This window comes from Lycium barbarum, chromosome 1, assembly GCF_019175385.1.
Source record: "Lycium barbarum isolate Lr01 chromosome 1, ASM1917538v2, whole genome shotgun sequence".
Taxonomy (NCBI): Eukaryota; Viridiplantae; Streptophyta; class Magnoliopsida; order Solanales; family Solanaceae; genus Lycium; species Lycium barbarum.
Window position 1 is genome coordinate 23,361,394 of NC_083337.1, and position 72,089 is coordinate 23,433,482.

General features: G+C 36.7%; 2 protein-coding genes and 1 pseudogene across 4 annotated transcripts; all 3 read left to right on the forward strand.

Moving 5' to 3' along the window:
* The first annotated feature begins 15,257 nt into the window (after window positions 1-15,257).
* LOC132610605 (uncharacterized) lies at window positions 15,258-18,095 on the forward strand. The gene is made up of 8 exons (XM_060324924.1): window positions 15,258-15,367; window positions 15,485-15,500; window positions 15,946-16,225; window positions 17,203-17,299; window positions 17,394-17,518; window positions 17,600-17,684; window positions 17,777-17,912; window positions 18,006-18,095. Exons 1-8 carry the CDS (start codon window positions 15,258-15,260, stop codon window positions 18,093-18,095), a joined length of 939 nt encoding a protein of 312 aa, XP_060180907.1.
* A 2,061-nt stretch (window positions 18,096-20,156) lies between these two features.
* On the forward strand, window positions 20,157-23,603 carry LOC132633323 (uncharacterized). Of its 3 annotated transcripts, XM_060349651.1 has the most exons (11): window positions 20,157-20,559; window positions 20,627-20,744; window positions 21,253-21,350; window positions 22,032-22,112; window positions 22,255-22,308; window positions 22,418-22,471; window positions 22,586-22,639; window positions 22,730-22,765; window positions 22,929-22,976; window positions 23,092-23,127; window positions 23,223-23,603. In XM_060349651.1, exons 3-11 carry the CDS (start codon window positions 21,263-21,265, stop codon window positions 23,417-23,419), a joined length of 648 nt encoding a protein of 215 aa, XP_060205634.1. In that variant the 5' UTR covers window positions 20,157-20,559; window positions 20,627-20,744; window positions 21,253-21,262; the 3' UTR covers window positions 23,420-23,603. The 3 variants fall into 3 exon arrangements, with proteins under 3 accessions (XP_060205634.1, XP_060205637.1, XP_060205648.1); XM_060349654.1 differs by lacking the exon at window positions 22,730-22,765 and having other exon boundaries at window positions 20,158-20,559; XM_060349665.1 differs by lacking the exons at window positions 22,586-22,639; window positions 22,730-22,765 and having other exon boundaries at window positions 20,159-20,559.
* A 223-nt stretch (window positions 23,604-23,826) lies between these two features.
* Window positions 23,827-41,330, forward strand: LOC132610613 (uncharacterized; annotated as a pseudogene).
* The last annotated feature ends 30,759 nt before the right edge of the window (window positions 41,331-72,089 follow it).

Sequence of the window (72,089 nt, forward strand, 5' to 3'; positions counted from 1 at the left end):
TAACACACAAGTCGTAATTATTTTCCGATTTCCAACTTTACGAAAACACGGGACATAACAATAATAAATTCTTAAGGAAAAATATAATTTTAAACAAATTTAATATATTTCTCATAAAAGACTCAAATAAGTATAAGCATGCTTTGTGGGACCACTAATCTTTTTTATGACATCATCATTTTTAGTTGCATAAAAAAAGCACTTGAAGTTCTCAAAATTTACCAAAATGTGTAAGAGTTCACAAAGTAATAAAAACTTTAATTCGGGGTAAAAAGAGACAAAAATTTCATGTGAGGACTAAAAAAAATTGATATTCTCCCTTATATCTATATATATTACAGTAACTTTTAAGATAAATCTGTATTTACACCAATTGATGCGTGCAGACGAAGCTGACATTTATTGACATCTATTTTAATTGGGGGACCAATAGTGAAAAATGTTGGGTTTAATTGATAGGTTGAATGAGAAATGGAGGGAAAAGAAGTGGAGGGAAAATAAGTTGTTCCCTCTTACTTTATGAAATAAGCATTTGTCCCTCATAGGTGGTGGAAAGAAAAGTTCTCCTACTTAAAAGTAGAAGCACTCCTTCTTGTTGCTAAAGGGTCAAGAAGAGGGTCTCCCCTCGCGCCGTCATCGTCGCTCGGCTCGGGTTCGGCTTCGGCTTCAGCTTTTTTGCACCAAATTTACTTTAATTTTAATTATTAATTAATTAAAATTTCCAAATCCTGACCCGTTAGTGACCCGGATCCGCGTGTCTGACCCGCGACCCGTTTCTATCCCAGATTAATTTAAAATTTCCCTCCATTTTTAAACGGAAATTTTCGCAAACTTTTCCCAAACAGTGCTTCAAATGGCTATATCTTTTCGTTGATCCTTAGAATTTTGACTTACGAAATTTTCTGATATTCTTCTTTTTCTTTCTCTGCAGTTCTTAAAAATTCTCGTGTGATATACTACCTTCGAGTGGTTCATCGTCATCAGAATTTGCTGTACCGCTATTTTGGTGAGTAAATCGTTCTATCATGGGAGGAAAATTTCTAACACCTCGGGTTGAGGGGAATAATTTCCTTAAGGATACATTGTGAATTCAGTGGGCTCGATTTGATTCTTCATATAATTTAACATACTGTTCATATTATTTTTTCAGTTTCTGCTAATTTCATTTCCTGCAGTTTGCAGAATCTATCCAGTTTCTGTTTTTTCTGTTACTGTTTCAAAGTATTTTTTGCAATACAGATTTAATAACAATCTTAAGGAAATTAATATTTATATATTTATATTAATCTGTATTCTATTTTGGAGACTAAAACCTTCTGGTTTTCTACTCCGTTGGAATTTTTTTAGTCCAACTTGAAGAACATAAATACTTCGTTGAATTATTAAAGTTCATAAACAGTGACGCGATTTGAAGAACATAAAAACTTCATCGTGAAACAGATTCTGAAAAAATATATTTCTTCTCTGTTTCCTGTTTTGTTTCATTTGTCATTGATTAAACAGTTTGTCAATTATTGACAGTGAGGAATGGAAACAGAAAGTCATGTTAATGCTCCTAATGGAACTGCGACTATTGGTGCGACTGTTGGTACTACTGTTGGGGCGACAAATGTTGCGTCGTCAAGCCGTCCAAATGCTGCACAGGCGATGGCACCGGTAGAGAAACCGGGGAAGTTTTCTGGTATCAACTTCAAAGGATGGAAACAAAGAATGTTCTTCTGGCTGACCACTCTAGGCATGCAGAACTTCACAAACGAAAATCCTCCTGTTACTGAAGAAGGAATGCCTGAAAACCAGCATTTTATGATTACTGAGGCTTGGAGGCATGCATATTTTTTGTGCAAAGGATACATCCTTAGTGCATTAGATGATGATCTGTATAATGTCTACATTCTGCCAAAACTTCAAAAGAATTATGGCTTGTACTCGAAAAGAAGTATAAAACTGAAGATGCATGCTTGAAAAAATTCATGGTTGCCAAGTTTCTAGTCTACAAGATGACAGATAGTAAAACTGTTGGAACCCAAGTTCAAGAACTCCAAGTCCTTATCCATGACCTTACTGTTGAAGGTATGGTGATCAATGAGGCATTTCAAGTGGCTGCTGTGATTGAGAAGTTGCCTCCTTCATGGAAAGACATCAAGAACTATCTGAAACACAAGTGTAAGGAAATGCCGCTGGAAGATCGTGTGGTTCGCTCAAAGATTGAGAAAGATAATAAAGTTGCTAAAAATAAGTCGCGTGGAAATTCAACGATTATGGGAGCGAACATCATTGAAGAAGCTGCTCCAAAAAATAAGAAAAGGAAGAAACCTTTTGGAAAGAGTAAGGAGCAGAACAAGAAAAAAATTCAAGGGCAATTGCTAAAATTGTGGGAAAGCTGGCCACAAAGCCCCAGATTGTCGTCTTCCGAAAAAGGGACAAGCCAAAATATGGTGGAGAAGAATGATGACATGGATGATCTGTATACAATGCTATCGGAGTGCAATTTGGTTGGAAACCCAAAGGAGTGGTGGCTTGATTCTGGTGCCACTCGACATGTTTGCGCTGTAAAAGAAGCATTTGCAACCTAAGCTCCCGCTGGACCTTGTTTATGGGAAATACTGCAACAGCCAATGTTGAAGGATATGGGAAGATACTTCTGAAGATGACTTCCGGCAAGGTGCTGACTCTCAACAACGTTCTGCACGTTCCAACAATTAGGAAGAATTTAGTTTCAGCCGGACTACTCGTCAAAAACGGGTTTAAGTGCGTGCTGGTTAGTGAGAAAATTTAATAAGTAAGAATGATATGTTCATAGGAAAGGGCTACCTCACCGAGGGCTTTTTCAAACTAAATGTAATGGTTGTTGGTAGTATTAATAAGAATTTAGCTTCTTCTTACTTATTGGAATCAAATGATTTATGGCATGTTCGTTTAGGACATGTCAACTACAAAACCTTGCCAAAAATGATTAATTTAGAAGTATTGCCTAAATTCGAGTGTAATAAATCAAAACGTGAAATCTTTGTTGAATCTAAGTTTGTTAAACATCCATATAAGTCTATTGATAGGAGTTCAAATCCTTTAGAGTTAATCCACACAGATATATGTGATGTGAAGTCAATACTATCTCGCGATGGGAAAAAATATTTTATAAGTTTTATTGACGACGGAACTCGAATTGTTATGTGTATTTGCTTAATAGTAAGGATGAAGCAATTGGTGCATTTAAGCAATACAAGAACGAAGTGGAAAATCAATTGAATAAAAAGATAAAAATAATTAGAAGTGATAGGGGTGGAGAATACGAATCTCCTTTTGCAGAGATATGTTTAGAATATGGAATTATTCATCAAACTACTGCCCCCTACACACCACAATCAAATGGAATTGCGGAAAGGAAAGACCGAAAATTAAAGGAAATGATGAATGCTTTATTAATAAGTTTCGGTTTACCGCAGAACTTGTGGGGGGAAGCTATCCTTACAGCTAATCGAATACTCAACAGGGTGCCCCACAACAAAACACAATCTATTCCATATGAACAATGGAAAGGAATAAAACCCAACTTGAAATATTTCAAAGTGTGGGGGTGTTTAGCAATGGTCCAAGTTCGTTTGCCCAAAAGGGTAAAAATCGGACAAAAAACTGTGGATTGTGTTTTTATTGGCTATGCTACAAACAACAAAGCTTGTCGGTTTTTGGTTCACAAATCGGACAATCCCGAAATTCATGTTAATACGGTAATTGAATCAGATAATGTTGAATTCTTTGAAAACATTTATCCGTATAAAACTGAATGTTTGTCGTCAAGTGAAAGATCTAAAAGACCGCAGGAAGAACCAAAGAAAAGTACACCAAGTGAAGAGGATCCAAGGCGTAGCAAACATCAAAGGACATCTACTTCCTTTGGACCAGATTTTGTGACATTCTTGCTTGAAAATGAGCCTCAAACATTTCAAGCAGCGATGTCTTATTCTGATTCAGCATTTTGGAAAGAGGCAGTCAATAGTGAGATTGAATCAATTTTGAACAACCATACATGAGAATTGGTTGATCTTCCTCCTGGAAATAAACCTTTAGGATCAAAATGGATCTTTAAAAGGAAAATGAAAGTTGATGGCACTATTGACAAATATAAGGCAAGACTTGTGGTCAAAGGTTATAGACAAAAAGAATGCCTTTATTACTTTGACACATACTCGCCGGTAACAAGGATAACATCTATTTGGGTGTTAGTGGCACTGACAGTCGTATATGGTCTTGAAATCCATCAAATGGATGTCCAGACATCTTTCTTAAATGGAGAATTGGAGCAAGAAATTTACATGGAACAACCTGAGGGTTTTGTGGTTCCTGGTAAAGAAAGGAAAGTGTGCAAACTTGTTAAGTCACTTTATGGACTTAAACAAGCACCCAAACAATGGCATGCGAAATTTGACCAAACAATGTTGGCAAATGGATTTAAGATTAATGAGTGTGACAAATGTGTTTACATTAAAAATACTCCAAATCATGAAGTCATTGTTTGTTTATATGTTGATGACATGTTGATAATGAGCAGAGATATTGCCGATGTAAATGCTACTAAATGTATGCTTGCTAGCAACATGAAAGACTTAGGAGTTGCTGATTTGATCTTAGGAATTAGGATCCATAAAACTCCATAGGGTCTAGCATTATCACAGCCACATTATATTGAAAGGGTACTTGACAAGTTCAAGTATTTAAATTTCAATGTTGCAAAGACTCCAATTGATGTAAGTTTTGCACTTCAAAATAATGAAGGTGAAAGTGACTCACAATTGGACTATGCATGAGTTTTGGGAAGTTTGATGTATATTATGAATTGTACATGACCAGATATAGCATGTGCTATTAGCAAGCTGAGTCGATTCACGAGTAATCCCAATCAAACTCATTGGATGGCAATGAAACGAGTTTTGGGGTATTTGAAACACACCCAAAACTATGTTTTGCATTATAATAAATATTCCGCAGTAATTGAGGGATATAGTGATGCAAACCGGATCACCGTATCATCTGAAGTTAAATCCACAAGTGGATATGTTTTCACCGTTGGTGGAGGAGCAGCGTCTTGGAAATCCTCAAAACAGACATGCATCGCCCGCTCTACAATGGAATCTGAATTTATAGCTTTAGACAAGGCCGGTGAAGAAGCTGAATGGGTCCGAAATTTCTTGGAAGATATTCCATTTTGGTCCAAACCTTTGGCACCTACATGTATACATTATGATAGCCAAGCCGCAATAGGTAGGGTAGGGAACGTTATGTATAACGGAAAATTGTGTCACATTCGACGGTGACACAATACCGTTAGACAACTACTCTCTAGTGGTGTTATCACTATTGACTACGTAAAGTCAAGAGATAACGTGTCGGATCCGCTAACAAAAGGCCTATCTAGAGAGGTTGTTGAAAGATCATCGAGGGAAATAGGGTTAAGGCCTAGGACAAGTCATCATGGCGGTAACTCTACCTAGTAGACTGGAGATCCCAAGAGCTAGGTTCAAAGAGATCAAATAAAGTTATGAATGACAGTTCAACATTATCAAATAACTCAACCCATTCTCGTGATGAAGACAATGTTCAGAAACAAGGATAAAACCTTAAGGCTTTTTAATGAGTTAATAAAGCATTAAAGTTTTTTAATGATTGTCTAAGTCTGGCAAAACATGACCAGATAGTGTGTTTATAAGACTACACGTTTAGAAATCACCCATGTGAGTGTGAAGTATAAGCCGCTTCAAGGGGAATGATTGTAAAGGCCCATTCTCTATGTATTGACGAAACCAGGCGGTGTTCATGGATGAAACGAACACAACCGTGAGAACCATAGACGGTTGAGGGTTAATTGTGTGACTTATGTTGTCTAGGTATACAACAAAGTTCGACGGTTCAAAGATATCACATCGACCGATTGATCGAGTATATCCGATATAAGTTCACTACGGAAAGTTCAAAGGGAAACCTACTTATCCAGATGCAATTAATCTTCGCTTGTATATCACACACTTGTCTGTGCATTCCTTTATCTTATAGCCATTCCCCATTCATGTAGGGGATTGTTGGGTTTAATTGATAGGTTGAATGGGAAATGGAGGGAAAAGAAGTTGAGGGAAAATAAGTTGTTCCCACTTACTTTATGAAATAAGCATTTGTCCCTCGCAGGTGGTGGAAAGAAAAGTTGTCCTACTTAAAATTAGAAGCACTCCTTCTTGTTGCTAAAGGGTCAAGAAGACGGTCTCCCCTCGCGCCGTTGTCGTCGCTCGGCTCGGCTTCGGATTTGGTCAAATGATTTGATTGATAATCTTTTTGGACCAAATTTCCTTTAATTTTAATTATTTAACTAATTATTAATTATTTAATTAATTAATTAATTAAAATTTCCAGATCCTGACCCGTTAGTGACCCAGATCCGCTTGTCTGACCCGTGACCCATTTCTTTCCAGGATTAATTTAAAATTTCCCTCCGTTTTTAAACAGAATTTTTCTGATATTCTTCTTCTTCTTCTTTTTCTTCTTCTTCTTCTTCTTCTTCTTCTTCTTCTTCTTCTTCTTCTTTCTCTACACTTCTTAAAAACTCTCGTGTGATATACTACCTTCGAGTGGTTCGTCGTCATTAGAATTTGATGTACCGCTATTTTGGTGAGTAAAACGTTCTATTCTGGGAGAAAAGATTCCAACACCTTGGGTACATTGAGGGGAATAATTTCCTTAAGGACACACTGTGAATTCAGTGGGCTCAATTTGATTCTCCATATAATTTAACATACTGCTCATATTATTTTTTCAGTTTCTGCTAATTTCGTTTCCTGCAATTTGCAGAATCTGTCCGGTTTCTATCTTTTCTGTTACTGTTTCAAAGTATTTTTTGCAATATAGATTTAATAACAAAAACTTCACCAACAAGAAAATGTTTAATAACTAGCAGAATAATACTGCAATTAGTATACACGCAACACCTATATAGGTCTTTGAAAAATTACGTTAAGCAACTTGTTTCCTGCCAACCTAATTGAGGAGGAGGAGATGAAGAAAGAGGAGGATGATGAGAAGGGTTCAAAACAATCAAATAGCTAATTAAGTTTAGGGCATAATTAGGATAAACATATAGTTAGATTGATGAGCAGTTAAGGTATATATGCACCGGATAAACAAAGAATTGATCACTAAACTAATTTCATCCGTTAGCTAATAATTATTTATGTACCTTATTTAATCACTGCAAGTCACTTAATATAAAAGCTTGTCTTCCAGAAACAAGAACACCCTACATGAATATATTATTTTTGTTTTCATTTCATCTCCTTGTTAATAATTGACTCACTCTTTTGTAACAATGGTGTGGAAAAAAAATGTTATATATATCCTTATTTTCAATTCTTTTACAATAACTCACATAATTAGAGAAAGGAGGACTTAGCGTCTTGTGTATCTCTATAAAATAAATATTTTTGTTTTAATACTTAGGTTTTCATTTTCTTTTTGGTTAGTTTCAAGGCTTTCTAAGTTTTTTTATTTTGTAATAATTTCCTTTTTTGTTAATGACAATTTTTATTTTTTTGTATGAATCACTATGGTATGTATCATTTTTGTATAAATATGTATCATTTGTGTATAAAATATGTATCAGTACCTATCTGTAATGTATAGAAACCGTATAAAATATGAATCACTAAGGTATGTATCATTTTTGTATCTAATGTGTATCATTTGTGTATAAAATATATCATATGTATAGAAACTTTATCATATGTGTATATAATATGTATCCCTGTTGTATATGTATATAAAATTTATCATATGTATATAAACTGTATCATTCTTGTATAGAAAGTGTATATATAATTCCAACATGTGTATATAAACTGTATCAGTCTTGTATAGAAAGTGTATCATATGTATAAAAAATGTATTATAGAAACTATATCATTGTGGTATATAATATGTATCACTATTGTATATGTAAAAACTAAAATCATATCATTATTGTATAATATGCGTATAATAAATGTATAATTAACGTATAATTTATGTATAAAAAATGTATGATTAATTCCAGCATATGTATATAAACTGTATCATTCTTGTATATAAAGTATATATATAATTCCAACATATGTATATATGTTGTAGCAGCCCTTTAGTGGCGACGTTAAGTCGCCACAAAAAATACCTTTTTTTTTTAAGCGCCTGGGCTATTGGGCCGGCCAGCCTTGGCATTATTTTGGGTCGGCCGACCATTTTTTGACATTAATTTGGGCCGACCGGACTCCTGGTGGTATCAAGCCCAAATAGTGGTTAAATGTGGGATTAGTTTGATTGAGTGGACACACAGTGTCCTTTTCCCTATATATATACTAGTTTCTACGAACGTGTCTTGCACGTTATCCCCTGTGAATCATAAGAATGTTAGGTAATACTATTTGAAATTACATATTATTTATTTTATGAGGTACAAAAATTTTAGTTGATCGTATGCATTTAATGCTTCCCATTAAAATATTATTTTTTGATATACCCTTTATATTTTTATCTATGTTGAAAAAAAATATTAGGATTAAAGTAATCCAACATTAAGAACTCAGCTAGTGACACATATTTTATTTATTTTCATTATATGCCATCAATCCAAGCTAACGGTTTTAACAGATATTATTTAAGCGGGGTGGGGGGGGGGGGTTATTTTTAAAACTTATGGAATTCAAATTGAATATCAGACTTAGTACTGCGGATTTTTGGATATTCCGAAAATTAAAAACTTTTATGCCTTATATTCATAGCTACTCGTATCATATGTGTCAATGAATAAGTCCAATTTCCGTAGGTCCAATAGAGTAATACCCTACGACCGTACCCATTATCTGATTAAGTCTAATATGGACTTACACTTCATGGGTGGCAGGGTGGCCTCAATCGTTGTTAACTGTGGAAAATTATACGTTCTAATTATTAAGTGAATTGAGACTATTAATTGTTATAGCATGTCTTAAGCGCTCAAAAGTCAAAACTGAAAATTCAAAATATCCAAACAGATTAATCCAAAATCGAAGTTAAAAAATCCAATCCATTCCGAACTTATTTGTATTGAATTGGATTGTAATTTCCTCAACCAGAATATCGAATATCCAAACCGAAACTATCATACCGAATCCGGACGGGCTGAACACCCACCCCTAATTATTTACATCTTGTTTGGTCAAGCTCTCAAAATTTGTTTATTTTAAAATTATTTTTTGTCAATAAGTGCTTCTCGAAAAGTACTTTTGGAAGTAGTTTTATGTGTTTGGCCAATCAATTTAAAAAAGACTTTTGTCAATATAAAAAAAAACAATTTATGCTTGGTAAAGATTCCAAAAGTATTTTTAAAAAGAAAAACATAATAATATATATTCAACCTTTGTTAAAAATAAAACATAGAAAAAAACTTTTATTGTTTAGTGTTATTGTGTATAGGTGAGATTTTTATGGTAGCAGAACTTTGAATTCCATTATAAATTTTTAAAAACTATATTATTAGTTTACTTTAAAGACTTTAAATACTATAATTTTATATAAAGAGTAATTTAGCTCTCGGAGGATGTATAGTCGGTTACAGTTTTGGCTGGATAAGAATACTATCTTATTTTAATTTAGTATATTTTCTTTGATTATTTAATAGCTTAGTTATCATGTCCTATTTTACTTCAGTATATGTTCTTTGATTTGTTAATTTAGTTATCATGTCATTACTATATTTGTTAAATGGTAAAAATAATACATAAAAGAAACCTTAAAATACATTAAAGAAAGACGTCAAAAAAAAAAAAAAAAAAAAACAACCCATGGCTCACTTTGTATTTTGAGTTTCAAATAAGAAGTCTATTTTATCCGAAAGTAGTATCCCTTTAAAATTTTGTTTCTATTCGTTTTACCAAAATAACTTACAAATTTATCTTAAGAATAATGTAAAAGGCACAAAAGTCGTTCAATATTTGAAGGATATTTTGGTCAACCAACATTTATAGTCATGCTTTTAAATACTAATAATCTTTATGTACGTGCGTTGCACGAATATCCCTTGTCGATTATTACAATATCTATATCTATATATAATTAAAAAGAGAATAGTTTGCGTTTGCAATAGCATTGTGACAAGTGGCAGTGTAACAGAATGTCATGTGTTACAATTAGTTTAGAAAATAGTTAATTAGTTATTAAGTAGTTATTAGTTAGTGTTATTTAATAATTAATTATATATAGATCTGGATTTAAAAAAAAAATAACAGGGAAAAAAACATTCCAGATGGTGTGGATACAACTTCCACGTTTCAGTTATAAAATTTGGCAATTAATTTTCTATTAAATTCTACTGGGAAAAGGAAAAGGAAAAGGGGGAAATCAGAAAGAAAAAAAAAACCTACTCCTAAAGTAACCCACATCTACTCCACATTCCCATTCCTCATCTGTAGTCACTACAACATTATGCTTATATAGCTATGGAATACAATGTAGCTAAACATGAAAACTTCCATGGCTAAACATTTTAGCCACAAAATTTTTTTCCGTAGCAAAATGTGGCGTAGCTAAAGGTCAGCTACGGACTTTACATGGTCCGTGGCTAAGGATTGATACCTATTGCTACAAGATTCTTTTGTTATAGCTGTAATGGTAAAACCATCTTCCCACGAAATATATACTTATAGCAAACAATTTAGTTTTTTGCCATGGCAAATAAAAGTTGTAGCTATCTTCGTAGTGTAGCCACAAGATATTGTTTTTGTAGCAAAAGATTTAATTTGTTTGCCACGCAAACTTAAATTCTGTGGCTATTTGCATAGCTTAATCTCGTAGCAAAAGTACTTGTATTTAGCTATGAATTAAAATTTTCATAGCTGTGAATTGAAGTATTTTCCACAAATATTTTCATATTGTAGCTAAGATTCCATACCTTTTGCCACGAAATATACATAATTATAGCTAAAGTTTTTCTTCATTTTGCTACGGAAAGTGCAAATGTATTGTCATGTTCTTGCTACGTGGAGATTATATATACATTTAGCTACGAATTCAAAAATATATATGTTACGTGGCAATTATTTATACCTTTAGCTGTGAATTCAAAAAAATTATTATTACAATTGAAGAGCAAGAACTTCATAATGTAGCTAAGAATCCAAATTTTTAAGATTCCAAAACAGGTTTCAAGGTACACATAATTGTATATTTCAATTTCAAAACATTTACAGTATACAATTCTTCAATGACACCATCTCGTTTGAGATCTAAAGTAGACACAATTCTTCTAGGACACCATCTCATTTGAGATCCAAAGCCACATATTCTCCTATGATGTTTATGTCTTGATTGATCCGGGTTCTACCTTGTCGTATATCACTCCTTACATTACTGGTCGTATTAGGGTATAACCCGAGTCTTCTCCTTTCTCTCCTTCCATGGTCTCAAATTGTAGCTTAATTTGATCAGTATCGATTTTAGCTTGTCATTTCTTCTCCGATTCCAGCAAAATTACCTATAAATGGTAAAGTGTTTTAATATCAGGAAGCAGAGACAACTGATCATATATATAATTTTCACAGGTACAAATTTTTTTACTTCAAAGAGGCAGATATGATTAATAAAAATATTACTGATAGAATTTCAAGAAGAGAATAAATTATGTCTTGATAATTCTTTTAGTAAAACTTTTAACATATGACAAAAGGAAAAATGCAAACCACAAAAGAAGTATGAGTTTTGATCCGTTAAGTTGGCGTAAAATTGAAGTAAGATCCTAAATTTTAACAAAAAATTAACAACCATAAGGTTGAACCATACATGTGAACCAAAAGTTTCATAAGTGAAATGACTAAAGAACTAAAATTGATGGTTCAACTTTAAGATTCTTACAATTAAAGTCATTGCACTCAAGAAATTTTGATTCACAATTATATATGCTCTTTATCCAAAATACTATCCGCTATGATAGATATACATGTGAAAATTTTGTTAATGTTGCTTTATTCTTAAAGTTGACAAGTTATGGTTCCTCCCAATATATTACAACTATAAAATATTCATATCCGATTATCCCCACTCACTATAAATAATAAATAAGGCACTATATCTATGAAATAAGTATACCTGCAAAATTGAAACCAAAATTCTAAGTCAAATAGGTGTAAGGAGATTTAAAAACCCTTAAATATAACACGATGAACATACCATTAATATAAAAGTCGTGGGGTTCTCTCTTGCTCCTCTTTGTCTTTCTTGTTCTTCTTTTTTGAGACTTAATAAATTTTCGTGAATGCTGGTAAGAGAATAAGCCGTTACCAATAATTGAAGAAAGGAAATGGAAAAGTGGGGAGGGTTGTTGCGGCTAGAGAGAGAGACGGGAGTAAGAAAAATGAACTTTAGGTTTTAGGGATTTACTGTTTGGCCAATATGCCTCTTTTACGTGTCTTATGTATAAAATCTACACTATAAGTAGCGATTATGATAATGTAATTAATAAATATAATAATTAACATTAAGTAAATGGAAAAAACCAACTATTTGCATGAGTTAAAGGTTATTCTAAAATAAATATTTTCTTTATAACTCTTTTCATCCTACATGGTATGGTTAGTTTTGTTATATGCTCCCCTATTTTAATTATATTAAATTCTTAATATTTAGTGTTTAGATAAATTTATGATAAATTATTAAAATAACATTAGACCATAAAATGAAAAACCTGTATATTAATGTTTAATACAAAGTTATAGTTTAATATGACTTATAAGTAATGTTTAATATGAATTATGATATAGTATTAGTTAGTTTTATTATACACTTATATATCAACCATATTAAATAACATTTTTTTATATGACTTAATAACATCTAAAAGTATTATAAAATATCAAATAATAGTACAAGACACTTTTTGTATACAAATTATATTAAATTCTCAATTCGTAGATATAGTATATAATTTGATTTATGATAGTTAATAACCCATTCAGATAGTAAAGGACCGTTACAATGTAAGTGGTAAAAGTTATAATTGTTTAAATTTTACATAATAGTTTTTCACATATTAATTAGATATTTCCATTATTTTTTAAATTATAATTGGAAGTTAAAATTAATACTTATTTAATAAGAATTATCATATAGTCAATTTTTATATGGACTTAGATATCAACCATATTAAATTCTTAATCCTTAGTGTAACTTAATAAAATAAAATTATGTAAAAATTTGTATGAATAATAATATCAGTGATAGAGATTTCGTCAATAATTCGGCAGCATTAGCGCAAAATTAGCGATAAATTTCATTTTTAGTCGTAAATTCATCATTGTTTCAATATCTCTTTTTTCTATTTATTTAGTGATGAAAATATAAATCGATCATTATTCAATGTCTCTGTAGTTAGAAAATGTCAAGAAAAAATTATTATTAATATATCAAAACTAAATGCACCAACGCGACTGCAAAATATTTCAATATATGAGCACAGTCATATTTTAAATATATGAAATTACTTTTAAGTAATTGTTAGAAATAATTAAAGACCATATACACAATATCTCTACAACTATTAAATCTCCAATATGAATATATAAATTTTGAAAATAAGTGATTACACAAAAGAAATTACTCTATTTCAAAATAATAAAATACTAGATATACATAAATATCTCTATAATCACTAAAAAAATTGATTTTACATACGAAATTATATAATTAACATAAAAATAACAAGTTGCAATAAACAATATGGGAGCATAATAAATTTTGAGGTTACAAGTAGGTGTACAAATGATCTATTAATGAAGATTACTTTTTTATTTGAATGGTAATTAATTCTTTAATTTATTACAATGAAATAACTATATTCTATCTTTTAGGAAAAATCTAATTTTTATATTTAATTTCATTTCATAACTTAACATTGTTCCTTTCTAGCCGAGGGTCTTTCGGAAACAGCCTCTCTACCCCACAAAGATAGAGGTAAGGCCTGCATACATCCTATCCTCCCTGGACCCCACTTGTAGAATTACACTGGGTATGTTGTTGTTGTAACTTAACGGCTTATCCTTGTTAAACCATCTCTTATCATGATTTTCGTAATCGATGCAACCATATTAATTTATTATAGTTAAGTTATTGTGGTTAAGGTACTACTGTTGCAATGGTTACCTCGCGTGTATAACCAAAGTTATAATTAACTACGAAAGTATATTGTAACTCTAAAATTGTAGTTATTCATTTTGTCATGACAAATAATTGTAATTATTACGAAAAGTATTTTCACTTTTTCTCAAATATAACTTGAAGAAAAAATATCCGTTTAGCTACAAGATTTTGTTTCAAATAATTTAATGTGGCTAATAGATAATTATTGCTACACTAAATTTCAACTCGTGATAAAAAATAATGATTAGCTATGAAAGTTTATCACAACAATAAATCTGTGGCTATATTATTTCATCATGATAAATAATTGTAGATATTAATTAAGCTGACTATTGCCACGATTTTCTAGTACTTGAAGCAAAAATATTTGTTTCGCTACAATATTTTATTTTTAAATAGCTTTTTGTGGCGAAAAGGTTACTATTGCTACAACAAGTTTCAACTTTTAACAAAAATTACTGATTAGATATGCAATTTTACTATAGCAAAAGATCCGTAGCTATATCATTTAACTATTGCCACAATTTTTTTTTTTAACTTGAAGCAAAAATATCTATTTAGCTACAACATTTTGTCTCAAATAATTTATTGTGGCTAAAAGGTTACTATTGCTCCAATACATTTTAACTTGTGGCAAAAATTAATGATTAGCTACAAAGTTTTATTGTAGGAAAAGATCTGTGGCTATATCATTTAAATATTCACAATTTTTATAACTTGAAGCAAAAAGTTCTATTTAGCTACAACATTTTGTTTCAAATAATTTGGTGTGGCTAAAAGATTACTATTGCTACAATAACTTCTATCGTGTGACAAAAACTTATGATCAGCTACAAATTTTTATTGTAGCAATAAAGTTGTAGCTATTTAGGTAATTATTGCCACGATTATTAGCAATTATAGCAAAAGTGAGTAATTAGCTTTGTCAATTAAATTTTCGTGGCTAAGAAATTTTACGAGTTTATAGATAGCCATGAAACTCAAATTTTTGTGGCTATTACTATATATTAGCCACGATTTTTAAAATCATAGCTAAGATTTCATAGCTATAGATGCCTTATGTTGTAGTGAGTTTTTTCATAATGCAGCAGTTTCCAAAGGGCAATAAATCACGATGCAGCGGTTTGTCAACACTCATAATTCTTGACAGGAATCCTGAATGTTCTCTGCAAAAAGTTCTCTTTGCACTAAAGTGAGTAATCTGATTTCTAATTCCTGAATAATTTCTTTAAACATAATTGCTGTACTTCACATTGATTACCATCTCAACAATAATTGTTTTTTTCATATTCATGGTTATATCATTTAGGTATTTGGTGAATTGGGTAACCAAATCAATTCCTCTACATTGATGAACACAATTTATTTAATTATATGCTTGAATAATTTGAACACGTTGATTTTACTCTTCTCTTATAACAGTTGCTCTATAATATTGGCTTTTCGTTTCTACTCGCTGACTCACTGTCAATATTGATTCCACACTTCTTCTCTATTAACAGAGGAATTAATGGAGGCTCAAAGTAATTTTATTAGTGAAATTAACACCAAGCCGATGAATTGGAGGTTAAAGGTTCGTATTGTCAGGCTTTGGGAAAAATCACTTCACAACAAACCTGATAGTCCTTTTTCAACTGAGTTTATTCTGATGGATGAAAAGCTTAAATATTTTCACTTTACTTCTATTTTGCACTGTTTACATATGCATCATTATACAAGAAAAATTTGCGGAAAAATTTAGTCTTATTTACTGATTTAGTGTTTTTGTAGGGCGGCTGCATTCACACAAGTGTTGGCAGGAATATTATTCAAAGTATGAAAACAATGAACCAAGAAATCAAGGAATTGGGTTTGTACATCATGAAGAATTTCATGGTTTGTCCAAATAAGGAGAAACTGAGGACCAAAGACCACAAGTGTAAGTTGATTTTCACGCAGAAGACCATTGTTGAGGAAATACAGGATCCATATTTCGACATGTGTATCTTCAAATTCAGACCCTATGAGCAGTTGTCTAATCCACAGGACTTTGACGACACCGAACTATTCGGTAATTAAATCTTTTTCCCTTTTTCTTTTACTTTCCATTATTTGCTTTCTGTTGTCCATGGGTTGAACTGATTGCTAATACCTACAAACCAAGCTACTATCTATAACTATTATCTACATTATACTGTTAAACTTTAAACAACAGCCCATGAGCCAAAGTAGTAATTTCAATAAATCTAAACTCTTTGAGCATGTGGTGAATCTCATGCTTTTACACGTTAAAACCCAATATTATTTTGCAGAACAGGAAATGAATCTACTAACATTACATAAAATTATTTACCGGAGAGAATGTATAGGTGGTAGTTTTCATGAAATTTCTTATTAGTAAGATAGTAATTGCAGTACTTCCAGTTTCTTTAGATTCTACGCAAGAAAAGTATTATAGGTTTCTCTCTACTGTTTGTTGGAGGATCATTTGTTTTCTTGTGGTGAGTACTATTGTGGCTAACTGTTGCAACTAATTTGGATGAGTCCAAAATGTTTCTATAAGCTATTGTCATGGTCTATTTTGATTATATTCTACCTATTCCATTTCTAAGTTTTGAAAAGTGAATGCAAATTCCTCCTGTAATTCACGCATACATGTTGTGAAAGCATAATGTGATGTGATATGAATATCAGTACTTTCTTTTCTTTCACTCATTATATCAAGGCAATGGATTCATTGATATCCTTCTTTTTTTACTTGTGTTGGTGGGAGGAAACCTAAACTAACAATTGTATTAGTACTACTACTTGCAAACTAGAAAATAAAGAGGCGACAGGGCATTAGTTGCAAGCCAATGTCTTCACCTGGGCAGTGTTGATGCTCTGCTAGGAGAGAATTCATATGGATGTCCATGTCACTTTCATGAAATAATCTGCACTTTTCAGTTCTTCAACATACATACATATTAATTCTTTTAAATTATTGCTTTAAACATACCTCAACTATGACCAATTTTGCACTGATTTCTTTGGTCAATATTTTTGTAGATGTTATCGGCCAAATTGTGAGTTATGGGGACGTACAGTCTGTCAACCAAGATGGTAACGTCCGGATGTTCATGAACGTTGAGCTACAGGATTATAAGTAAGCTTTACACAACTAATAAATGCTTAATTAGTTTGTAATTTTGAATCATGTGCTATTTTGAATCGTGTGCTTAACCTTATAACAATTGTAGGAGCAACAACATATCTGCAACATTTTGGGGCGACTTTGTGGAACAGATCAAGCCACATTTGATTGAATCGAATGATAAGCCTGTTGTCGTCGTCATGCAGTTGGTTAGAGCACATCGATTTCGAGGTTATTAAGTTGTCTACTTATTTTGCAAGTCTATGTCTTTGTAAAATTATCAAACTCTTATTAATATAATTAAGCGTGCAGAACAATATTCAGTGAGGAACACTTGGCACGTTTCCAAGCTTTGGATCAATTCAGATCTTCCTCAAATTCTTGACTTTAGCTCCAGGTTTCTATAAGTTATGCTAAATTTATGGTCATTTCAAATTAAATTTTATTCTTACTCTTTATTAACGTATCTCAAGTTACAATATGAAACAGAATCGTCTCAGTGTGTGGAGAAAGCTCACAAAGAATTACTCAAATTTCGTCTCAAAAGACTCATTCTATTGAAGATGAATTAGCATCTGGAAGTGTTGGAGTTAAAACTATTGAGGCTTTGATTGACTCTAAGCATGTGAGTACCTAATTATTAATAATCAGCACAACAACAAAAATGTTACCTTATCTTTCTGTACATAACAGTTGTATATCCAATTTTTATGAGCAGCCGGGAAACTTCTGGATTGTAGCAACCATACATAGACGTAGAGCATGGATGGTCTTATTTAGCATGCAAAATGTGCGCAAAGAAGGTTGAGCTAGAGGGGAATAAGTTCTATCGTAAAAAATGCGGGCAAGTTCCATCTGCCAGTCATCGGTATGACCATAATACATACTTCCTTAACTTTTTTCATAAACAAACTTAAAAATGTTTCTATAATGACTCTTTCCAGGTTCAAGCTAAAATTAGGAGTAATAGATGACACCAGTAAAATTATTTTGATGACGTGGGATAGGGATGCAACAAAAATGATCGGAAAGTCAGCAAATGATTTAAAAAATATTGTATCTGAGGTATACTACAAACTCTCTATACAAAATAAGACCACCAACGTGTAAAAAGTTATCATTACCTCACTTACATATAGTAGAATAGGACTGAAAGCATGTTTACAAAATAGTCAACTGCATGATCTTACAAATGTTTAAAGAGATTTAAGCTTTTACATATCAATTTTAAGCTATATGTACCGGTGATTGGCAATTAAAAATATTTTTGTTTACTCAAATTCCAAAAGAAAAATATTGTAAAGCCTTTAATCGGCTCTTAAGTTATTCAGCTTTAACTTAAGTGACAAATTTGTTATCAGACACCCTCTTTAGTAAAGTATAAAACCAGTCTAATGTGTAATATTCATCTTTTTTTTTCTTCTTAGCAGTTCATGATGAATTGTTTAATTCAATGTTTAAAGTATCTATCTATTTTTCTAATCTCAGATGGCCAGTGTGAATTTCATGCTACTGAAGGCTTCATTATTTTATCTAGGCAAGCCATAATCAAAGACATGCTTTAATGTGGAAGTTAAATTGCAACAGAAACACTTATGCTTTCATTTTAGAGTTCCCCTCTTCTACTTTAGTCTTTTTATATTAGTAGCTTGCTTTAATGTATTGTTCCTGGTATTTGGATTATGCTTACTAACACCCTTATTATGACAATTGAAGCATCATCTTTGTAACAGCTTCAACCATTCTGATATTTCTTTTTTAGACTTCTGGTGATGCAAATAACTCTTCAATACCAAGAGAGATAGAAAATCTTATTGAAAAAAGATTCATGTTTAAAGTGGATGTTTAGAGCTCCAATTGTGAGGATCAAGATGAAGTCTTTAAATTTCTTACGTTTATTGATGACGAGGATATTATACAAAAATACATTCCTTCTCCACGTGCAGAGACATTCAAAGTATGTTTATCTACTCAAATATTTCTCAAGTTTGCTATTTGTGATTCAAGTGAATTTTAATTATGATGCACATTTTTTATAGGATCCAGATTTCAGTAATAACCAAGTCAGTCATGAAGATAACGAAATCACGGTGAATTTGCAACTAATCATTAACTTCTTTAGATTATTGATTCTTTTAATTCAATGAATTGCAACTTTTAAATAATAAAACAAATAGAAACCATAGATTCAATATTGATTTTCACCTTTGTATTTTTAATATGTAGGATTCTACTGAAGATGCTGAGTTGATCGACGTCGCAAGTACACCTGTCAAGATAGCTATCACTGGTGCCGCGACAGTGGTTGAAGAAGATCCAGTTGCACTGTTGTCTGGAAACAAGATCAAAAGAGTATTTAAGAAGAAGAAGATAGCATAATGTGCTAGCATATGTAACCCTTGAAGAAACTAAAAATTGCCTGCTTATTTAGTTTGGTATTTTCATTAGTACTTATGAACAACGTGTTTGAATTATTTCATGTTTTTTCTGGTATTGAAATTTTACTTTTTAGATAGTTTGATATTTTCCTTAGTTATCAACGTGATGTCTGAAATGTTCTGAAAATGTGTTGAAATTTGCAGTTTTGTTTTTATGAAGTTTAGTGTGCTGAAATATGGAGTTATTTGTGGTGAAAGTTCAGATTTTCTGACAATTTTCCTGACAATTTAGTGTTCACCTTAAACTTTGGTACGATGTCCACGGACGATGCACTTTTTAAATTGTAACATTATCATGATAGTTAAAGTCTTATTTCATTCTTCTTTCATCACCAACTGTTCAGTAGCAAAAGAAGACATTTTTCAGCACTAAAGCAGCCTCACACCAGCATTTCAGCGCCATTCTGCAGTAGGCAAAACAGAATTTTCAACCAGCAAAAACTCCAGTTTTAAGGGAAAAGTATAATTTCCATTAAAAATAAATCATACCTTCTTTATAGTAGATGAATCAGTTGCCTCATCATCAAATAATAGATGAAAAATCATATTTCTAGAAAAGTTTAATTGAAAAAAATTGCCAATTATAAAGAAAAGCAGCAATGAAAGTAAATGGGACAGACTTAGTCACTTTCCTAATTTTATACTCAGACATCAACCAACAAACCCCTAAAGTCACTTAAAGTCACATTCCTAAATAGGACAGACTTCACTTTCCTAAGTTCTCTATGAGTCTTGAAACTTCCACTGTGAGCATCGGATTCAAGAACAGCTGAGCAAGCCACGACCAAGTCGGAGTTCCTCTGCTACCTATTCAGCTTAAATCCTTCTTCAAAGGTAAAAATTCATCTTCTTTGGACTGATTTTGCTTTAATTGCACCTACTAAGCTCTTACCTGGTGCAGCAAAATTCATAACCACAGAGCAACAAACAATAAGATGATGATGTTGAAGCCATTAAAGAGTGATTCAGATATGAAATCAACGAGCTCAAAATATCTTCACCGATTCGATTCCATCAGTGTAAGACACTTCTTTTGAGTAATTTCTCCCAATATTCCATGTGAAAATTCTGAAACAAATCAAAATATTTGTAACTGTTTATAAATGACATGGGGTTATTTTTAATTTTCTACTCTTAATAGCAAATTATTTAGAAGGGCACTAATATAATTTAACTTTTAAATTAAGAAGTTCTTGCTTTTAATAAATAGATAGATAAGGAAGAAGAGGAAATGCCACTTGAATGATTCCTGCTATGACTTTACATGACTTTATTATTTTTAACTAAATTTTAATTTTAATTATTAAAGTTGTCTGGATTGTCCTTCAACTTCAACTGCATTTAATACGGAGGTACCCAATTTGGTAGATGCTAAAGCTAACGGTTATATAGTCCGAAACTGTTTTTGCACTTTCTGACAAATGTATCTTTTCTAAAACTTCCGCTTTTCATTTTTCAAAACCATCAAACCACTTCATCTTACTTCCAAATTCTTTCAAAAAAGCCATACTAAATCCATCTTCTCAGATCGATCTCCATGGAAAATCAAAAAATTCCACTTCCCAGACCAACCACATACAACATACAGAATCAGAAACGGCGCAAAACAAACTCAGTTACCAAAGGTATTATGATCTTTTATTACCACTACCATCTGTGATCAATAATTTTTATAAAAACTTCCGGTTTCAAGCTTAAAACAAATAAAACCATTAGAGTAATGATGGTATAGAAAAATCAGGTCTAAGTTATGCAGTCGGTATAGTGAAAGATTTACTGCTTAAGAGTAGAAAAATTATTCAAATAAATTTAACTTGGAATTGAGGTTGCTTGGAGAAGTTACAGTTATCGACATTACTAGAAGCGTTTTAAAGTGTTGAAGGGAGTGGAACTATAGTGTTAGGTTGTTTCCAGTCGATAATCAAGTAATGAGACTAATTATTATTGTTTTTTATGACAAGGAACCTGCAGCCTTTACCCTTTGGGTGCGCACAGTATAAACCCCGCACCTGTACAATAGCCCGCAAACCACACTAGAGAAATATACAAAATATAATTGATTTATTGATGAACTCATATGAAAAATATGCAAAATAATAAATTCCTTTGCTCTCGCGTGCTAGATACACATATTTGACGAATTCTATCATCTATTACTTAAACCTCTTCTGTTGATAATTTTTTTTTTCCCTATCATATTCTAACTTGCGTAATTTTTTCTATTGCTCTGATTTAGCATATTTTCCTTTACATGTACTGCTAAATCTAGAAGCTGAGTTGAGATAACATACATATTTCTTCTACAGATAATGTTGAACCCTCCAAAAACAGAAACTATGCTGCCGAAAATGAAGAAAGACTTCCTCCTTTGTCTGATATAACAAATGGTGAGTGACAACATCCTTGATTTAATATATTTACAATAGCTTTCCTTGAACTTACTGTACCATAATTTATTCTTATTTGAATGTTTTCTTAAGTTGGATAATAGTTAAACAACTAATGATGAATATATAACTCATTGTGTAGACATGAGAACACGTCATCTTCTTCCTGATTTAAACACATTTCCTATATTGCAAGGTTAGTCCCTCAATTGTGTTCTTTATTTAAGACCTTTATCATATACACTTTCTTTTGACTTATTTTGTTCATCTGTGTTACTTATAAACATTAAACAATGCCATCATAGGTATGCACGATGACAACATATTGCCTGATTTAACTGACACTCCAACTGAAAAAGGTATGAGAATTTGTTTGTCTTATTAATTTTTAGTCCAAAGTGGATCACAAGTTTTAAAAACCAATACTTTAACAGGATTTTGTAATTGATAATAAAATTTATATTACTTTGTAGATGTGCAAATACATAATTCCCTACCTGATTTAAATGACACACCACAACTGGAAGGTGAGAATTTCAAATTTTCATTCGTTATCAGTTAAAATAAATTACAATATTAGGATTACTGGAAATTAATTAGTCTAACTCTCTTACTAGAGATTGAGGCTGCAATAAACGACACAGTTATACAGGGTACGTTTCTAGGAAATATTGGTTTAACTTCAAAAAAATGACATAATACGAGGAAAAAAAAAGACATCATACGATATGTGACTTTCTGAATGTACAATCTTAAATTTAACAAAAAGATCATTACGTTTACATCAATATCGCTCAATAATTTTACACATAACAGGGCAGCTGCAAACTAACATAGAAGATGACGATGAAGAGGAGTATCCAGGTATGACAAGCATACCTTTGAAACTGCCGTTACTATTAGAGATGAATCTATATTGACAAATATAGATGTATATATTAAAAAAAACCTCTATAATTGATTTAACGACTTTCTTTAGATGTGGATGTTGAATGTGGCGACATTTGCACTGAAGGTACTTGTGAGAAACTCTTATTCACATAAAACAATGCTATAAATCAAATCAATTATCTTGTGTCATTAAATTTATATATACTATTGCAAGTATAGATTACTGGGATATAGGAGATGCTACATATGAATGCAAAAAGTGTGGAGCTATATTTTTGTATGAAGAAAGAATCCACAAGCATTACAACTCAAAAAACCCAATTTTCACAATGTGCTATCAAAAAGGAAAAATAAAACTTCCAGATCTTAAGAAACCTCCTCAAGTTTTGGAACAACTACTGTTTGGAACAGGTTAGAGGAATCATTACTTTTAATATCAATATATTCAAATCAAATTATACTCACATTCATCATTCTGCAATTATTTTATTACAAGTCATAAAAGTAATCATTTTCGAGAAAAAATAAAGAGTTATAACTCTATGTTCTCATTTACATCAATGGGGGGAAAGGTTATAACTCTATGTTCTCATTTACTCTGTCAATCAGACACAAGGGCCAAGAACATTCAGATTATTTGGACAAAATTATCATCAAATTGGGAGCTTACTACCTCCTGAAGGATCTACTCCAAAGTTTGCACAGTTATATATCTATGATACAGAAAATGAAGTTGCAAATAGAATTAACGCTGTCAGGTTACTATTCTACCTTATTTGTATAATACTATGCAAATAAAAATTAATTTAGATGACCTTATTGATATCATATATTTTCTTTCAGTCGGGGCCAAGATGTTAATAAACTTCATGCTGAAATTGTTGCTGATCTAACACAAATGCTCGATGTAAATAATGTTTTGGCCAAGACTTTTAGAATGGTCTGAGATAGATTCCAAGAAAATATCAACTCAAATGCGAAGCTCAGACTAATAGGGAAAAGCGGTACCGATGGTACAAGATACAACTTACCAACAATAACAGAAGTAGCTGCTTTAGTGGTAGGTGACTTTGAAGTTTCTGGATGTGATCGTAACATCATTATAGAAACACAATCTGGGCAGCTACAAAGGATAAATGAACTAAATGCTGCATATTTAGGTCTACAATACCCTTTACTTTTTCCTTATGGTGAAGACGGGTATAGAGAGGACATTCCTTTAAGTGGAGGTGATAAATCATCGGGAGGAAGGCAATATGTTAGCATGCGATAATATTTTGTCTATAGAATTCAAGAAAGAAAAGGCGAAGTTCCTACCATTGTGTCTTCAAGAAGACTATTTCAACAGTTTTTAGTTGATGGCTATACAATGATTGAGTCTTGTCGGTTGAATTTATCAGGACTCATCAAAAGCCATTAAGAGTTGATTTTTATAAGGTCCTAACATATGCTATTTTACATGGAGACACTGATCCTTCATCCCAAGGTAAAAGAGTAATTTTACCATCAAGATGTACAGGGGGTGCGCGATATATGTTGCAGAATTATCAAGATGCTATGGCTATATGCAAATGGGTTGGGTACCCTGATCTTTTTATCACATTTACTTGCAATCCTAAGTGGCCAGAGATTACTAGATTCGTAGAGAGCAGAGGGTTGACTCCTGAAGATCGTCCAGATATCTTAAGCAGGGTGTTCAAAATCAAATTGGACGGCTTAATAAAGGATTTGAAAGACAATCAAGTTTTTGGACAAGTAAAAGCAGGTATATAATATTTACACTTTAAACTTACATATAGATGCTAATTTTATAAGATCTTTTTTTTAATATATATGATTTTGACAAACCTTTTTTTTATATTAAACTCGGTTGATTTCCAATGCAGTGATTTATACCAATGAGTTCCAAAAACGAGGGTTGCTCATATCTTGCTTTTTCTTCATGAGCATAATAAATTTCCATGTGCCTCAGATATTGATCGAATAATTTCAGCAGAAATACCACATGAAGGGGATGATCCTTATTATTATAATGTCGTGAAAAATTTGATGATGCATGGCCCATGTGGTTTTGCTAGGAAGTCCTCTCCTTGCATGCAGAATGGTAAATGTATGAAACACTTTCCTAAAACATTTGTTGACGCAACAATAGTTGACGAAGAAGGATATCATGTTTATAGAAGAAGGGATAATGGTAGAACAATTATGAAAAATGGTATTGAATTGGAGAACAGGTATGTGGTGCCACACAATCGCTTCTTATTATTAAAATATGCTGCTCATATCAATGTGGAATGGTGCAACCAATCACAATCAATAAAATACTTATTTAAGTATGTTAATAAAGGGCATGATCGTGCAACTGCTGCTTTTTCACAAAGTACTCATGAGGATGGTTCATCAACTGTTGATGAAATCAACATGTATTATGATTGTCGCTACATATCACCATGTGAAGCCGCATGGAGAATATTTAAATTTCCAATTCACCATAGAGAGCCGCCAGTGGAAAGACTATCATTCCATCTTCCAATTGAACAACCCGTCATTTTCTCTGATGATGATCACATTGAGAATGTAGTAAATAGACCAACTGTAAGGGAAACGATGTTTTTGAGTTGGTTTGAGGCAAACAAAGAATATCTGGAAGCAAGAGATTTTACTTATGCAGAATTCCCTCTTAAATTTAGGTGGGATCAAAATTTTAAAAAATGGGTCAGGAGAAAAACATCTGTATTTTCTATTGGGAGGATTTTCTTTGTTACTCCGGGGATCAGAGAGTTATATTATCTGAGGTTGTTGTTGAATATAATCAAAGGTCCAATTTCTTATGATGAACTAAGAAATGACCATTCCACTTTTAGAGATGCATGTTATGCACTTGGTTTGTTGGATGACGACAAAGAGTATGTCGATGCTATAAAGGAGGCCAGTAACTGGGGAATGCCATCTTATCTTAGACAATTATTTGTCATGTTGTTGTTATCAAATTCAATGTCACGACCAGAATTTGTTTGGCAAGCATCATGGTGGTTATTGTCAGACGATATCCTTCATGAAGTAAGAACATTATTGGATAACTCAGGTATAAAAAAATATGATTATATAATTACAATGTTTTTTATGTGCTCTCTAAAATAAACATTAAGTAAATGTTGATACCTGATAACTACTGTATATTCTACTTCCTTGCATTTGGTAGTCTAATAAACAAAGACAATTCTCTATTTTTATTTGTTCAATGTTTAACAAAAATTCAGGTTTTTTTTACCATTTCGTCTTACATGTTCTAAGCGCGTTTAAAAATGTATCTTTCTTAAAAAATTGGTTGTGCCCTGTTTTGGACTTGAGTCTACTGCCAGGGACTTAAGGATCTGGCCACACTAATTGCTACCTTAAATGAGTACACCAGAACTTCATAAGTTAAACTTAGAGTGCTAAAATGTTTAGTTTAGAGTGCTTGATGTGCAAAAAATATGATGAAGTTTGCAGATTATTTTGGTGAAGTTTTTCGTGACATTTATAGTGCTCAAATGTTCAAAACATGTGCTAAAATCTGTATTTTTTTTAGTGAAGTATAGTGTGCTGAAATCTGGACCTGATTTGTAGTGAAAGTGTGCTGAAAGGCTACTGAATTTGCACTATAAAAATTGCAGATTTTGCTGCCAATTCTCACTTTTAATTGGGTGTTCAGCTGAAACTTTTCTACAATGTGGAGTTTCTCCAAATTGACACTACCAGTTTGGTATTGAAACTTTCTAACATTACACATATATGACTGAAATACTTTCCATAACGTGCTAAGTTTGCTGAAATATTAAAATTACTTCTAGATTATTGGAAAGAAGTAAGGAAGAACTTTATTCACATCGTGACAGGTCTTTCTCTTTTGACTTATTGTAATTCATTTAGTTACATAACAAAAAAGAGTATTCCAGATCCAATCTTTGATATGGTATTCGATAACATTTTTTATGCTAAAAAGCAGCAACTACATATACGTGAAACTACATGATTGAGTTTTATTTATGACTACATATATTATTTAAAATTTTTATGTCATCGAGAGGCATAGCTTACAGATGATGAATTGAAAAATCGCTGCTTGCAAAAGATGGAGAGGACATTAAAAGGTTGTGTAAAAAGTTTTAATGATTTTCCAACAATGCCAAGACCAGATTACAGTGAGCAAGACGTTGATGGTGCCAACAGACTAATTAATGAGGAATTGCGCTATAACAAACGCTCTTTGACAGAGGAACATCAACAATTAGTGATGAAATTAACAGCTGAATAGAAGTGTGTGTATGATAAAATCATGACTGCAGTGAACTAAGACAGAGGGGGGTTATTCTTTTTATATGGTCATGCTGGAACTAGAAAAACATTTATGTGGAAAACATTGTCTTCTGGTGTCACGACCCAGCTAGGGGCCGCGACGGGTACCCGGGGCTAACCACCGAGCATCACTCATTCTATTACTCATTATACTCATCCGACGTTTCTTTATCAATTTCATACTCGAATTTTAAGAAAATCACCTTCCATTTCAAACATGTTATCCTTTTATATACATAAGCCATTAGGCTATCAAAATAATATATATATATATATATATATATATATATATATATATATATACATACATATACAGGATGGCAACCTCGTGAAACCACATAACCCACACTGCGTATCTACGAGCCTCTACTGGAGTACTAGACATGTAGACTGGACAGGACCCCGTCGTGCCCATATATACAAATGTACACAAAAGAATGATCAAGCACCTCCGAAATAAAGGAGTGCTTTCAATCGGCTAACAGCTCTTACGAGTCCGGCTCAAGCTCGCCTCGCTGTCTACCTCTGGGCATGAACATAGCGTCCAAATAAAACGGACGTCAGTACGAATATTGTACTGAGTATGTAAGACAAGAATGAAATAAATATAATAGGAGGATCGGGAGCCATAAGAGAAAGATATAACCTGCAAGAGTGTCATAAGCAATACATTTCGTACATATATCATATTTTACATAATCATGGTACATATGTCATCACATCACATATCTCATCACATCACAATCCTCATCGTTATCCCACGTCCGGGTAACCATCATATGCCGCCCACTAGTGGTGATCATGCCCGACACTCTAGGATCGGTGTAAACATAGCAGCCCGCCTTAGCGGTAACATGCCCGGCCATTGAGGCACGGTGGAATCATATGTAGCTCGCCTTAGCGGTGACATGCCCGGCTATCTAGGCGCGGTGGAATCATATCGTCATATCGTCAATCATAATCCATCATTATTACACATCTCATGAACATATCGTAATCTTATCATAGCTCGGCATTTTCATACATAACATAGGCATATTATAGGCCAGCATCATTGATCATCTTATAGACATATTATGACTTAGTATTATTTCACATTTATCACTAGGAACATACATTAAACTTTGAAGACAACCATAACTACATCGGGGTGACATAAGGTCGTGAACCCCCGATTATATTATGAACATTTACGAGTAGCCTGCCTCACCTTGAAGGAAATAATACATAAGGTGAGTGTGAGCAATAATATCATGAACTCCTGAATCGCTATACTTTAACTCATTATCATCACTACCATGCTCGAATGTAGTTTAGTATATTTACGAACTCATAAGCTCCATCATAGAGGAGGATCATGGAAAGACTTGGAAGATTCATGCCTTTGAAGGAAGGGATAAGCCTTACATACCTTTGTCATTTAATTAGCCTAGCGTTCGCTTGTTATCCTTCAATGTCACGTGTCTACCTTCAAGAGGGAATTCGCATTAACGTTAGTTAGTCGACTATAAGAACGCGCTACTATTTCTAGAGAAAATTGGACAGCACTCCCTTTGTTTATACTACTTTCCCCACATTCTATGTCAACTCTCAAACGTTCATAACAACATTCTCAATATGATAGACAACAGTCATCATTCATTTACAACATCCGTATTTCACAATTTGTCTTCAATTTCTCCATAATCATGGCAATGGTTCAACGTTGCATTTTTCTCACGTAGGACACTTATTCGATGTTCTAAATGTCATTCATAGCATTTTCATAATCACAAAGTATTAATGATCATGGCTCAATTCAAACCTTTACTCAATATTGCTACTATTCACACTTTCATGACCCATTTCTTACATCCTTTTATAATCTAAGTATTTCAACTCTTCCATACCCTATATAACATGTAAATGCCATAAACTTTACCTTAGATGTTGTAGGAACAAGCCTTGAGTGGTATTACTCTTCTTGCACCAAAACCCTAGTTTGCTTTTCTTGAAATTTCTTAACTTGGATGAACCTTGATGTGTTTCATACACTTGATTCACTTGGATTCTTGATATTGATCTTTGATTTGATTTGTTTCCTTGTAGATGAAGAGTGGAGAATATTCTAGAGGTTTCTAAAGAGAAGCATCGTGGAAATGAAATTAATTTAATGAGCTTGGGTCTCCTTTTAATGACTTAAAATCTAATCCGGAATGAACAGTAGTTGAAGTGCACACTGGTCGTAAACCCAGTTTACGGTCCGTATTCTAGTTTACGGGTCGTATTTCGTGGTCGTATTTAAGCATAACAGAACCAGAAAGGTATGTTGGAGCTCATGGTGATTTACGATCACGGTTTACGGGCCGAATTTCAATTTACGGTCTGTATTCCAAGTCGTATTTAACCATTTGAACATTTAGCAGAAAGTTGAAATTTTGTAAGTTGGAATACGACATGGCAGTTTACGGGCCGTATACCACTTTACGGTCCGTATTTCTTCGACGAGACTAAAGTGCAAATCTTCAACTTTTCACATTTTCAGGACCCGTAAGTAATCGTTGTGGAGGATAACCTATCTCTTATTCCCATTGCCTTTGAAATCTTACCTAGGGTCGTTGAACGTCATTCCCTTTTGATTAAAACATCGTATACTCGTCTTATTTGTTAGTCTATTCATTGTACGTTCACGGGGAAGTTTCCGAGGTGTAACATTCTTCCCCCCTTTTGGAACATTCGTCCTCGAATGTTAAGTCATCGGGGATTTTAGAAACATTTCGCTAGAGTTTCCCCTGTAATATGACACTACCATCCTGTCATATCAACCCATAATATCATTGCCTCATAGGGCTACACCACTATATCAACATATCTATGGCCACACATGACCAAAAGCATGAAAAGTAAGCATATATATACCTTATATCGTTGGCGTTTCATCCTGAATCTCTCCTGGGGGTTGGAATAAATGCGGGTACGTGGATTTCGGATTTTTCGCACTTGCCTGTCCTGAATATCGCCACAAGACATTAACTGAAGCTACCTCTTTATTTCGGAGTTTTCGCACTTGCCTGTCTAGAATAGCAATAGGCACTTCTTCATAGGTTAGCTTTTCTTTCACTTGCACATCATCTATCGGGACAATCTTTGTGGGAACTCTAACACACTTGTGGAGCATCGAAACGTGGAAGACTGGATGGAGTGATTCAAGCTCCGAGGGTAAGTCCAATTCATAGGCCACCTGACCCACTTTACGGATAATTCTATAGGGTCCAATGTATCTAGGACTTAGCTTCCCTTTCTTACCAAATCTCATCACCCCTTTCATTGGCGATACTTTCAAAAATACCCAATCATCAACCTGGAATTCCAAGTCTCGTCGGCGATTGTCTGCATAAGACTTTTAGCGACTTTGGGTTGTCAATAATCGATCTCGGATCACCTTAACTTTTTCCACCGCTTGTTGAATCAAATCAGGGCCTACTAATTGTGCTTCTCCTATTTTGAACCATCCGACTGGGGATCTACATTTCCTCCCATATAAAGCTTCATATGGGGCCTTTTGAATATTGGAATGATAGCTATTGTTGTAAGCAAACTCAATAAGGGATAAGTGATCATCCCAGCTACCACCAAAATCTAATATACATGCCCGTAGCATATCTTCCAAAGTTTAAATAGTATGCTCGGCTTGTCCATCAGTCTGTGGATGAAATGCTGTGCTAATATTCACTTGAGTGCCTAGACCTTCTTGGAAGGACTTCCAGAACTTGGCTGTAAACTGTGCCCCTCTATCTGTAATAATAGCTAATGGAATACCATGAAGTCGTACAATTTCCTTGAGATATAACCTCGCATAATCTTCGGCTGAGTACGTGGTTCTAACTGGAAGAAAATGGGCTGCTTTCGTTAGTCTATCCACGATCACCCATATAGAATCATACTTGCCATGGGAACGAGGTAACCCCACCATAAAATCCATATTAATCACTTCCCATTTCCAAGTAGGGATTTCCATTGCTTGCAATAAGCCTCCTGGCTTTTGATATTCGGCTTTTACTTGCTAGCAATTTGGACACTGTGCTACAAATTCTGCTATGTCCCTCTTCATGCCATCCTACCAATATATCATCTTGAGATCATGATACATTTTGGTTGCACCTGGGTGAATAGAATACCGAGAATAATGGGCTTCTTCTAGAATTCGTCGGCGCAATTCTGCCACATTCGGCACACATAGCCTGTTTCGGTATCTAAGAATTCCATCCGTGGAAACATCAAATGGAGACTTCTCTTTTCCACGAGATATGTCTCTGTAATGGCATAGTTTAGGATCTTCATACTGATGCTCTTTCACTTCCATGTTCAAGGACGAGACTGTGGGATCATTAATGCCAATCCCTGCATTACCCGAATCAATTACACACACTCCAAGATTAGCCAATTGGTGGAGCTCATGAACCATCTCTTTCTTTTCCGGAGGGATTTCACATAAACTGCCCATTGATCGGCGGCTAAGCGCATCGGCTGCTACATTCGCTTTGCCGGGGTGGTACAAAATGCTAACGTCATAGTCTTTCAATAATTCTAACAACCGCCTCTGCCGCAGATTTAGCTCCTTCTGCTTGAAAATATATTGAAGACTCTTGTGATCTGTATGGATATCAATATGCACACCATACAGGTAATGTCTCCACATTTTCAATGCATGAATAACCACAACTAATTCCAGGTCATGGGTTGGATAATTCTTTTCATGCTTCCGCAATTGTCTCGAAGCATATGCAATAACTCTACCTTGCTGCATCAATACGCATCCTAATCCCAAACCGGAAGCGTCACAATACACAACATAGCCATCTGACCCTTCTGGAAGAATTAAGACCGGAGCTGAGGTCAATCTGTCTTTCAACTTTTGGAAGTTACGTTCACAAACATCATTCCATTGAACTTTGGCTGACTTCTGGGTTAGTTTCGTCAATGGGGCTGAAATAGAGGAGAAGCCCTCTACGAATCTTCTATAATAACCTGCCAAACCCAGAAAACTACGAATTTCTGTAGGCGTCGTAGGCCTTGGCCAAGTCTTCACAGCTTCAATCTTCTGAGTGTCAACTCGAATGCCATCATCTGAAATAACATGGCCCAGAAATGTTACAGAATTCAACCAAAACTCGCACTTTGAAAATTTTGCATACAATTCTCGGGCTCGAAGAATGCTAAGAACAATTCGCAAATGATCTGCATGTTCTGATTCCGTATGAGAATACACCAGAATATCATCAATAAATACTATCACAAATAAATCCAAGAGTGGCCTGAATACATTATTCATCAAGTTCATAAACACGGCCAGAGCATTAGTTAATCCAAACGACATCACCCGGAATTCATAGTGGCCATAACTCGTTTTGAAGGCCGTTTTGGGAATATCCGCTTCTCTAACTCTCACTTGATGGTAACCCGGCCTCAAATCTATTTTATAAAACCACTTGGCACCTTGCAATTGATCGAATAAGTCATCAATCCTTGGGAGAGGATATTTGTTCTTTATCACCACTTTGTTCAACTGCCTGTAATCAATGCACATTCGTAGGGATCCGTCTTTCTTTCTCACGAACAAGACCGGGGCTCCCCACGGTGATGAACTGGGTCTAATGAACCCTTTTTCGAGAAAATCTTTCAACTGTGCCTTTAACTCTTTCAATTCTGCCGGAGACATTCGATACGGAGGAATAGAAATAGGCTTGGTGTCCGGCAACATGTCAATAGCAAAATCAATTTCTCTTTCTGGAGGAAGACCTGGAAGCTCATCAGGAAATACATCTGGGAATTCATTCACTACCGAAATGGATTTGAAAGTTGGCGACTTTGCCTCGGTGTCATGAACTCGAACTAGATGATAAATATAACATTTAGCTATCATCTTCCTTGCCTTAAGGTAGGAAATAAACCTACCCTTTGGAGATGCTGTATTACCCTTTCATTCAAGCACGGGCTCTCCCAGAAATTGAAATCGCACCACTTTCGTTCGGCAATCGACATTAGCATAGCATGATGCCAACCAATCCATACCCATAATTACATCGAAATCTAACATTTCCAGTTCAATTAAATCAGCTTTGGTCTGGCGATCACATATCACAATTACACAATTTTTATACACTTGTTTAGCTATAACAGGATCACCAACCGGAGTAGACACCTCAAAAGGTTTGATTGGCTCAAGTTTCACCCCAATACAACCAGCAACATCTGGAGTAATATAAGAGAATGTAGAACCCGGATCTATCAATGCATACACATCACGGGAAAATATAGGCAATGTACCTGTAACCACATCCGGGGAGGACTGAAGATCCTGCCGTCCGGCTAAAGCATATACACGGGGCTGAGTGGTACTTGAAGTAGATGCTGCCCCTCTTCCTCTACCTTGGCCTCCTGATATTTGGGGAGTCTGCCCTACCGAGCGCACTGAGGAAGAACCAGCTGCTGAACCTGTGGATTGAACCCCACCTCTACCATACCACGAGGGACAATCTCGCATCAAATGCCCAGTCTGTCCACAAACATAACAAGCATCCGTGTCCTGACGACATGGCCCTGAGTGCAATTTTCAGCACCGGCTACATCGTGGAACGGGTGGTCTCCTCTGACTGTAATCACCCCCAAACTGAGAACCCGAAGCTCTCGAACTCTAACCCTGTCCTGAAGGAAAAGAGCGATCAAATCCCCTATCCGCGAATCGTGGAGGTACACTAGTCACTGACTGACCTGAATGTCGAGAATAGGTCTGCCTCGATCCCCCTCTATAATCACTGCCTGTGCCCATAGATCTAGCCCTTTTGCTTTGTCTTCTATCACTGTCGCGATCACCCCTTTATGGTTGTTGCCGTCCCTCTAAGTTCTGGGCATGGGCTTGTATTCGGGAAATATCCATCCCTTCTTGAAAAGAGGCCGTCAAGCAATCCTTGAACAAATGTGGCCCCAAGCCACTCACAAATCGATGTACACGATCTCCCATGTCGGCCACCATAGTCGGGGTATATCTAGCCAAGGAATTAAATTGCATGCTATACTCCCGGGCACTCATATTCCTTGCTTTAAATTTAGAAATCTATCCGCTCTAGCTCGGCGGACCTCGGGTGGAAAATAGTTACGGATAAAAGCATCCACAAATTCTTGCCATACAGGTGGGGGCGCATTCTCTTGTCTCGAAGCTATCCAATTATTATACCACAATACCGCCACATCTCGAAGTCTATATGAGGCCAACTCCACGGATTCAGTCTCGGAGGCATGAATAATTTTCAGTGTTCTCAACATCTCATCAATAAAGCCTTGCAAATCTTCATCCGGCTTTGACCCAAAGAACTCCAGAGGATTCAAAGTCATGAAGTCACGGGCTTTAGTACTAGCTGACCGATCACTTGGGCCCGCATTCTGCCGCTGTGCTTGTGCGGAAACCAACTGCGTCAATAGATGTATGGCCTCGGTCATTTGTTGACCCGAAGCAACCGGGGGAGGAATTGGAGCTGGAGCTTTTTCATGTTCTCCCACATTAGGCGGGGTGGAAGAAGTATTAGATGGGGCCTCATTATGTGACTCGCCCTCTTCAATATTCATCGGAGGCTCTCTTTCTACCCGCCTCTTTGCTGTAGTCTTGCCCTTCTGGGCGGCTGTAGCTTTTCCCTTTGGCGGCATTCTGAAATCACAACACACTATTAGGGAGGATAAAATCTTACACACGGCTCTATCGCACGATATCATAAGAAGAAAGATGGTCATTTCTCCTAAATGCCCTGTAGGCTCTTGTTTATTGATGTGGCGCGCAACACACCATAGACAAGACTCTACTAGACACGGCTCGTAGACACTTCCTAGGAATGAACCGCTCTGATACCACTTTTTTCACGACCCATAGCTGGGCCGCGACGGGTACCCGGGGCTAACCACCGAGCACCACTCGTTCTATTACTCATTATACTCATCCGACGTTTCTTTATCAATTTCATACTCGAATTTTAAGAAAATCACCTTCCATTACAAACATGTTACACTTTTATATACATAAGCCATTAGGCTATCAAAATAATATATATATATATATATATATATATATATATATATATATATATATATATATATATATATATATATATATATATATATATATATACATATACATGATGGCAACCTCGTGAAACCACATAACCCACACACACTGCGTATCTACGAGCCTCTACTGGAGTACTAGACATGTAGACGGGACAGGACCCCGTCTTGCCCACATATACAAATTTACACAAAAGAATGATCAAGCACCTCCGGAACAAAGGAGTGCTTTCAATCGGCTAATAGCTCCTACGAGTCTGACTCAAGATCGCCTCCCTCTCTACCTGTGGGCATGAACACAGTGTCCAAAGAAAACAGACGTCAGTACGAACATTGTACTGAGTATGTAAGACAAGAATGAAATAAATATAATAGGAGGATCGTGATCCATAAGAGAAAGATATAACCTGCAAGAGAGTCATAAGAAAATACATTTCGTACATATATCATATTTTACATAATCATGGTACATATGTCATCACATCACATATCTCATCACATCACAATCCTCATCTTTATCCCGCGTCCGGGTAACCATCATATGCCGCCCACTAGTGGTGATCATGCCCGACACTCTAGGCTCGGTGTAAACATAGCAGCCCGCCTTAGCGGTGACATGCCCGGCCATTGAGTCATGGTTGAATCATATGCAGCTCGCCTTAGCGGTGACATGCCCGACCATCTAGGCGCGGTGGAATCATATCGTCATATCGTCAATCATAATCCATCATTATTACACATCTCATGAACATATCGTAATCTTATCATAGCTCGGCATTTTCATACATAACATAGGCATATTATAGGCTAGCATCATTGATCATCTTATAGCCATATCATGACTTAGTATTATTTCACATTTATCACTTGGAACATACATTAAACTTTGAAGACAACCATAACTACATCGGGGTGACATAAGTTCGTGAACCCCCGATTATATTATGAACATTTACGAGTAGCCTGCCTCACCTTGAAGGAAATAATACATAAGGTGAGTGTGAGCAATAATATCATGAACTCCTGAAGCGCTATACTTTAACTCATTATCATCACTACCATGCTCGAATGTAGTTTAGTATATTTACGAACTCATAAGCTCCATCATAGAGGAGGATCATGGAAAGACTTGGAAGATTCATGCCTTTGAAGGAAGGGATAAGCCTTACATACCTTTGTCATTTAATTAGCCTAGCGTTCGCTTGTTCTCCTTCAATGTCACGTGTCTACCTTCAAGAGGGAATTCGCATTAACGTTAGTTAGTCGACTATAAGAACACGCTACTATTTCTAGAGAAAATTGGACAACACTCCCTTTGTTTATACTACTTTCCCCACATTCTATGTCAACTCTCAAACGTTCATAACAACATTCTCAATATGATAGACAACAGTCATCATTCATTTACAACATCCGTATTTCACAATTTGTCTTCAATTTCTCCATAATCATGGCAATGGTTCAACGTTGCATTTTTCTCACGTAGGACACTTATTCGATGTTCTAAATGTCATTCATAGCATTTTCATAATCACAAATTATTAATGATCATGGCTCAATTCAAACCTTTACTCAATATTGCTACTATTCACACTTTCATGACCCATTTCTTACATCCTTTTATAATCTAAGTATTTCAACTCTTCCATTCCCTATATAACATGTAAATGCCATAAAACTTACCTTAGATGTTGTAGGAACAAGCCTTGAGTGGTATTACTCTTTTTGCACCAAAACCCTAGTTTGCTTTTCTTGAAATTTCTTAACTTGGATGAACCTTGATGTGTTTCATACACTTGATTCACTTGGATTCTTGATATTGATCTTTGATTTGCTTTGTTTCCTTGTAGATGAAGAGTGGAGAATATTCTAGAGGTTTCTAGAGAGAAGCATCGTGGAAATGAAATGAATTTAATGAGCTTGGGTCTCCTTTTAACGACTTAAAATCTAATCCAGAATGAACAGTAGTTGAAGTACACAGTGGTCGTAAACCCAGTTTACAGTCCGTATTCTAGTTTACGGGTCGTATTTCATGGTCGTATTTAAGCATAACAGAGCCAGAAAGGTATGCTGGAGGTCATGGTGATTTACGATCACGGTTTACGGGCCGTATTTCAATTTATGGTCCGTATTCCAAGTCATATTTAACCATTTGAACATTTAGCAGAAAGTTGAAATTTTGGTAAGTTGGAATATGACATGGCAGTTTACGGGCCGTATACCACTTTACGGTCCGTATTTCTTCGACGAGATCAAAGTGCAAATCTGCAACTTTTCACATTTTCAGGACCCGTGAGTAGTCGTTGTGAGCATAACCTATCTCTTATTCCCATTGCCTTTGAAATCTTACCTAGGGTCCTTGAACGTCATTCCCTTTTGATTAAAACATGGTATACTCGTCTTCTTCGTTAGTCTATTGATTGTACGTTCACGGGGAAGTTTCCGAGGTGTAACATCTGGCGTACGATCTAAAGGTTATATAGTGGTAAATGTTGCTTCAAGTGGTATTGCGTCTCTTTTGTTACCAGGAGGTCGAACTGCTCATTCGAGATTTGCGATTCCTTTAAATCCAACTGAAGATTCAGCATGCAATACAAAACAGGGTAATCCTTTGGCAAAGTTGATTGTTAAGGCGAAGTTGGTCATCTGGGATGAGGCACCAATGATGCATAGATACTATTTTGAAGCTCTTGATCGAACTCTTAGAGATATTCTAAGATTTAAAGATCCATCAAATTTAGATCGACCATTTGGAGGTAAAACAATAGTACTTGGAGGTGACTTCAGACAAATCTTGCCAGTAATTACAAAAGGTACTAAGCAAGAGATTGTTAATGCAACTCTAAATTCTTCAGATTTGTGGCCCCAATGTCAGGTTTTAAAGTTAACAAAGAATATGAGATTGCAAGGATGTCTATAAGGTGCAGATTTGGATGATTTAAAACAGTTTTCTGATTGGATTTTGGCAATAGGTGATGGAAAGATTGGATGTTCCATTGATGGCATTGAGAAAATAGAAATACCCGATGATCTTCTCATACATAATTGTGATGATCCGATATCTGGAATTGTAGAAAGTACATATTCTGATTACTTGATACATTCCACTGATATAAAATACCTTCAAGAAAGAGCAATTCTTGCTCCAACTCTTCAGATGGTGGAATTGGTGAATGATTACATGGTTTCCCTCAACCATAGTTAGGATAAATCATATTTAAGTTCGGATACAATTTGTATGTCTGATAATGCATTTACATCTTTGGAGCATGTACATACACCTGAATTCCTAAATAGTATTAAATGTCCAGGTATTCCAAATCACTCCATCACTTTGAAGGTAGGTGTTCCTGGCATGTTGTTAAGAAATATTGATCAATCGGCAAGATTGTGTAATGGCACAAGATTGATAATCACAAGACTTGGAAATCGGGTAATTGAAGCAAAAGTATTATCAGGAAAAATGGAGACAAAGTTTTTATCCCAAGAATGACACTTCATCCAATGCAAGAATTCCTTTTAAGTTCCAAAGAAGGCAATTTCCAGTCATTGTATCTTTTTCCATGACCATCAATAAAAGCCAAGGTCAATCATTGTGTAATGTGGGATTATTTTTGAAGAGGCCGGTGTTTACTCATGGACAACTGTATGTTGCATTTTATCGGGTAACAAATAGAAAAGGGTTGAAGATCTTATGTTATGATGAAGATGGAAAAATAACAAATGAAGCTACAAATGTAGTGTATAAAGAAGTTTTCCGTAATTTAGAGGGTAGAAATTTTCATTGAATAAGTAACAAATGAGCAGAACAAGAAGTTCAATGTACATATGCAAAATATAGTTGTGCATCTTGAAGACAAACATAAAGTTGATTGAGGTAAATATTTTTCTACATTTAATCTACTTTGATATACTATGTTACAGCTTAAATGATATTCCAGTCACTGGATGATACTGTTATTTGATAAATTATCTATCTATATTTGCAGTCAACCACTTCATTTAAATTGTATAGTTGCGGAAAGATGGATTAGCAAACATCACTTCACTTTTCTGTGATTATTGCTAGGTATGACATAGTAGTTAGAATTGAGTTTTATTAGTAAAGATATAATTTCTCTATTTAAATGAAGAATTCGAGTTGTTATGGGGTTGAATTTTCCTATTTATTTCAGGGCATATGATCGTGATGTGATTAAATTTACAGGACTGGATGCAAGTATTACTTTCAATGTCATGATTACCATGAAGAGAGTATTTCTTTTATTTCTAGATAAAATGATATTGCTACATTGACTTACATGAATTCAAATGAGTAGTTCTTGCATCAAGGATATCAATTTGGAATTACACATGCAACTGTTTCTTGCTTTTTAAATTAAAGGGTGCCAACTGTTTTTGTTCTGCTATAACAGTGATCTAAATCATTTCTGGTCCTTGACAGAGTTGACATGTTCAGAGAATTCATCAACATGGATAAAGTATCAACAAAAATATACCCGCGCGTGAAGTTATCGGACCTGGTCCGCGTTCTGTCAAGATAGTAATTGTCTTGGTTATATTGTTGAATATGGTGGATTATTCGAGAAATTCTAGACAGAAACAACCAAAGCAGCCTTCTTATTAGAGTGTGCTTATGTAGTTATCCAGTTATCCATCTCATTTTTTGCTCTCTGAAAGTGACTAGAGGTCTTTGTAATCGGTTCTATTTTGGAAGGTACGGTCTGTTCACACATACCTTGACGTCAGATAGACATCTCCCCTATTTTGTGACTCACTGCAAATTGATTAGATGAGAACCAATAGAAGAATGGAATTATGCAAAAAAGAAACTCGGCACATGGTCTTAGCATTGACAACATATCACTTAATCTTAAAAAATAATTGGCCTTTTCTGTTTATACTATAAACTGTTAAAGTTTTGTTTGAGCTAAACTGTTTTTGTTGTGTTGATCAGGTCCCATATAGAGAAGGTGAATCCATTGCTGTGATTGCTGATGGTGAAGATGCCAATGAGGAAGCCTAACAAGCACGGATTGTACTCCATACCATGCTAATAGTGCCCTTGGTGACTTCGCTAACTCCAAAACCATAAGCTTTTAATTCCTAATTATTCGAAGAAAAATTTCACCTATTACAGATCACTCTTAATAGATTGATAATCATATGCCTAGATTGTGATTAATATTGACACTTATCAATTCTACCAACAACTATAGGTGATATATTATATATACTCCAAGCATAGTATAGTTGTTTAAGGGATCACAAGTTAGATGTCTAAGTTCAAGAACTAAAGGAGAACACCGCTTGGTTATACGCATAAAAGTTTGAGTGCTAGATAGATGAACTGGTGGACTATTAAGTGCTATTTGAGTCAAAGATGAATAGTTATTAAACACTTAATATATCCAACATTAGTTTATCAAACGTTTGAATTACAATCACTAGCTACTACTCTTTAATATTTGATAGGCTCCAAATGCTACCAATGACTTGTGTCGTTACAGTAGGTTGGTCGATTTATTTGATCAACTTATGAAAAGTCATACATTCGATCCTTATGTAGTTGTAGAACTATTTTTTTTGGTCTCTTTATTTAATTTTTTGTTGTCAGATATGTTGGACTACTCTTTACCGCATGGAAGTGGCAAGCCGCTGGAGATATTAGCAAAGCTAAATGAGTTGGTTCGCTTTTCACCTGATGAAAAGATTGGTGTTTTTGATGCTAATTTTTCATCTTCTCTTGCTGCACAACTTTTAACTCAAAACAAATGGTTAATAATGAAGTTGAAGCAACTATATATACCATGGGAAAATGTTAGTATGTGATAAGACTGATCCAAGAATATTATATCTATGATATGTCACATATGGATCATATACATCTATTTCTTATCTCTCCTCTCTATTTTTTCTTTTTAACAATCGGCGCATTTTAGTATGTGATAAGACTGTTCTGAGAATATTATATCCGCAAGATGTCACATACGGTTCATATGCATCTATTTCTTATCTCTCTCCTCTCTATTTTTTCTTTTGAACAATCCGCGCATCGCGCGGGTATGTATACTAGTTTATGTTAAAACAATAAATTGTAAGTTTATTATGGGTGGTTGTTTACAAAATCTCCAAGTCCTAAATATTTGGTTAACATGTAGGATTATATATTAACTTGTAGGTTATTTTAGACGAGAATTTTCTCAACGATAATACTATAAATTGGCCTTTTTTTTCTTTTACGATTAACAACTTTCTAGAAAATTGAACTTTATTGATAACACATTTATCTATCTCCTTTATAAAACTTCAGTCAATTTTGATCTGCCCCTTCAATATGTACATCATTGACCCTAATTCTTTGTTTCCAATCTACTAAAAAGACAAAAATACTATAAGAATTCAATAAAAAGCATAACAAAAAAAAAAAAAAAAAGAGTTTATCATAAAAATATGTTGGATCCAAATCAAAGATAACCTTTAAATCTCGAGTCCACCATTTAATATACTGAAAACGTACTTGGAATTTTTTTTATTCCACAGAAATAGTCGAGAGATCTCCTCCTACATGGAATATCAAATAATTCATCAGTAAATCACTACACTAAGAGAAGAATGAAATTGGTATTTAGTTATAAATTAATTATGCTTATCTTCTCAAAGAAGAAGCCAGTATAGCGAATCTTTAAGCTGACAAATATGTCTTAAATAGAATTAATTGTACTTAATTGTTTTCCAAAAGAGTTCAAACTGTCGAGTAATTTAAATTTATAACCACATTATTATTTCTAATGATATATCAATCCTTACGGCAATTGACGTGATCACCTCGACTAAAACATCCACTGAATAATTGTCACGACCCAATTTAGGACCGCGCGGGCACCTACTTTTTCCTCCTCGGTAGGCGAACCCTCAATTAAATAACACGTCAATCAATAAGGACAATTCAATAAAACTGATGAACATATGCTTAACAACAGAAATCAATTGATTTTATTAACCCAAAAATTCAAAATGATTACAACAGTTAAATAATTACAAGACTCATTCCGACATCCTACGACATGGTCTAGACTAGTACAAGAGTGACTAAATGATCCAGATTACAACAACACTCTAAGACCCAACCTCCATCCCGGAATGAAGTGGGAGGAGGCCTTCAAGATAGGCCCCGTTCATTTCCGAACATGTCAAAATCAACCACCTAAAACACTCTACATCCCAAAAGGGTGTAGCAAGAGCAGTATCAATACAATCAACGCGTACTGAGTGAGTATCATAGGCCGACAATGGTTAGAAACACATATCAGTAAAAGAATTCACAAATAAGCAGGATAAGCACTAGATCAAACCATACATCCATCTCCCACTCGTATAACACGAAGACCCTAAAAATCATGTAAAATCTCCTCTGATGACCATCATTCAATTCCACAACAGTTTTACGCTATTCATCTATCATGATGCCATTCGTCCTCAGTACAGGAGTCCACTCATCATCAAGGTATTTCTTTCCTACAAACGATCTAAGAGATAAATTAGCAAGTATAGGGCAACCATAATCATAGCCAAGTACACGTCATCGCCTAAGTAGTACGTCTAAACCCAAATATACCATGTTCCAATGCGTCCAATCCGAAACCAATACCACAAGTAAGCACCAAGTCAGCACAAAATAAGTCATAATGCAATGCAATGCAATAAGGTATGAATGTAATGCAATGCCATGCAAATGCTGTGTACACATGTACTCCAAACGGAAATATCGACATCTCGGTAGCACAACCTAAGGTGACTTGTGAAGTCTAAGTGTCACTCATCCCGGATCTTTGCCCAACAGATAGACGAGACCCCGAATCTTTGCCCACGGGGGGTTCTCACCAGCTCCACCCTGGGGGATCTGCGGAGTCCATGCACTCACTCAATCCACGATTCTGGAACTAACAAAATATCGGACTCTCCCGTCACTCTCATTTAAAAATCGAGCCCAACTCATCATATTTCATCAAGTACCAACAGTGTCTCAACAGTATATCATGAAGGATGAGAGTGCATGCAATGCATGTATCAACATCAATAATCAGATCAATAACACAAGTACCAACAATGGGTATGCCAACAATATCACGAAAGACTACACAAGTCACATGGAACTCTGTACCCGTATCATCGTCAACCCGTAAGATTCCACAATATCACAATCAAAGGGGAAACAACAGATTCCAATATCTACTAATAGCACGTGGTATCAAGCTAACACAATAGAACAACCAATCACAACATAATATTACCACTTTCCCTTTTTCTGTATATCCGTCATTACTATATGATAATTTCACTTTCACTTACGTGACAATACTGCTACCAATCTAGAATTTAAAACACAATCATTGGTACATTTTATCCGCCCAATACCGATTTGGGCCACTAGCACAACATAATCTACGCACATCTTACAGTAATTCTCACTCAAAACATAGAAAAGTATGAATCAACCACAGCTTCCAAGTCACATAGAAACCACTGATACTTAAGGAAACCAATTCAAACATCTTAAGGAATTTACAGGCTACAAGCCCGAACACACAAATCACATAACAATACCATCCTATGGATCCATCCCAAATCTCTAACTCCTACACATGCATTCTCCATTCCTTCTAATACATGAATATGGGAAACTAACCGGAGTCTACCAAAAAGAAAAGCTGTAACCTACCTCATAGCCTAGCTGGTGCCACGAGCATCCGTTGATTCTTCAATTCGATCATCACGTCATAATCCGCATGAAGGAACTCTAGATTTCGTTCATAACAACTCTAGGTGATTTATCAATCTCATTCCACGAATAAGGTCAACTACTTAAGCCATTAGCTAGGTAGAGTTACCATTTTTAAGCTTATCCTTCAGAAAAACCCATTTCCAAGATTCATGGAAAAACTCATTTTTAAGAAGGAAGAAGGTAGGAATCTAAGTTATTATCCCATCTATGTGAAGAATATGGAGGATTACTTAATGGAATCCATGTGAAAGATAAGCTAACCCAACGTTCCTCCAACTCTAGGGATTTGCAATACCCATTCGATGGTTCTTTAGGTGAAGACTTTTAGGAGTAATTTACTAGGTGAAAGAAGAAATTAGAAGGTGTTAGAAGGATTTTCATGCCCAACAAATATGATTTTAAGCTTCCCAAAAAGACCTGGGGCGGCTGGAATTTAGGGTTGTGAGAAAAAAATGGGACCAATTCCCAAAATGATTTCTTAAATAGGGAATTTAACTGCGCGTCACCGCTTCAGCGGCAGAGCTTCAACGCTATACAAGCAGCTGCAGCGGCCTGCTGCTGCCACCCCACCAAAGCTTCAGCGGGGTCATGGCCGCTGGGGCGTGACCGCTGTAGCGCTCAGCCCAGCGCTAGGGCGGTCTGACTGGGTCCCCGACCCGAATTTCGATGTTTGATTCCTTCCCGTACAATGGGTCCCGCTAGGCTAGACGTCCATCGAAAATACTTAGCAAACGGAAAGGTCTAGGATGACACGGTTACGAATATTTCAGAATTTCTTTACGGTAACGACTAAACGGGTCTTTACAATAATTAAAGTTCAAAAAGAATTCTATTTCACCAAATTTATTTTAAATTAGTCCACTCAATGTCCTACACATATTGAGTGATATTTAAGATATTATAATTATACATACAATTTCTTCATTAAATAAACACTTTAGCTTTCAAAGGACATACAAGCTGACCAACATTTCGGGAATATTTTCATCAATCAATATTTAGTGTTGTTGCACGGATATCCCTTATCGATTATTATAATAATTATGTTAAAATAATAAACTGTAGATGTTAGTGGTGCGATCACCTAATATCTAAATTTAATACAATTAGATATTATTAGAACCTTAAAAGACGAGTTCTCTGATATTTTAATTACGGAATCCTGCACTACAAAGGACTCTTTTCTTTTCTATACTGATAACCAATTTGAGAAAATAATATCTATGAATCAAATAGTAGTCAAATTAAAATTGTTATTTAGAATTGTCTAATATTTTGATTTTTGAATCAATAGGACAATATTTAGAAGTTTTCATTTGGTTTGTATTCGAGTGATAGACTCACACATCTTTAAAGTTGTTCTTTTTTAAAGATAAATCATCCTATTTTTTAGGAGTTCGATGTTGTATATATATAGGATTACACATATGAACAATTATCTCTTTCACAATCCTTTGAAAAATAACGCATAGCGGTGGTAATTAGCACCGAAAAGAGTTATACTCCATATCAACTTCTTAGTGGAAATTTTTTGGCGGCTTTTTGTGTCCTGATTTGATATATTTTAGGATTCTAGGCTATTTACATTCATACGGATAGTGGGTTACTCCAATTTTATCCTGACTTAACTTATATTTTTAAGGGTATAAAAGTCGATCAACATTTAGAGGATATTTTCGTCATTCAACAAAATTATTCATGCTTTTATATGTATACACACACAAAAAAAAAAATAAAAAAAATAACATACCAAGTGAAATCATACAAAGTGGGGTCTGGGGAGGATAAAGTATGCGCAGACCTTACCCCTACCTTGGAAGGTAGAGAGGCTATTTCCGGGAGACCCTCGGCACAAGGACCAACAATTCAAAATAATATAAAAAGCCATGGCAAAACACTATAAAAACATGATAAAGATGTCTGAGAAAAAGGAGTCGTAACTATAACAAATTAGTAAGATAGTGGAAGGACAAGAAACTACAAAAGATAATACTACGACTACTAGTATGAAAGAATAAGTAGGACAACACCCGACTACCTACTAACCTTCTACACTAATCTGTGTCCTCCATAACCTCCTATCTAAGGTCATGTCCTTGGTAAGCTGAACCTGCACCATGTCCCATCTAATCACCTCTAGAATGAGGTGATATTGTTATTGTGATCTGTCGGTGTTGGGCATTGCAGACTAGTGTTAATCGCATTCATGAATTGTAGCATCTTACTTGTTGTCGTTTGAGAAGAGGATATTCATTCTACTATGGCTTATTGTGTAGCCTTTTTATTGATATTATTGGTGTGCCCAGGCGTGGTACTTCTGATATTGATTTGATGATTGACATTGAATTCATACATTACATGCATTCTCATCCTTTATGATATACTGTTAATACATTGATGACAGTTAAGGAAACACTGTTATGAGCCGGGCTCAATTGGATGAGAGTGACGTGAGGATTGATGTCCGATGTTTATCCCAAATTTGAGGATGTAACGACCCTTTTGGTCGTTATGAAAAATGTAGGGTCACCCCACCAAATAGAACCTTCCCAAGGGTAGATCGAGCCAGTAAGAACTCGATTTTGTAAGCTTAAGAGCTGAAATTTGACTTGCTTGTGATTGTTGTTTAATTTTGATTGAGTCCGTCGATGGGTGACGTAGGAAATTAGAACTCCGTTGGGAATTCCGAGGCCATGGGAGGATTTGTATGATGTTTTTATGTCTGGGTGCATGTCTTGTTTGTGTTTGTGAGGCCTCGGATGAAATGTGAAGTGAAAGGGGGGGGGGGGGGGGGGAATTGGACAAAGTAGAGCCCACTGCCCAAATGGCACCGCAATGGCGGTACCACTATAGCGGTGGACTGACCACTCCCAGCGGCCAGCCATTTCTCTTGTGGCCACTGTGGCGAGCGATTGCTCGCTACGGCGATACCGCTATAGTGGTGAGCGGATTTCTATTGGGTTCGCTATAACAGTCACTTGGCCGCTATAGCGGTGAAATGACTATAGGTAAGTTTATGGCTCTTAAGAGGTAAGTTTCATTTATTCCTTCCAACCATTCCGTATCATCTTCATGATTATCATCACTCTTGTGGGTCTTCAATGGTGGAATTGTAGTATAAACCCTAGAAATTGTTAAACCTTCTAAAGTTGATGGGTTATGGTTATTATCTAGAGGCTTGGATTAGTTTCTCTTAATCATGAATTGAATCCTTAGAGCCATAAACTAAGTGAATTAAGACCTAGGGTTCTATAAAAATGGTATCTTGATTATGAAAACTGCTTGTAGTAGGAATATTGATAGAATATTGTTACAATTTGATTATTAGTGATTACTAAGGCCCTTGATAGGTTGATTTACACCTAGAAAATCATCCACCCATTGGAATAGGGGTAAAGGGAAGGGTATGCTTGCATTGGTACTTGTGATTTGAGATATTGTGACTCATTGAGCTTTCTATTTCTAGACTTTGAGCGTTCTGAGGCTTTAAGAAAAGGCGAAGTTGTAGCGGAGTGGCGTGCGTTGTTTCAGCTCTACGTTTGAGGTAGGTTACGATCTACTTGAGTTAGACTTTTGTTAGTTGATTGTATGTTTTGTGAATTCTTTAGGAGAAAGCATGTCTAGTTTTCATGCATGATAGTGTGTGGTTGAATTCTTATGTGAATGCGATTGAGTGATTGTGTAGGCTTCGTGCCACTATTCCTGTGTGTTAAATATGTAGTGGATGTGTTTGTGATAAGAAGCTAATATAATCTTCTCGGTGATATTGTGATATGGAATGGTGGCTTAAGCATTGATAGCGAGAAGGTAAGAAACACTCTCCTGTGAAGAGGTATGGGAAGGCACAAATGTGACCTAGATTATGGGCTCGTGGTCCGAGGTTACTTTCGGAAACGAGAGGTATATTGATATGGCCCGTGTCCGAGGTTCGTTCCGGAGCGAAGGTTTATGCTCAGGTCTGAGGAGTGGATCCAGAACGAGTGGTACATGGACACCATGGGTCCCCTGCAGGTCATGACTACTGAGCAATGACATCAGTTAGCATGTATGTACAGTGAGTATGGTTTGTGTGGTAACTTATTTCCTTTGTGGCTTCTGTTGATTGTGATTTTTGATATCTTGGTGAATTGTTTGTGATTATCGTTGGTTGACTTGTTGTGGTCTGTTGATATTCGTGTCTGTTGGCTAGCTTGTTTATTCTATTGATTTTCTGAGATATGCATGATACTAATCTTAGTCGGCCTATGATATCTACCGGTACACAGTGTTTGTACTGATACTACCTTGCTGCATTCTTTGAGTGCAGATTGTGATACGGAGATTGCTACCTGCCCTCACATCTACCGTTGAGGAGGTTTGTTGACAGATTTAGAGTGAGCTTCTATCCATGCCAGACCACCCGAAGATCTTCCTCTTATGATGTCTTTTCCTATTCTGAACATTATTGATATTTATTAGACAGATTTCATTCCTTAGACACGTTTTAGATTAGAGTCCTGGATAGATGACTTTCGAATTTTGGGGATTTTGTAATAGTTAGAACTTTCGCACTTATTTCAGTATTTTATGGCATTACTTATTTTTTTTAACTTTATGCTTGAATGAGCAATAACTAACTAACTTGATTAATATAAAATCAGACTTGAATGAATAGATGATTGTGTGTTGGTTCACCCACTAAGAGTTAGTGTGGGTGCCAGTCATGGCGGGTTGGGTCGTGACAAAATTGGTATCAGAGTTTTAGGTTTGTCGATCTCGTCGTACCAGGACATGTTTAGCAGAGTCTTGCGGATCGGTACGGAGATATCTGTACTTATCTTCGAGAGGCTACCGAACACTAGGAAAACTCTTTTATCTTTCTTTCTTTCTTTCCTTCGTGCTACTTGATTCCAATTGGTATCTGCTGATTCAAATTGGTATCTAACTGTCTTTCACTCTCTCGCAGATGGCAAAAACACGAGCGGCAGCGACTAGAGAAAGAAGTGGAGGCAGAGGAGCTGGTAGAGGGGCGGCCCCAGCTGGGGACGGCGTCCCAGTTGTTGATCTTGTACCTCCAGTGGTTCCTAACGAGCCAGCGAGAGACGCAGCCGCACCAGCCCAGCCAGTGGCAATAGCAGTTCCGCCAGGAGCTGCAGCTGCTCAGGGCATACTGGATGCTATGGCACAGGTGCCACATTGGTTGCGTGGGTTAGCACAGGCCGAAGCCATACCAGCTGCTCCAGCAGGTAGGGGCGCAGGAGTTGCATCCCCAGGTCTGGATAGAGTATAGGCTCTGGGGGTTCAACATGCCGCAATAGTGGAACCTCGCTTGGAGGAAGTTTCGGGATCTGAGGCCTATCCGAGGCCAGTTGCAGGGCCAGTGATGACTGGCGAAGAGCATGATATGTTTTGGAGGTTCACTAAAATGAAGCCTCCTGTATTCTATGATACTGAGTCAGATGATGCATATGAGTTCATCATCGACGGTCACGAGAGGCTCCATAAGATGGGGGCTATGGACAAGTACGGGGTAGAGTTTGTGACCTTCCAGTTCTTGAGTGATGCCGAGCTGTGATGGAGGGCCTATGTGGAGTGTAGGCCAGCTGGGTCTTCTCCGTTGACTTGGGTTCAGTTCTCTTCTGTGTTTTTGGATAAGTACGTCCCGCGTACTCAGGGGGACCGAAGGAAGGATGAGTTCGCTAATATTGAGCAGGGGAACTCGTCTGTTGCTGTGTACAAGTCCCGTTTGCACTCCCTGTCCCGATATGCTCTGTCATGACCTAACTAGGGGGCCATGACGGGTATCCGGAGCTGACTATCGAGCACCACTCATTACGCTAATCATCATACCCATCCTGGACACACATAATCTCCAAGGTAATACATATATATACATAAGCCCTTACGGCTACAAAATGATATACAAAAACATACATTGATGTATCTATGAGACAACTACTACCCATGCATACGTATCTACGAGCCTTTACTGGAGTGCTGAGACATAAGGACAGGATAGGACCTCGCCGTGCCCAAATATGTACACAAAAGAATGTATCAACAAATGGCACCTCTGGAGTAGTGGAGGGCTCTTGTGAATCTGCTGAGTAACTCCTATAAATCTGAGCCGCCTCCCTGCCTACCTGTGGGCATGAACATAGCGTCCAAAAAGAAAGGACGTCAGTACGAACAATGTACTGAGTATGTAAGGCATGAACAATAATAACATGTCGAAGAGATAAGGAAACATAAAGTAAGGAAGCAAACTGCAACTGAAAGCCTCTTAAGGCAGAATCATGCATGCTAACTTACATCATAAACAACATCATACCGTTTATGTATATATACAAGCTGCCCGACTATATAGGTATGGTGTGATCATCATTAGCCCGCGTCCGGGGTAACCATCTCATGCGGCCCACTAGTGGTGTCTGCCCATGCCATCTGGACATGGTGTATATGCCGCCCGCCTTAGCGGTGTCTGCCCGGCCATGTAGGCGCGGTGTAATCTCATCATTATATACTTATCATAAAGCATGCATAAGAACTCAAGTGAAATCTACAACTCTAGTGGGGTGACGCAATGTCGAGAACCCCTGATTCCATTATGGAGTAGTCACGATCAGCATGTCTCACCTTGAAGGAACTAGCATTATAAGGTGAGCCTAAGAACAATGAATGACATCAAGGAATCATATAAGGATCAATAACTTCATAAGACTATCATATCATAAGCTTTTGAGTCTCTAGACTTAGATTCATCATCATCATTGTCATATTCATAACACATCTCTTATCTTCATCTCATGAAAAGCTCTTAACACTCATAGGCTTATAGTTTCCAGAATATAAAAAAGTCATGGAAAGATAAAGGAAGTCATGTTGTAGGAATCATGTCTTAGAGAAGAAGGGACTAGCCTTACATACCTTTACGTCACTCTAACTTTACCGACTAAGTGCTCCCCTCCAATACTCACAATTCTACATTTAAGAGAATTCGTACCAAATTAGATAATCGGAAACATACTTAAAGCTAAACTAAGGCGACTAATGGCTAACGAAAATTGGGTAGCACTTCCTTTGTTTCTACAACGTTCTCCATATAATAACCAACTTCCGAACATCAATAACAACACTACAATATCGTAATCAATGATCTTCACCGAGTTATACATCATTCAATTCTCACAATTCTATTTCAAAGTCATCCATAACCATAGCTATAATATAGCACCATATTCATCCTCATATAATACCTCTTTAACATCATCTATATCATTTATAACAAGATTATACTCATAACACTTCAAGAACTATGATTCAAGTCAGGTTACTATTCAAGAATATGATTATTCCCATATTTGAACTCCATATTCTACTTTCTTCCTCAATTCAAGTCTTTTAAACATTCAATATTCTTAACAACATGGAATGATCACAAAACTCACCTTTGATTATGTAGGAATGGGCTTTGGATGGAAATACTTCATTTAGAGAAAACCCTAACTCCAATTCCAAAGGAATTTCTAGCTTCCATGGACCCTAGTAAGCACCTATATACTTGATTTCCCTTGATTAGTGGTGTTTGATCTTTGATTTCTCTTGAGTTTATGTTGGTGAAGAGTATGGAATAATCTAGAGTTCTTGAGAGAAGTGGAGAAGTTGGAAAAATGAGAAATTAGAAGGGGGAACTTATATTTATACTTGGAAAATAACTCAGCCCGATGGGATTATACGGACCCTTATACGGTCCGTATAAGTGACTGTATTCCACCATCAGGGATTGTCCCATTTCTGTAAGGTTATACGGACCCTTATACAGACCGTATAAGTGGTCGTATAACTCCATTTTTCCGAAGTTAATCTCGTCATTTCATTTGATCTCCAATCCTTATGGAACCTTCTTAACACTTGTTTAACACTTCATTGATAATCTAAATATCCTCATAACTCTTCTCCAAGGCATTAACAATCACTCCTTAACTCGATAGTTGCAAAATCTTCCCCAAACACCACTTATGCCTCACCTTCCTTTGACGAACTTAGTCTCACTAATTCACATCACTTCGAAGTCTTATCGTATGCACTTTCAGGCCACCAAATACCCTTCTTATAATCATAAGGGCCTCATGTTCACCTTAAGCTTGCGTTACCGCGCAATGACATGAAATTTCCGAGGTGTGACATACTTTTCAGTTGCTGCCCACTGAGGGGGAGAGGATCCGGCGATTCGTGAAGGGATTGAACACTGAACTTTAGCTATCAGCTCTTCAGCTTATAGCCACTGGAGCTTTATTCCAGGAGATAGTGGAGCATGTCTGTGTTGTTGAGGGCATTAAGCAGGAGATTCACGCGAAGCAGGTAGAGAAGAAGGCCTGAAGGGGTGGGATTTTCAGCAACTCCTTCTTGAGGGATCAGAGTTTGCAATTATATTTAGGGCGTCCGGTTCAGTCCGCGATGCAGGTGTCAGCTGGGGGCCCATCAGGGGAAAATTATCAGGCTTCTGGTCAGCATGGAGGTTGTACTGCTTCATCAGCTTCTGTTCAGTGACCAACGCTAGACCGTGCATGTTATGAGTGTGGTGAGATAGGTCACATCAGAAGGTATTTCCCCATACTTAGACAGAGTGGGCAGGGGACTTAGTATCAGGCTCCCCAAGCTCTATTTATACTAGATCGAGGGGGTAGGATCGCGCACCGGTAGGGCGGGGCGGCCATACTGCAGGTAGGGGTGGTGCCCAGCATAACCAAGGCGGTCCTCAGGCAGGTAGAGGCGGATAGCAGCCTGGTAGGGGCGGGGCTCAGACTGATCATGGTAATCGCGGTGGTTCACAGGCTATAGGAGGGTGCAATCATTTGTACTCTTTCCCAGGTAGACCTGAGGCTGAGGCCTCCGATGCGGTTATTACAGGTACTATCTCAGTCTATGACCAGATGGCTTCTGTTTTGTTTGACCCTGGCTTTACTTTTTCTTATGTGTCTACATATTTTACTGTGGGTTTAGATATGGTGTGTGATACTCTTGATGTTCCTATTTATGTATCTACTCCAGTTGGGGATTCAGTTATGGTAGATAGAGTCTAGCTATCTTGTGCGACTACTTTTATGGGGTATAGTACTTGGGCAGATTTGATGATCTTAGATATGGTTGATTTCGATGTCATTTTGGGCATGAGTTGGTTGTCCTCGCATTATGCTATACTAGATTGTCATTCTAAGACCGTTACCTTAGCCATGCCTGGGGCACCTAGACTTGAGTGGAAGAGTAATCTTAGTCCCTTCCCTAAGAAAGTTATATCCTTTGTTCGTGCTAGGAATCTAGTGGAGAAGGGTTATTTAGCTTACTTTGCCCATATTCGTGACACTAGTACAGATACTCTATCTATTGATTCGGTTCCAGTGGTACGCGAGTTTGCGGATGTGTTCCCTACGGACTTGCCTGGTATGCCACCGGATCGTGATATTGATTTCAGGATTGATTTAGAACCAGGGACTCGTCCTATATCTATTCCACCTTATAGGATGGCACCAGCAGAGCTCAGGGAGTTGAAAGAGCAGTTACAATTCTGAATAAGGGGTTTATTCGCCCGAGTTCCTCTTCGTGGGGTGCTCCTATATTGTTTGTTAAGAAGAAGGACGGGTCTATGCGTTTGTGTATTGATTACTGTCAACCGAATAAGGTAACTATCCGGAATAAGTATCCCATTCCCCATATTGACGACTTGTTTGATCAATTACAGGGAGCTTCTGTGTTCTCTAAGATTGATTTGAGGTCTGGGTATCACCAGTTGAAGATCCGGGCGGAGGATATTCCTAAGATAGCTTTTCGGACCAAGTATGGATACTACGAGTTCTTTGTTATGTCTTTTGGGCTTACTAATGCCCCAGCTGCATTCATGAATTTGATGAATAGTGTGTTTAAGCCCTATTTGGACTCTTTCATAATAGTGTTCATTGATGATATCCTGGTGTACTCTAGAAGAAAGGAAGAGCATGAGAAACATTTGAGCATTGCTCTTGAGGTATTGCGGGAGAAGGAGTTGTATGCTAAATTCTCCAAGTGTGAGTTCTGGTTGTCTTCTGTGTCTTTCTTGGGGCATGTTATTTCGAAGGAAGGTATTATGGTAGATCCTCAGAAAATTCAGGCAGTCAGGGAGTGGGGTAGGCCCATATCAGTGACAGAGATCCGTAGCTTCGTGGGTCTGGCTAGCTACTATCGTCGGTTTGTGAAAGGGTTTGCCTCTATTGCTTCTCATTTGACCCGCATGACTCAGAAGGAAGTATCGTTTCAGTGGTTCAACGAGTGTGAAGAGAGCTTTCAAAAGCTCAAGACCTTGTTCACTACGACACTGATTCTAGCATTGCCCATGGAGGGCAAGGATTTTGTTGTGTATTATGATGCTTCACGTTCTATTTTGGGTGTTGTTTTGATACAGGAAAAGAAGGTGATTGCCTATGCGTCTTGGCAGTTAAAAGTGCCTGAGAAGAACTATCCTACTCATGACTTAGAGTTGGCAGCGGTGGTGTTTGCATTGAAAATATGGAGACACTACTTGTATGGTGTCCATTGTGAGGTGTACACAGACCATCGCAGTTTGCAGCATGTGTTCACTTAGAGGGATCTGAACTCTAGGCAGCAGAGATGGATAGAAATGCTGGAAAACTATGACATCACCATTCTATATCTTCCTGGTAAGGCAAATGTAATGGCTGACGCCCTGAGGAGGAAGTTGGCTAGTATAGGAAGTCTAGCTCGTTTGATTTCTTTAGAGCGTCCGTTGGCTAGAGAGGTTCAGACTCTGGCTAACAGTTTTATGAGGCTGGATATTTCCAACACAAATAGGGTATTGGATTGTGTTGAGGCTCGATCGTCATTTTTAGAGAAGATTAAGGCTAAGTAGTTTGAGGATGCTAAGCTGTGCAAAATACGTAATAAGGTGTTGCATGCTGAGGCCAAAGAGGCCGTGATTATTGAGGAAGGCATGATGCGAAGCAAAGGGAGAGTATGTGTGCCACGTGTGGGTGATTTTATCAAGACCATTCTAACAGAGGCTCATAGTTAGAGGTATCCTATTTATCCTGGCTCTACAAAGATGTATCGTTATTTGAGGTGACATTATTGGTGGACTAGGATGAATCGTGATATAGTAGAGTTTGTTGCTCAGTGTATGAATTGCCAACAGGTGAAGTATGAGCATCAGAAACCTGGGGGTACACTTCAGAGGATGCCCATTCCTGAGTGGAAGTGGGAAAGAATAGCTATGGATTTCGTGGTGGGTCTTCCGAAGACGTTGGGAAAGTTTGACTCCATTTGGGTTATTGTTGACAACTAAGTCTGCCCATTTTATTCCAGTGAAGATAACTTATGATGCGGAGAAACTGGCTATAATCTACATGCGTGAGGTGGTTAGGCTTCATGGGGTTCCTATCTCCATTGTGTCCGACAGGGGCACAACGTTCACATCTAAATTTTGGGAGTGTTTGCATGAGTAGTTGGGTATGAGGTTGGATCTTAGTACAGCGTTCCACCCACAGTTTGACGGGCAGTTTGAATGAACTATTCAGGTCCTTGAAGATATTCTTCGTGCGTGTGTGTTTTACTTTGGTGGACATTGGGACCAGTTCTTACCTTTGGCTAAATTTGCATATAACAATAGCTACGACTCGAGTATCGATATGGCTCCGTTTGAGGTATTGTATGAGAGGAGGTGTAGGTCTCCTATTGGATGGTTCGATACCTTTCAGGTGAGGCCGTAGGGCACTGATCTTCTGAGGGAGTCCCTAGAGAATGTAAAGGTGATCCAAGCTAAGATCCTAGCAGCTCAGAGTAGGCAAAAGGAGTATGCGGACCGCAAGGTTCGAGATCTTGAGTTTGGAGAGGGAGAGCAAGTGTTGCTGAAGGTCTCACCCATGAAGGGTGTGATGAGGTTTGAAAAGAAGGGCAGACTTAGCCCGAGGTACATTGGGCCGCTTGAGATCCTCAAGCGTGTGGGGGAGGTGGCTTATAAGTTGGATTTGCCTCCGGTTTTGTCAGTGTTCATTCGGTTTTTCATGGTTCGATGTTGAAGAGGTACTACGGGGATGGTTCATACATAATCCGTTAGGATTCGGGGTTATTAGATGAGAATATGTCATATAAGAAGGAGCCCGTTACCATCTTAGATAGGGATGTTCGCAAGTTGAGGTCCAAGGAAATAGCCTCTGTTAAAGTTCAGTGGAAGAATCGTCCGGTGGAGGAAGCTACTTGGGAAATCGAATCTGATATGCGTAGCAAGTATCCTTAGCTTTTCGCCGAGATGGGTAATTTCTCCTAGTTTCTTATCTTTGTCCGTTTGGGGATGAACGGTATTTTAATTGGTATATGATGTAACGACCCTTCCGGTCGTTATGAAAAATGTTGGGTCACCCACCAAATAGAACCTTCCCAAGGGTAGAACGAGCCAGTAAGAACTCCATTTTGTAAGCTTAAGAGCTGAAATTTGACTTGCTTGTGATTGTTGTTTAATTTTAATTAAGTCCGTCGGGGGGTGACGTAGGATATTAGAACTCCGTTGGGAATTCCGAGGCCATGGGTGGATTCGTATGATATTTTTATGTCTGGGTGCATGTTTTGTTTGTGTTTGTGAGGCCTCGAATGAAATGTGGAGTGCAAGAGAGGAAAACTGGACAAAGTCGAGCTCACTGCCCAAATGGCACCGCTGCGGCGGTGGGAGTACCGCTGCAGCGGCAAGCTGACTGCTCCTAGCGGCCAGCTATTTTTCTTATGGCCGTTGTGGCGAGCGATTACTCATGATGGCAATACCACTATAGCGGGGAATGGACAGCTATAGCGGCCCCGCTATAGCGGTGAGCAGATTTCTGTTAGGTCTGCTATAGCGGTCATTTAGACGCTATAGCAGTGAAACGACCGTCGCAGCGGTCGACCGGGGGATAGAATCCGTGTTTTAAAGACTTAGTCTCATATTCTTTATTCATAATATCCCAACACAGTTCCCCATAAGCACCTAGGGTGAAATTTCAAGCTAGGGAAGAAAACTCTTGAGAGGTAAGTTTCATTTATTCCTTCCAACCATTCTGTATCATCTTCATGGTTATCATCACTCTTGTGGGTCTTCAATGGTGGAATTGTAATAAAAACCCTAGAAATTGTTAAACCTTCTAAACTTGATGGGTTATGGTTATTATCATTTATTTATGATCTAGAGGCTTGGATTAGTTTCTCTTAATCATGAATTGAATCCTTAAAGCCATAAACTAAGTGAATTGAGACCTAGGGTTCTATAAAAATGGTATCTTGACTATGAAAAATGCTTGTAGTAGGAATATTGATAGAATATTGTTACAATTTGATTATTAGTGATTACTAAGGCCCTTGATTGGTTGATTTACACCTAGAAAATCATCCACCTATTGGAATGGGGTAAAGGGAAGGGTATGCTTGCATTGGTACTTGTGATTTGAGATATTGTGACTCATTGAGCCTTCTATTTCTAGACTTTGAGCGTTCTGAGGCTTTAAGGAAAGGAAAAGCTGTAGCGGAGTGACTTGCGTTGTTCCAGCTCTACGTTTGAGGTAGGTTATGATCTACTTGAGTTAGACTTTGGTTAGTTGATTGTATGTTTTGAGAATTCTTTTGGAGAAAGCATGCCTAGTTTTCATGCATGATAGTGTGTGGTTGAATTCTTATGTGAATGCGATTGAGTGATTGTGTAGGCTTTGTGCCACTATTCCTGTGTGTTAAATATGTAGTGGATATGTTTGTGATGAGAAGCTAATATAATCTTCTCGGTGATATTGTGATATGAAATGGTGGCTTAAGTAGGGGTGTTCATGGTTCAGTTTGGGTCGGTTATTGATTAAAACCATAACCAAACCAATTTAGTTGGTTTTTAAATGTCTAAAATCATAACCAAACCAAAGAAAATAATAACCACCGGTTTGGTTATTGTCGGTTTGGTTCGGTTTTGTTCGATTTTTCAGTTTATGACTAGCAGCCATGAGACTTATCAGTAAAACATTAAAAAGTTGAAAAAGACGTGTCTTTTTTTTATTCAAACGATAACTTTTATTTATAGTTTAAGGTGGAACATACATCATAGAAACATTTTCACTATTAGTGATACTGTAGTACTCAAGTTACCCAAAGTTGCTAAACTATTACATACAGAGCTATAAACTAACTTAATAGTAGCTGCACCATTTTGTCATCTTAATACACATACCTGGAAATAAAGTAGAGCATAAGAGCTTTTAGTTATTGTTACAAACATACATATTAATTAAACATAAAGACTATCTTAAATTAAAATGAAAATCTATGAAATGAAAAAACTTTGTGTAATGATCCCAAACTTTGGGGCTATACTTGCATTTTGCCCTCAATTCTCCCATTTTATTAAAAAAACTTTGTGTAATGATCCCAAACATCAGATGTTTTTCTATCATTATCCCAAGGCTAGGGTCTCGACTACAAGGAGTTGTCTTTTCTGGTTTTTAGGAGAATTACCCATAAAATAAGTATTAGGGCGTTACCATGTGCTTGAGTTGCAACAAATACTGATGTTACTGAAGTATCTTCTATAGGAACCTCCAAATCTACAACATCTGTCCTTTTCATATGAAAAATATTAGAAGTTTAGGACCCATTCAGATAAGAAAAAAGAAAGGTATAAATTCGAAAAAAAAAAAAAAAAAAAAACAACCTAAAATCAAATGGCTGACAAAGAAAGACTAACAATTTAAGTCAAAGACATTAGACTCTAACGTGAGATTTTATTAGTAGGTTTGTACTTAACACTTAAAGAGTTAAATGACTTAAAGACATGGCCTTGGACATATTCTTAAAAATATGGGCCTTAAAAAATCATGTGAAATAAGTAGACCAAAAATGAAATTAATGATTAAAAGGTATAAAATATTTATAATTATTTATGAAAAACTAATATTATACATATAAATAATTATAAATTTAGGTATATAATTTATCGGTTTGGTTCGGTTATTTATTCAGTTATTTTTTAATAGAACCGTAACCAAACCAAATATTATTGGTTTTTAAAATTTAAAACCAAACCAAACTAAATGTCAGTTTTTTTATTCGGTTTGGTTAAATTTTCGGTTTGGTTTTGGTTTTAACCAAAACCGTGAACAACCCTAGGCTTAAGCATTGATAACGAGAAGGTAAGAAACACTGTCCTGTGAAGAGGTATGGGAAGGCACAAATGTGACCTAGATTATGGGCTCGTGGTCCGAGGTTAGTTTCGAAAACGAGAGGTATATTGATATGGCCCGTGTCCGAGGTTCGTTCCGGAGCGGAGGTTTATGCTCGGGTCTGAGGAGTGGATCCGGAACGAGTGGTACATGGACACCATGGGTCCCCCTGCAGGTCATGATTACAGAGCAATGACATCAGTTAGCATGTATGTACAACGAGTATGGTTAGTGTGGTAAACTTATTTCCGTTGTGGCTTCCGTTGATTATGATTCTTGATATCTTGGTGACTTATTTGTGATTATCCTTGGTTGACTTGTTGTGGTTTATTGATATTCGTGTCTGTTGGCTGGCTTGTTTATTCTATTTATTTTATGAGATATGCATGATACTAATCATAGTCGACCTATGATATCTACCGGTACATAGTGTTTGTACTTGTCACGACCCAATTCGCGAGTCGTGGTGGCACCTATACTATCCCTCCGAGTAGGCGAACCACATTACTAATAACAAGTAAAATAAGCGAAAAATTAAATAAGAATAAGTTATCAAGTCTTAAATGCTTATCATAACTAGAAATGTCACGACAACCCCAAAATCTGGTCAAAGGGTACAAGTGCGCTAACATAGTACGGAATAGAAGTCTGAAAATACCCGAAGGCTACATATTGTCTGTCGAATACAAAAACAGAAATAAATAGAGGAGGCCCTTCAGGGGCCACGGATGACCAAGTAGCTCACCATGAATGACTGAAAAATGTCACCCTCGCGTATCAGCCACGGGGTGTAGAACTGGAACCTGGATCGTACTCTGCAGTCAACAAAAGTGCAGCAAGAGTAGTATCAGTACAACACTTGTACCGGTAAGCATCATAGGCCGACAATGATTAGATAACGCATGAAGAAGTTGAAACCAACAAGTAGCATATAGAGCAAACAGGTATGGTCACGTATCATATACAACTAAAGTGTAAAGGAATCATGAAATCAACCAAGACAGATATAATTCACTAAATGATCAGTCAAATATATGAGTGGATGAATGCAATAGTCACCTCTCTCACTCCACTCTCGTACACACATGCTAAGGGCAGTGCCTCAAAGTCATGACCCATGGGGGACCCGCGAAGTCCATGTACCACTCGGGCTCTCCGGCAGAAACCTCGGAGGCTATTAATCACTCTCAATCTCCGGCAAAGACCTCGGAGTCTCTCTGTCACTCTCCATCTCCAGCAAAGACCTCGGAGTCTCTCAATCACTCACCTCACCAATTATCACAACAATAATATGGAAAGCATGCCATGCATGATATCAGTCTCAACAATATCACCAATATAAATCAACAAGTACAAGTCATATTACTGTTCACTGTTCAATTATCAATATTACCATTCCTTTTCATGTGATGAGTGAACTAGTATGTGACGGAGATACAAACAAGTGATAATCACGGAAATAACACATTTGGCGACAAACCCACATAACAGCTGACAAAACCAACCTAATTGGAATTCACCTTCACTTCATAGGCCTATCATGCTATCCCCGTCACTTTCTACAACTACATACGATTCTCTAATCAGAGTCTAACTAAAGTAGACCGTAACCTACCTCAATGCCGAGCAGGTGCCACGAACAATCAAACCAATGTCTTCCCTTTGCGTAGGGCCTCTAAACTATCGAAGTCTATCAAATATGAGATCTACGTTAGAATACGAATCAAAGAACATCCATATTGCTATACTTATATTCGAAACTCAAAAATGACCTTAAAAAGTGACCCCAGGCCCATAAGGGTGAAACTGAAATTTTATTGAAAAATCATTTCACCCATAGCCCAAGGGTCATTAATCTAGAAGATTAGTTAATTTCATCCATAAATGGACTCTCAAATCATTTATTCTCATTTCTTAAGACTAAGGCTCAAAACCTTCAGTTATCCCAAAATCTTAAACTAGAATTAACATCTCACTTTCCACAAATCAAATACCATGAATTTAAAGGTGTTCATATAATCCAATACAACTAACATTCAATTTCATAGACTGAATATATAAATATTGAAATTGGAACATGATAAACATAAAAAGAAATTCAAAACTAGAAGCAAAATTTGGACAGTGACTTTCAATCAAAATAAAAAAACGTACAGGGTCATTTAACCCTACATCAATTCTATCATTACTGCCCAACAATGATTTGTTAATCATTACTCTATCATTAGTCCTCAATCATTTTGTCATCATTATCTAATCATCATAACTTAACCAAGATGGTAAATAAGAACACCTATTAAGGAATATTGAAGCGATCCTACAGCACACGTAATTAACAATGAAAATTCACCAAGGCTTAATACTTATACTAATCATTATGTGAATCCTCACTTTAATTCCAATGGTCCAATAGTTAGCATTCATAATTACCTTCCAATCATTGTTCATCTCATTACTCACTCATTGTCCACATAAATTGTTATAACTTCACACCAAAATCTCTATAATGAAGATTAGAATTAATACCTAATGCTTTTTGAACCTTGATAATTTGATATCTCCCTAGCTTTTTATGCTACCACTGAAACCCGAAATTCCCAGCACGTGTTCCTTCTCTCAATCACTTAATGTTTTGTGAACTAGATGAAATCCCTAGGGCAACTTATATGTAGGAGATATAAGGTGGGCTTGGCCCATAGCTTATCACAATATTAACCCACTTCACTAATTCACTTAACTACTTTGTATACTATAAAATATAGTCATTCTGTCAAATACTTTATTTACCAACTTGCGCCTTATATGTGTGAAGCTCATATTCCTATAAATAAACTATTCACACACATTAAATAAATATATTTCAAAAAGTTCCCGCCAATTAAATTACCGTGCCACTAATTCTCGCAAGTCAAGAATACACTTTAAACTACGAAAAGGGTATTTTAGCGAAAACGAGTTCACAGGTGCTAAACGACCAAACGGGTCGTTACAGTACTGATACTACCTTGTTGCATTCTTTGGGTACAGATTGTGATACGAAGACTGCTACCCGCCCTCACATCTAGCGTTCAGGACGTTTGCTGATAGATTTAGGGTCAGCTTCTATCCATGCCGGGTCGCCCAAAGATCTTCCTCTTATGATGTCTTTTCCTATTATGGACATTATGGATATTTATTAGACAGATTTCATTCCTTAGACATGTTTTAGATTAGAGTCTTGGAATGCTGACTTTCGGACTTTGGGGATTTTGTAACAGTTAGAACTTCCGCACTTATTTCAGTATTTTATGGCATGACTTATTTTATTTACTTGATGCTTGAATGAGTAATAACTGACTAACTTGATTAATATAAAATCGGACTTGAATGAATAGAAGATTGTGTGTTGTTTCGCCCACTAGGAGTTAGTGTGGGTGCCAGTCATGGCGGGTTGGGTCGTGACAGAGGATGAGTGTAATGATTGCCGAGGTTGTTGCCGGAATCATGAGGTAGCGATTGCCGAGGTTGTTACCGGAATCGTGAGGTACATGGACTTTGGGGGTCCCTCATTGGTTGTACTGTCGAGATGTGATGTTCCATCATCGAAGTACATGTGTACGGTGCATATGCATTGCATCCATATTTCATACATTATTGCATTGCATTGTACCTTTTGACTTCTCGTGTTGATCTTGTGATATTCTTGTGATCTAGTTGTGTTATACGAACTCAGATTGTATGTATTGAGACTTGACACAGTTGGTCTTAGTTGCTATAACCGTAGGCCATGATCTTGAATTACTTTTTTGGTTCTCGTTGGCTTAGTTGTATATTTGTCTTCCTAAAATTTAGGCGAATAGTGAATATCAGAATGACGGTATGACTTTCTGATACTAACAGGGGATTGAGTAATGGTAGTTCACTTGCGATACTTAAGATAAATTGTCTATTGTATGTTAGATGAGTTAGAATGGAATATAGTGTAAGTTTGGCAAAATGTATAACTAGGGGAGAGTTGACGAGAGTAAGAATATTTATTGTTGTGACGAGCGGTAGGTAATGTGCACTGTTGACCTAATTTACCTACCATGCTTATTTGTGAATGACGAGTGTTTGGCGCATATATATTTTAACTCTTACTCTGACAAATAATAGTATGGAAAGATGTCGAACCCATCAAGATTGTTTATCTATTCTACAAACGTTTCTTGTTTTAATTTCTATTTGAGACAATCAGAAAGAGTTGCATTGTAAGTTAATTAACTTTAAATACACAAATAGAGCAATGGAGATATATTTTGGTTTTTCTCAAATATAAAAAAAGGGTGTTGGGATCCTGACTTCACTTGATATTTCTATTATAAAGTAAATTCTTTAATCTTCAATTTCTATTTCTCATAAATGCATAAATGCCTCTCACGATTACATTTATATGTTATTACTTAAGTTGAAGAATTAATCGCATTCCTCTCGGTTATACAAATTAATTATCAAAATAGTAACATTAAAGCACCAGAAATACATGCTTGAACAAAAACATGCTCTTTATAGTAAGTCCCTTTCAGTTACCTTACTTGCTATAACTAATCAATACACTATCCACCTCTCTCGATTACAAATAAGTGTAAAATTAATTACGACATAAATTAAAAGAGATAGATGCCACTAAATAAATGTTAACATCTATCAATACGACAAGTAACTATGTTACTTCTTCCACCTCTCTCGATTACAGAATTAGTAACAAGTTAATTGGTAGTATAAATTAGATAAATGTTAACAAATAAAATAACATCTAACTGTAAAGCATATAAAAGTTAAATAGAAAGCTTCTGCTCAAACATGTGAAATTGAGGAATAATATCTACTATTATATAAAAATATCAAGATCCATCATTCTCCCAACACAAAAGACAGTTACTCCATATTGGAGTTAATACAACCCATGGAAATATTCTTATCCATTAACAAGAAAATAGAAGAAATATTCAAGAAGAATAATTCCGCTATTTAATTAAAAATAAAAACTAGAATAATTTCCAATACCAAATAATTGAAGAAATAATAGAAGAAGAACTGAAGAAAGGAACAATATATTTGCAATTCTCCTCCCGTTACTCTCTAATCCTCTCAATTGGTCTCCTATAAAGCCGCTCAAACAACTCTATTTATAGAGTCTTCAAAAGGTCGTAAGTCTCCAGATTTGGCAAGTTGAATATTGCAACTTGCATTTGCCTTATTTTTAAATTGCTGCTCCCGTAACTTGTCTTCAAGTTGGCCAATTACATTTCATGTTTTGAAATTGGTTTCTCTGACAGTCCTTTACATTTTTGCAGTCCACTTGCTTTAAAGTGGCATGAATATGGAAATGTGTGGCCTTCTTTTCTTTTCCCATTGTATTTTTGTTTTAGTTTGATGGGTCCCACACCAAGGAAAAAATTGTATAATTGATTTCATCTTTGCAGCACTTCCTTTTCTCGTTTCTTGCTTTTCTTTCTTCTTCATTTTGATCTCTTGAATTTATTTATTAAATTATGATATTTCCTACAAATAAAAGATAAAAATATTAATATTAAAAATTAAGTAACAACTTAATTTATATACTTATTTTTCCTTCATCGGTGAACAACTCTATTACTGATATGTTCTTCTAACCATTATTGGCCTATGATGCTTACCAATACTAATGTTTTACTGATACTACTCTTGCTACATCCCTTTTGGGATGTAGATTTTTTCACGAAATAGATTGTTGGAGTTTTTCGAGAGATGCACGGTGCCTATCTTGAAGGCCTCCATCATTTTCATTCCGAGAGGTTGGGTCTTAGATTTATTATTGCATTCCGGTTCAGCATTAGTTGCTCTTGTACTAGTCTAGCCTAGTCATGGAAATGAGTCATTGTAATTATTTAATCATTGTAAACACTTCCGCTATTTCGTTTAAATTTATTGGTTGACTTCTGTTTTTCGATTATTATATTTCTTGAAAGATTATTAAATCTCGTCCTTTACTTCTAAATGTTTTATGTTGGGCTGAGGGTTCGCCTACCGAGGTGGGAATGGTAGGTGCCCGCGCGATCCTAAAATGGGTCGTGACAGACATCATCGCCATTCTCTCCATTTCCTTAGATAATAGATCCAAGATACTTGAAATTTTCTCTCTTCTGTATGACCTGAGTACCAAGACTCACTTCCATACCAGCCTCATGTGTTACGCTACTAAACTTACACTCCAAGTATTCTGTCTTGGTCCTATTCAACCTGAAATCTTTAGACTCCAGAGTTTGTTGCCAAACCTCCAATTTAGTGTTAACTTCACTACGAGTCTAGTCAATCATAACTATGTCATCTGCGAATAACATACACCATGGCACCTCACGTAAGATCTGCCGCTTCAGTCCATCCATTACCAAAGCAAATAAAAATAGGCTAAGAGCTGATACCTAATGCAACCCCATCATCACTGGGATGTGCTTTGAGTCTCCTACCACTGTCTTCACCTTGGTCTTGCTCCATCATACATGTCCTTGATCGCCTTAGTATACACCACAGGTATACCCTTCCTCTCTCTATGTTGCTCCATCAGTCTCCTTAAAAGGTGAATGGCTTCTCTAGTTGAACGTTGATGTGCCGTGAAATTACGACACATATGATGCTTTTTGACTATAAGTTTTACTTATTTTCAAGCAAGCTTACGTTGTTTTTACTTGTTTTTGTCATGTTTCAGGTATTCAAGGTCTCGAGAGGTTGAGTTGTGAAAATTAAGAAAAAGTACACCGAAGAGTGGAAAGAACTGAAGGTACCATTCCACGGGAAGAATCACGGACCGTGATCATTCCACGACCCATTAAACTTAGTGTGAAACAGTTCTAGTGATTCGTGTGGAAGAGGGTGAGTAGGGTTTGGTAGGAATAAATAACAAGAACTCAAGGCTTTAACCCTTGTTTAATAAATTCACTTACCGTGACTTACGATGGCATTCCACGGACCGTGAAATATTCCACGCTCTTAAAAGGTAATGTCAAATTGATCCCGATTTGAGAAGAGTTGCAATTCCATGGTGGCCGAAGAAGTCTCACGGTCCGTGAAAATTTCTGTCGAGCCAAACCTGTTATTTGATTTTTGAGAAATTTGGCTCACTATAAATACTTCCTTGTAGGGTTTTATTTATTATCAGTTGTCAGTTTTAGACTATTATTCCCTAGCATTGAATACTCATAGTTTTTGAAGCTTTTTTGGAGAACAAGACAATTATAATTACTTTATTCTAATTCCAATCAATCGTAAGCATTATGATTTTATTATCTCTTATTGTTCTTCTTTCTCTATGAGTAGCTAAACTAATTACTAGGGTTTTGAACCCTAAGATGGGTGTTTTGTGATTGGGGATTAGGATTGGGATTGATATATGCATAATGGATTGTTAGGGTTTATTTATTCTTCGTTCATAATTGATGGTTGCAAACATTGATTAAAGGCATAAACTTTGCTTAACTTGGGAAAGTGAGTAGGGTTTGGTAGGAATAAATAACAAGAACTCAAGGCTTTAACCCTTGTTTAATAAATTCACTTACAAATATGAAAAATATACTTGACACAAATTAACCGTTCTTCATATACACTCTTTTATATTTGGGAAAATCATAAAGAGAAATAATCTTTAACTGTTGGGAAACATTAGGGATTCAATTAGAGGTTAAGTGCATTCTTATCACGATCCATTAGAAGTATATCATGATCAATCACCGCAGCATACACTTTATCTAAAGGGGGACACAACCTTGGTTTCTTTTGCCATATATCACAATCCAAAGCAATCAGTTAGCAATTAGTTCATAAACAACCAACTTTCTACAAACTCAACGGACTATGAAACTAGACCGCAAGAAAGTACGATACGACTTTAGTGACCTTTTCACACAATATTCCCTATGGGGTTCGACCCCAACCTAGTTGGGTTACTATATTTGACATCGTCCGCTTTACATCATTTAATAGGTGTAATTTGAGCGTATCAAATTTTGGCGTCATTGTCGGGGAATACGGTTTTGAAATTACTAAATAGTTTGTGCTTTACTTAAAGTCTTGTTATATTCCATCACACCTTGTTTGCCGTATACTGTGAACTAGGTGATCATGCAGAACAATAACAACAAACGTGGGGCTGCTGGTAACAACAAGGTTGCAAGTGCAAGATCCACTTGTGAAAGTAGAGGATCCGAATGTCTTTGCTGATATGTTAGACGATGTTACACCTTGGAAATTTTCCGTTGGTACGCAAGTGAACGAACTAGTGAGGAACGACATTTGATGACCCTAGTTGAGATTTTAAAGATGTTAGAGATGAGGGAAGAGGATTGCCAAGAGAAGGCAAAAGTATTTGATAAGTATCGGAAAGGGATTACGAGTAACGAGTTAGCCAGGACTTAGTGATGTCTTGGAGAAGAGTTATAACGTCCCTTAGATTGGTATTGAAGTGTTGAACAAGTGTTAAGAAGGTTCCGCAAGGATCGGAGATCAAACGAAGTGATGAGAATAAGTTCAGTGAACTGATGAGTTTTACGGCTCATTATGCGGACCATATAATGTTTTACGGACCGTATAATGGACCGTAAAACCATCACAGTGGAGGTTAGTTGCCGGTGGAATTTTACGGTCAGTTATACGGACCGTATAAATTTATACGGACCGTATAACGAACCGTCAAATGGTCACAGTGAAGGGGTGTAGGCAGACCCATTTCACGGTCTATTATACGGACCGTATAACCATTATACGGACCGTATAATGGAACCCGACAGATCAGTGGAATGTTAATAAATAAAGGACCAAGTTCATGAAATCATTTCAATATTTCCTTCCTCTCTCTAAAACATCTCTCTACATTTATTATACAAGTTTTCAAGGATTATAAGCCATCAACAACATTAAATAAGTGAATCAAGAGTAAGAACCCATCAAGGATCATCTAAAGTCAAGAAATCCAAATGGAGAAAAGCTAGGGTTTTACTCAAAGTGGAATATTATCAACTAAGGCTCGTCCCTACAACATCTAAGGTAAGATTCATGCTATTTATATGTTGTTTAAGGTATTGGAGAGTTAAAATACATGGATTGTAGAAAATATGGTGAAATGGGTCATGAATAATGAATAGTGAAATTTTGAGGAATAGTTTGAGTTGAATCAAGAATGTTGTTGTGCCGTGATATGAATGTGTTATAAATGGTATTAAGATCATAAACTAGACACTTTAGGTGAATGGACGAAGTTGGGTGTTATGACCTTGAATATTGGTAAATTAGAAGCAAATTGAGAAACCTAGACAATGTGGATAATGTGGATGACTAATGGCCATTGTAATGATATTAATGAAGGTAGAAACGCTAGCATTGGAAGGGAACGTGCAAGTGTAGAATAGTCCGACGAGAAGGTATGTAAGGCTAACCCTTCTTTCATAAGGCATAATTCTTGGCCAAATTCCTAATTCCTCTATATGAGTATGTTGTTTTCAATTGGTTGATATTCCGAGCTCATAAGCTCACGACCCTTGATATGTACTAAGATTGTACCACGCACCTCATACGACGAGTAGGCCTATGATATAGAAGTAACGATAATGATAATGATGCTAAAGGTGCCTACGGGCTATTATACTAATATGTGTGCCTATGAAGGGCTATAATGAAACCCCGAGCTTATAACGCTGGGTAGAATATATGTATATGATTATGTATAAAGTATGTATACGATTACGAAACGCGCGCACACCTCTGCAGATGGTACGGATAACCCTGAAGCCTTGGTAGGGCCAGGTATGAGTAACCTTGAGCCTTGGTTGGCCAAGTATGTATGAAACACCGATCCTCTGAGGTCGGGTATGCTATGTATATGTTTTGTATATGGAATGACTAAGTATATAATATGAATATGAATGTGATAAGACTATGTATACGAATACGAGCACAATTATGGTCCGAGTACTATTATGGAATACGGATGATGATGTATGTATACGAGTACGCATGAGAAATGGAAACTCCCTATAAAAAGCAAGTAAGTGCCATGATGATGATATTGTTGTCTCCCCTCCTATGTTATTGCCTAAGTTGTCTATTATGCTTTTGTATTGATGTTGATCATGCTTTACATACTCAGTACATTCTTCGTACTGACATCCTTTTGTTTGTGGACGCTGCGTCATGCCCGCAGGTGCACAGGGAGAAAGACTGGACGCATAGTTGCTTATTCAGAGATTGCATAGCAGAGCTTCATCTCATTCGGAGCCATAGCCTTTGGGTACTTATTCTTTTGTGTACATAGTTATGGGCGTAGCGCGGTCCTGTCCCGCTCATATGATATGTTATACTCTTAAAGGCTCGTAGTCACGTGTATGTGGTTAGTTATGTCTGGCCTTGTCGGCCTATATTTTGTATATCATTTTGTTGGCCTCGTCGGCCCATGTACATTGTTGTGGCAAAGCTGCCTATGATGATTAAAGATGTTGTCGTCCAATGGGACTAGTATGATTGATGCTTAGAGATGTATGATTAATGATGTGGCTCACCTAGATGCAAGCATAAGTATAAGTTAAAGGGTGCTCGGGTGGACTAGCACCGGGTGCTCATCGCGGCCCCCTAGGAGGGTCGTGACAAAAGTGGTATCAGAGCAGTTCAGTCCTAGGTGTGTCTACGAGTCGTGTCTAGTAGAGTCTTGGTTATGAGTGTGTTGCGCGCCACACTTATAAACAAGAAGCTGCAGACATTTTAGGAATAAATGACCTTCCTTCTTCATAAGAATCCTGCGATAGAGCCATGATGTAAGAAATTGTTGTTCCTTAATCGTGTGTTGTGTATTTCATAGATGCCCAAAAATGGGAAAGACTACGGCAGCCCAGAAGGGCAAGACGGTGGCAGAAAAGTGGGCTGAAAGAGCACCGCCACCGGTAGTAGAGGAAAGCGAGTCCCAGAGTGCGGCTCAATCTCAGTCCTCCCAGACAGTGCCTATCTCTGATGAGCGTGAGGGGGCCTTGGCCCCAGCTCCAGCACCTCCAGCTCCCCCACCAAATGCTTCGGGCCAAGATGTAAAAGAGGCCATTAATTTGTTGACTCAGTTGGTTGCGGCCCAGGCTCAGAGGCAAAGTTCAGGGCATGGTGATAGGGCTGTTAGCGCAAGGGCCCGTGAATTTATTACTTTGAACCCTCCGGAATTCTTTGGGTCAATACCGGAGGAGGATCCCCAGGACTTTATTGAAGGTATGCTAAGGACGCTCCGGTTGATACATGCTTCGTACACCGAGTCAGTGGAGTTAGCGTCATATAGATTGAGAGATGTCTCGATTCAGTGGTATACGGTATGGATGGCTTCACAGGGAGCAAATACACCTCCCCCGGTATGGCAAGAGTTTGTCGATGCTTTTCTCCGTCATTATATGACTCCAGAAGTTCGGCGAGCTAGGGCCGATAAATTCTTGAACTTGAGGCCAGGTAGTATGAGTGCCCTAGAGTATAGCCTCCGTTTTAACTCCTTGTCTAGGTATGCTTCGGCCATGGTAGCAGATATGGGCGACAGGGTACATCGATTTGTAAAGGGCCTAGGGCCACATTTGATGGACAAATGCTTGACTGCGTCCCTTCAGGACGGTATGGATATTGCACGCATTTAGGCACATGCTCAGAACTTAGAGGAAGGCCTACAGCAGCGAAGAAGTGAGCGTGAGCAAGATAGGGGACATAGCAAGGGGCCAGATCTTCGGGCCCAATGAGTGAGTCCAGAGGCGGACACAGGCAATAGTTCCCTAGACATTCGGGCTATTCTATGACCAGTGCACCTCCACAGTTTTCAGGCCAGAGCCTTGATTGAACTACTCATCCCGGGCCGAGTCAGAGTTATTCGGGGTCCCAGTTTAGAGGTGATGCAGGCCAGTCAAGGCCACCTATACCACCATGTTCCCAGTATGGGAAGTCGCATTGGGGTCAATGCTGATTGGGTTCAGATGTTTGCTATTCATGTGGTCGACCAGGCCATATTATGCGTGATTGCCCCTCAGTACATGGTAGAGGTAGGACCCAGCCATCAGGGTCGGTAGCCGGATCTTCGGCATCTGTACGCCCCACGGGGCCAGGTTCACATGCGCCAGTAGGCCATGGTAGAGGCAGAGGGAGAGTTCCCAGTTCTAGCGGTCCTCAGCACCGTATCTATGCTTTGGCTGGACGCCAAGATCTTGAGTCTTCTCCTGACGTGGTCACAGGTATATTATCGGTATTCTCTCATGATGTATATGCTTTGATTGATCCGGGCTCCACATTATCATATGTTACTCCTTATATTGCGGGTCAATTTATAGTTGAGCCAGAGTCGATCAGACCTTTTGAGGTGTCTACACCCGTTGGTGAATCGGTGATAGCTAGCCGAGTATATAGAGATTGTGTAGTTACGATTTTTGATCGTCGTACCATGATTGATTTGCATGAGCTAGAAATGGTAGACTTTGACGTTATTATGGGCATGGATTGGTTGGCTTCTTGTTACGCCAATGTCGATTGTCGAATGAAAATGGTTCGTTTCCAATTTCCGGGAGAACCAGTCTTAGAATGGAAAGGTAATACGGTGTCACCAAAAGGTAGGTTTATTTCCTACTTAAAGGCAAGGAAGATGATCACGAAAGTTTGTATTTATCATCTAGCGCGAGTTCAAGATGTAGAAGT

Excerpts from the sequence above, each read along its gene's own strand:
- LOC132610605 (XM_060324924.1), top strand. The coding sequence starts at position 15,258 with ATGCAGCAGTTTCCAAAGGGCAATAAATCACGATGCAGCGGTTTGTCA. Across the intron at positions 16,226-17,202 it reads TGACGACACCGAACTATTCG|ATGTTATCGGCCAAATTGTG; the intron begins GTAATTAAATCT and ends ATATTTTTGTAG. Across the intron at positions 17,300-17,393 it reads GTTGAGCTACAGGATTATAA|GAGCAACAACATATCTGCAA; the intron begins GTAAGCTTTACA and ends TAACAATTGTAG.
- LOC132633323 (XM_060349651.1), top strand. The coding sequence starts at position 21,263 with ATGGAAAATCAAAAAATTCCACTTCCCAGACCAACCACATACAACATA. Across the intron at positions 22,113-22,254 it reads TTTGTCTGATATAACAAATG|ACATGAGAACACGTCATCTT; the intron begins GTGAGTGACAAC and ends CTCATTGTGTAG. Across the intron at positions 22,640-22,729 it reads TGACACACCACAACTGGAAG|AGATTGAGGCTGCAATAAAC; the intron begins GTGAGAATTTCA and ends CTCTCTTACTAG.